The sequence below is a fragment of the Sesamum indicum genome, linkage group LG2, assembly GCF_026168435.1.
Source record: "Sesamum indicum cultivar Baizhima isolate 11 linkage group LG2, ASM2616843v1, whole genome shotgun sequence".
In the NCBI taxonomy this organism is placed as follows: Eukaryota; Viridiplantae; Streptophyta; class Magnoliopsida; order Lamiales; family Pedaliaceae; genus Sesamum; species Sesamum indicum.
In genome coordinates this window covers 5,091,099-5,149,273 of record NC_142658.1, presented here as the reverse complement: position 1 = coordinate 5,149,273, position 58,175 = coordinate 5,091,099, and the positions used below count along the sequence as shown (strand labels likewise).

The following is a 58,175-nucleotide window of genomic DNA, read 5'->3' as shown; positions in this document are numbered from 1 at the left end:
ACTGCCTGCTGCCTGCAAACTCTGCACCTTCATTGCCTGCCTGCTGCTTCCTGCAATTTCTGCAGCTGTTTTCCTGTTTTGGAGCAACTCCTCCACTGCTGCACACCCGTTTTTGCTTCAAAAGCCAGCCATGGCTAAGAACAAGAAGGCAATGAAACCTGCTGCAAAAACTGCTTTCGGCCGGTCTTCGGCAGCGGCTGAAACTACTAATAATGCTGCTGCAACAGTCCAACCACCGCCCACAAAACCGGCCAGCGCCGCCACCACCGCCGGCAAGGTTAGTCCATCGAATTCTACAGATTTCTTTCTGACTTGGAGGCTACCCCCTCCTTTCTCAAGAAAGATGTTGCAGCGAACACAGCCGACATTCGATCGGAGGATAAATTGCCCGCGACGAAAAATGCTGAAAAGAAAATGGTCTCTTTCGCGGGACTATTTAGCACCAATTGTCGGCTCACTGAGGAAAACAAGCTCACCAAATACGCGGTTGATGATGGCCCACTCACTTTGGGTTCCGACGACTTGCTTGACGTACGAACAAAATTGGGTTTCTGTCACGTCGGCTACATTGCCGGCAAATTTCCGGGACTAAAGGCAATCCGTGCACTGTCTCAATCTTGGGGAGCCAGCTTCCAACAATACGAGAGTGGCTGGTTAATTTTTCGATTCCCACGTGAGGAGGACGGTCAGCGTGTCTTGGCGGGTGGACCATACTTTGTTTATGGACGTCCTCTCCTTTTGAAGCATATGCCGGAATGCTTTGAGTTCAAAGAAGATGATATTAGTCTCACGCCGGTCTGGGCCACGCTCCCATTGCTACCCCTCGAGTGTTGGCACCCAACCGCCCTCGAAAAAATTGGTTCGAGACTTGGCACTCCGATTGCCATGGACACATTGACCATGAAGATGGAACGGGTTTCATATGTCCGAATCCTAGTGGAGGTCGATGCATCACAGAAACTGAAAGATGAAGTGGAGTTTGTTATGCCAAATGGCATAACACGTAAGCAATCGGTGGTCTATGAATTCACTCCGAAATTCTGCACAAGTTGCAACAGATTTGAGCACTTGCAAGAGACATGCCAAGGTTTAACAGCCGTTCCCCCCGTAGTCGTCCCTGCCGCTGCCTCCCCTGCTGCTGCACCAACTAAGCCGGCAGAGGCAGCAAAGAATAAGCCGGCAGAATGGACAATCGTGCACAGAAGGAATAAGGGCAAAACTATAGCTACCGCAGCAAAGCCGACAGTAGAGGTACAGCAACCGCCTTCTCCACCGGCCGGCAAAGTGGAACAGGGGAGGCAGAACATGAAGGCACCGCAACCGCGAAAGCCTGAGGATGCAGTGGTTCCTTCACCGGCTGATTCTGTATGCTCTTCAGCTGATTCATCGACGACCATATAGAATAAAATGCTTGAGAGAAAGACCGAGGAGAATGCAGCGTCGGGCGGCACATCGAAAAAGAGGGCCGAAGGGGAGTCCCCCCCTCAATCCCCATGAAGATAGGATTCTGGAACGTGAGGGGCTTTAACCGGCCTCTCAAACACAATGGGGTCGCCCACCTCATTAAGAATAACCGGCTATGTCTCTTGGGCATTTTGGAGACAAAGCTCGCAGCTCATCAATCCAGAAGATTCTCAGCCGCTCACTTCCGGGGTGGTGCCAAGCCAACAACTTTGACACCATCGCCGGAGGACGTATCCTTGTGGTTTGGGACCCGGCAGTCATTGACATACATCCAGTGGATATTTCGCCCCAAGTGATTCACTGCCATGCCACGAATAAGTCCTCTCAACTCTCCTTCTATATTTCATTTACATATGGTCTTTATTCTGTTGTTAATAGAAGGAGTATGTGGGAGAAACTTTCTGATTTTGGCCAATCACGGAGCATGCCATGGCTTATTATGGGTGATTTCAACTGTGTCAAATCTCCCGACGAGAAGCAACTTGGAGTGGCCCCAACTTGGTATGAGCTCAAGGATTTTGTGGACTGTTGTACAACGCTTGGATTACACGACGTTCCTACTACGGGGTGCTACTACACATGGTATTCCAACAATGAAAGCAACCCCGTATGGTGCAAGCTCGATCGGGTCCTCTACGACAATGGATGGCTAGAGGCTGGTTTGCATTGCAATGCCCATTTCAATCCACCGGGATGCCTCTCCGACCACTCTCCGGGTATTGTCTCTATTTTTGATCCTGCACCAACTAAGCCAAAACCGTTTCGCTTTTTCAATATGTGGGCAGATCATCCGGATTTCTTAGCTACTGTCGAAGCTAGATGGAATATGTGCGTGGATGGAACGCCGCAATTCAGCCTTTGTAGGAGACTTAAAGCACTTAAAGGCGCGCTTAAGGCATTCAACACGCAGCATTACAGTCACATTTCCGCCAGGGCCAAAGAGGCTGATCATACCCTGCAAGTTGCCCAGAATCAACTTGAATCCAACCCGGGAGATGTGGCGCTTCGGAACTCTTTGGGTGATCTTAGGAAGAGGGCCGTCTTCCTTGCCGAGGCCGAACGACACTTCTTCTACCAGAAGGCCAAGATCCACTATCTAAAAGAGGGGGACCGCAACACCAAGTTCTTCCATGACATGGTGAAGAGGAATGTCGTTAGGAATTCCATCGGGGCAATCACTAGGGCGGATGAGACTATTATCACGGCTGCCGAGGATATTGCCCAAGAATTCGTTGATTACTACACATCACTCTTGGGCACCGAGGCTCACACCTTCCCTGTCGATGATGGTGTGTTTGAATGGGGGCCCATACTATCCCCCTAGCAGACCACGGACCTTTGTCGGGCAGTTACGCCGTTGGAGGTTAAGGAGGCCATCTTCCACATTAGCGACAACAAAGCTCCCGGCCCAGACGGATATTCCTCGTGCTTTTCAAGAAAGCATGGAACATTGTGGGTGATCAAGTTTGCAGGGCCATCTTGGATTTCTTTAGGAGTGGGCGGATGCTACGGCAGCTCAACCACACTATCATTGCCCTTGTGCCGAAATCAGATCATTCCACGTCTGTTGCGGATTACCGGCCGATTTCGTGCTGCAATGTGATCTACAAGGCCATCACGAAAATCATCTCGGACCGGCTACCGCCTGTTTTGGAGCACTTGATTGACCGATGCCAAGCAGCGTTCGTTGGAGGCCGCAATATCACTGACAATATTTTCTTGGCCCAAGAAATGGTGCGGCAGTACTCGAGGAAATGGATTTCACCTCGATGTACTATCAACGTCGATCTACGCAAGGCATTTGATTCGATCTCATGGTCATTTCTCGCTCGAGTGCTTCACGGGTATGGTTTTCCACCACTATTTATAAATTGGATTATGGAATGCATTTGCAATTTTTCTTTTTTAATGGCGTTGAACGGCTCCCTTCACGGGTTTTTTTTGGGGAAGAAAGGCCTAAGGCAAGGAGACCTGATGTCGCCGGCCCTCTTCCTTCTTTGCATGGAATATTTCTCTCGATTGGTCAAGAGGAAAACAACCACTTCGGACTTCAACTTTCACCCCAAGTGTGAGAAGTTGAAAATCACACACATCCTCTTCGCCGACGACCTCATGCTTTTCTCCCGTGGCGACCTTCCATCTATCCACATCTTGATAGAATGTCTCCAAGAGTTCAGAGACGCATCCGGCCTCACCGTCAATACCTCGAAGTCAAGCATTTTCACAGCGGGCATCCAAAATGAGGAGCTTGACGGGATTCTCGCTCGGACGGAATTTGCGAGAGGTGAGATGCCGGTCAGATACCTTGGCATTCCACTAGCGGCACAGCGGCTTTCGGTTACCAACTACTCACCGCTTATGGATCAAATTGCCAACTGCATTTCGAAGTGGACGGGCAAATCCCTATCTTATGCAGACCGACTGGAACTTATTCGCTCAGTTATTCAGGGGGTAGAGTGCTTTTGGCTCCAAGTTTTCCCACTTACAGCGGCGGTCATAGAGAAAGTTCACCGTCTGTGCAGGAATTTTTTATGGAACTCTAGGAGGGCATCGGTCGCTTAGGAGGAAATCTGTCATCCCAAGGAAGAAGGTGGACTCGGCATCAGGCACATTCAGTCTTGGAACGTGGCTCTACTTGCTCGGGTACTATGGAACATCCATCGCAAGGCAGACACATTGTGGGTGCAGTGGTCAACGGTGTCTACCTTAGAGATGCATCAATCTGGGACTGGCAATCGAAGAAGGGAGATTCACCACTCCTTCAACGGCTTGCCGAAATCCGCAACAGGATGGTCACTAAATTCGGGTCTTCGGAGGCAGCGATTGAGCAGATGACGAGATGGTCCACCCCAAAGGGTCTCCAGACGTTGAAAGCTTATGAGTACTTCAGGCCGAAACTTGCGAGGCAGCCTTGGAAAGCAGCTATTTGGAAGGCTTTTATTCCGCCGAAGTACTCATTTATCTTGTGGCTTGGCTTGCACGGTAGACTAGCTACGAGGGACAGACTTGGATTCCTCCAAGAGGAGGATTTGTGCTCGCTATGCATCAACACCAAGGAATCGGCCAAGCACCTTTTCTTTGAGTGCCCGTTCAGCAACTTCGTTTGGTCACGCATCCGACACTGGCTTGGCATTAACCGGACTATGTCAACCCTTCAAAGTGCGGTCAAGTGGCTCAAGAAGGAGAAAACAGGTTTCTCTGTGCAGAACAAAGCGCGACACCTCGCTTTGGCATGCACGGTGTACACACTTTGGAGGCAGCGCAACGAAGTCATCTTCGAGGGGTCAACGGCCTGTCCCGAGAGGCTTATTAATTTAGTCAAGGTTACATTGTATAGGGTCCTATGGACACTCTTCCCACACGGTTTTGATTGTTCTTAATCTTTAGCGTGGGCTTTTGTATCTCTCCGGGTATGCCCGGAGTACATTGTAACTATTATTTTTGGTTGAATGAAACTTACATTTCACAAAAAAAAAAACATATAGATGAGATGACAACTCTAACATAAACACAAGAAGCAGTGAACCATAAAAAACACAAACAAGAAAAGAAAAGCCGGCAAAATTATACAACTAAAAGCCATTCAAGAAACTATTCCAAACTCTTACCAGAATTTGGCATCAACACCCACAGCACAAAATTCCAGAAGCCCACAAACAAACTTCAAGTCACCAAGGAAAAGAACATGCTTTCAAAGTTTGAAACCCATTGTTCAAAGCAGACTGTCGCTTTTGGTTTGGCTCGGGATTGGGCCAGACCAACTTACTTATTCTTCTAAATTGATTATTTTAATAGGTTTTTTATAATTTTGAAACTGTAACTTTTTTTTTATATATTTTTAGTACATTAAATTACTGTTGTTCAAATTTATTATTATAAGTTTGTTTGTCAAATTATTATTTAAGTTTATCATATATCTTAACTGATATTCTTTTTTTAATTATAAATTTATGTGACTTAATTTATTTCATGAAACAACCATAAATTTAAACAATTATTCAAAAGAATACCTCAATTATATAAAAGATTAGAACCTATTATTTCCTCTCTCAATTGTTCATTGATTTCAGTGTCCAAGTATTAACGTATTTTTTGCAGCCTCCCTTTTAAAGCGTGTCAAAACCTACGTGCAATTTTGAGCTGGACTCATTCCAACGAGCAACGTTTTGCTCGTATCAATATTATTTAAGTCAGACTACTTCTATTGCTCAATACTCAGAGTAATGTAATTTATTTTGCCCTCTAAATAATAATAATAACAACAACAACAATAATAAAGATATTGGGCTATGGTCTATGGAGGTCCATTTATGCCTACAACTCCATAATGATTATTGATTACATAGAGACAATGAAGTTAAAAATAAGGCTTTTATTGCATCCATCAACAAAAACATAGGCAGTACCTCTCCCTTTGTCTGTTTAATTTATGGGCTTATAGATCTGATGGCCCAAAAAAAGTTTGGGTTCTTATTGAGTAATTTGGGTTGGGCTCCTCCCAAGGCAAAGTCCAACACTTTGCCTCAACTTGTTGGGCTCACAGTGACCAGAACTCAGCCCATTACTGGCCCACTGCTTAGATTTCCAAGCCTAAACAGCATATCAGGAGGCGCCCATCTCCGCATATTTGCCCACCAGACGATGGAGAGTCAACCCCAGAGTCAAGAGTCAAATCAGATAATCAAAATTTCTGGAGTGGTGCAGTGAGGGAGCAGCAGTGTATCCAAGCTTGGGGGTGGGGGGGTGGGTTCGGGGGTCTCCCACTTTCCGTCTTCCCCTCGCAAGTTGCAGACGTGTGGTGAGGGAGAGATTAGGTGCGATGCGGAAATATGGGGAGCAACAATAATTTCAGGAATAATTACACTCTTCTCCCTGATGTTTGGTATAATTACATATAATTTTTTTTATAATTTGAGAAATATATATTTTTTTCTAATTTTTTTTTATTACCAGCAAATTAGTAAATTTAACTAACGGAGGAACTTAGTTGTTAAACGAAAACAAATCTCAAGAGTGTTAAATGTAATTTCTCATAGAGATTTATATGCAATTACATCAAATATTAGGGAAGGAAAGTGTAATTATCCCATAATTTTATTTTGTCGGTTTCTACTCCTTTAAGCTGCTACCCAGAGTTGACCTGTGTGCTGGTTTATAGTCTTTTTGTGGGCCTCTTTTCTGAACTTACATGCCCCCACCTCTTAAATCGTTGACCGTTTCCCGACCGTTTAATGTGGACGGAATCTTGCAACATTTGTTCTCGATTGGAAGTATGTAATAATTTTGGGTTGCTATTTACTAATTTGCCAAATCATTTTTTTTTAATAAGAAGACAATTTGCTCATTTACAATATCACACAAAATTAAATTGCTAGTAACTTATTCTTTATTTTGATCATCACGACAGGCTAAAACGAACAACACAGTAATTTTCATAAATGACTCGTGAATACAATCCCCGTACAGATAAACAAATTCGAGTTTATTTAATAAATTAAAAACCGTCCAAAAAACATTAAAGCTAATGTTTCTTATAATTAAAAGTTCCTAAAAAAATCGTAATTTGTTATAATTACAAGAAGCTTCTCTTGACCCGATTTATTGAATATAACAAATAAAATTATAATAATTTCCCATTCCTTAGTTCAACATCATAGGTACCATTTTCTTCGCAGCAGGTGCAAAAATCCTCTAATTTTGATATAACTTTGATTTCTTGGAATTGGAACACAATAATTCGCAGGCGTTAAGGTAAACAACCTTAGATTATCAAAGTCAAAAACTTTTGTCCACATCAACACAAAAATTCAACGCTGTGACATAAGCCTCAATGCACTTTTTGCCGCATGCCCAATCGGGGAATTTTAATTGGATCAAACATAAGCCGATTTTGAAAAATAAATATGATATTTTTAAGTATATTTTATTCCTTTTGAACTAATCGAATCGAGTTTGAAAGTTTATCGAACAAAAGCTTTTGTGTAAATCTAATTGATTAATTTTAACAAATCGAGTTCAGATAAATTTTTTTATAAATTAATTTTAATTGAGTATGGAATAATTTTTAATTTATTTTTTGTTTACTGATTGATTGATGGAAATGAAATAATTAAGAGCTTCAATTGACGATTCCTCTCTATACAAAATCGTGTTTTAGTTGAGAGAAACAATAATTATAAGCTAAAGACAAGGACTATAAATTTATTTATCGCATGTCATATAAGTCAAAACGCAACATTTCTTATTTATTATTAATAAATATAATATATTTCAATTAAAACCAAAGTCGTACTTAATTCATCGTAACAATTGAAAATAAATAATAATAACTTATAAAAGATGGACATAATTTAAAATTTGATTTTATATAATTTGTGTAATTAATTTCTTAATAGAGATATATAAATTCCATGAGCTCTATTATTGCACCCCCAAAATCTTGAACGTTACATAGCCTAGCAATTTGTGCTTTCTCGTGCTCTGACCAGAATTTCATGCTATTGACTTGTTCACAACATTTTGCTTTGATCACTATCTGACTCAGTCGATAAAATTGAGATTTTAATGATTAAAAAATTATGAATTTGAATTTTGCTAAAATATCGGTATTAGACTATTTTAATTTATATATCTTATTATTAAAGAAGAGCATCTCTTTAGTGTCTCTCTAAATAAGCAGCATTGCTATAGCAATCTGACCTTCTCCTGTCCCTCTCGTCTACTATTTACTTTGACTACCGCCACATTAATTTGTAAAAAGAAAAAAACATCTCCTAGAAAATTAGACTACTATGACTATGAAATATTTAAATTTTCTAGTTTCTGTTCAACATACTGTCTATACATTTTTTGTTCTACTGGTTATAAATTCTCGTTAATAGTTGTATAAATTATAAAAATTATCACAATTTTAGTTATTTTGTTAGTATTTTGACAGAAAAAAGGCACGTGTCTAGCTGTTATTTAAAATACTAACAGAATCTAACCAGAAGAATTAAAACTGGGATTCTTTGTAACTTATGTAACCATCAATGAAAATTTCGTAATTGATTGATTAAAAGTGATAATTTTTGTAACTTATGACGAAGATGGAGTCGTTAATGGGATGAAAAATACTATTTCTAACTAAAATGGTAATACATTAATCTGGATTTAGAGCTTTAATTGCTCAAGGAGTTTAGAACACAATGGATATCATATTCAAAAGAAAGAGAGGATGCATTCACATTGAAGATGAAGAAAAAGAGTGATAGTGAAGTGGGATAAATGCCTATTTTGGATGCACAAATTATGTGGACATTGTAGCTGAGAGTTGACTGCACTCTGCCTGTGACATTTCAGAACCTGAATGGCCACATCTATTTATTTCACTTTTTTAATTCTTAAATTTTCACAAAACCATCCCTTTAGGATGAGGGGCATTCCAACTAACAAAAGTATTTTTGTTTTTATAATTTTAAAATGCTCGAATAATATAAAGATTTGTGTATTTTTTAGTTGGATCTGATTGAGTTGACCCAACTTAGCCCAGAAACCACAATTGTAGATTACTTAACATCTAAAAGCCTGATATCACGACACGTGGTTATGTCCAAAATTGAGGTGCTAATAGGATCTTATACTTTTTTTTTCTTCGATCTCACATCTTACTAGCTTAACGATCGGAATGTTTTAATTCGTTTGAAACCTTTCAACGAGCCTAGCGATCTGTTCGTGTTTTCAGTTTTCAAACATTTTTACGATTGATCATCTTGACGTCACTCCAACCTTCGAACCCGAATCAAAACCATACATGTATATATATTGAAAATGGAGTGTAGAATCTTTGTACAGTTGCAATATAATATATATATATATATATATATATAATTGATTATTATATAATAATTGAGAATACGCACAACAATGTCGACTCAAGTAAAATATTATTTTATATTAAAGAAAAGGGAAACCGTACAAGAATGCTTAGGTAAAAAGATGATTCCGTGTGGTGTTGTTTTTGTATTTTTGCAAGTTGAGATTAGTATTAAATGTTGGGTAGTTGGGATGCCAATCTTCTAATGAAAATAAAATCTTCAAACCCCTTTCTATTTTATTTTATTTTATACATCTCCACTTTTTCTAAAAATTTAATTATGGGGTAATTGTTACATGATAAATAGTTTAGAGGACCAAGTGTATTTTACCATATTTTTAATGCGAATACGTACAGACGAACATGTTTTCATTTAATTACTGTTGCAAAAATTGAAAACTATTTCACTTTTTGTTTATTGTTCCACTATTTTACTCCACTGGTTTTGTCTCAATTTGGCCCATCTGACTATTTTTTGATGAGAATGTGATCAGAATTTGACTTTATAAACTGTAAAATAATCAATTTAAGTCTATTTTTTAATCCAAAAAATAGTTTTTTAATATTTTTATATACTGAATATGATATAATTCGCCATAAAAAATAAAAATTCTAGATCCGTCCCTAAGGGGAACCAACATTTTGGACCCCATTACATTATATTATAGGACTAAAGTCTCCAAAGATTTGTCAAACCAAATATTCAATTGAAATGAGTTGAAAATTTGATGTCACTTATCTTTAATAACAATATAATAATAATAATAATATGAATTTTAGCAACTTTTTCAAATCAGCGACTATTCGCGGCTTCACATAAAATCAAATGAAGAATAATTGTCGCAATTTCAACTATGAAAGAAGCGCATAAAGAATTGTTAAGATATTTTCAATGGTTTGGTGCTTTTAACAATTAAAAAAAAAAAGGAAAAAAGCGTGTTTAAAGAGATGTGGAAAACCTACCTAACGCTTTTTGCTACAACTTGAGAAAAATGGAGTGATAATTACTTGACTCCATCTCATTCACCCAATTAATATCAAAATGTGTGAGATGTTAGGCAGCAATGCTTCATGATAAGTGCTTTTTATGTCACCCCATTTTATTTTTATTTTTCCTTAAAAATTCTTATGAAAAGCATTAATTATATTAGTGTTGCAGATATTTTTGTCATCGTTATTTATTATGTTTCAAAATAAAAAATCATGATAAATACTATTGCGCAACGGCTATTAGTTATTGATATTAATTTGCATATATAATTTTTAAGCTGTAGTAATTTAAAATATATGGAATTATTTATTTTTCTGTAGTGACAATAAATAATATTTATTCATTATAATTTTTTTAAAAAAATCATATTATTTTTCAGTAATTAAAAGAAAAAGGTTGTGATGTATATTTTGAAAGTAGTGATAGACAAATGAAACACCATTTGTTTAAGGAAGTAGTTAGATTCTCTTACATCCTAAATCATTAAAAAGAAATATTTGGGAGTCAAAAATTTCAGCTACGCCTACAAAACACCTTTTTGACTCATCATACATATCTCATTATGTCTTTCTCGAATCCATATCTCATCAGAATTTTCTCCATGTACTTGTTAACTTTTGCATCAAAAATCCACATCCCCTACCTCCCCTCTTCTATTATAAATTAGGTATATATTAAATAATATTTTCAATTTTAAATTATATTATTAAAATAATTATACTTGTATTTTTGAAATTTATTTTCGTTTATCGAATAAGTTATTAATTTATTAAATTTACTGATATTAACAAAAAATTTTAAAAAAAATTATATTTACCTTCAACTAGCTTGTCACTGATGACCTTTCAGGTCGAATAAATATTATTATGATCAAATTACCCTCATACGTCTTCACGTGTTAATGTATGAGAGGAACTATATCTTCACCGTTCTAAAGGTAGTTTAATCGAAAAAAAATTATTTGACCTGCTATAAGTCAGTAATAAGTCAATTGACGGTAAATTAATATAAAACTTCCATTGAATTGTTTTATTGATATTAACAAATTTGGTGAATTTTGACTAGTAGAGGGACTTGTTTGTTAGATGAAAGCAAAACTCAAGGGTGTTAGATGTAATTTTTCAGACAACAGGGGGCCTACATATAATTACACCAAATCTTATAGAAGGGGAGTGTAATTATCCCTATATATATTACAAATAAAAATAAAGTATATAAACCAGCCATCACATTTTGAAAAGAAAAGAAAATAAAATCAACTTAAGAATATTATCGACACAATAAAAAAAATTAATGTAGTGATATTGGTGTAAAAAATATATATATATTTTTTATATTAGTACATACGTATAAAAAGAAATATAAATTTGATTATTAAAATAAGGCTTTTTCTTGAATAAAATCAAGGAAGGCAGTGCCACATATGAATGAGGGATCTCTCAAAATATTTTATTAATTTTCAGAAATTAATATTCATTAAATTTTAAAATTTCAGGTGATTGGAACATTTAACAAAAATGGGCCAAAAGGAATAACCTTTGTCTTTGTCCTAATCACCAAGTGATCAAGATAAGAGAGAACTTTGCAATTTTTTCCCACAATTAAAGAATATATACTAACTAAAATTCAATTTTAAGTTCTATTTGATCTTCCTTTTGTCATTGTCATAATAATGACAACCAAATTATTAATTAATGTCGTAGCTGCTTATAATATCCAATTTGTCCAAACTTCTTTCACTTACATCTACTATTCTTGTCTTTGATTTACATAATTTGATTTTGTACATTTTTATATTTAATAACTAGTAAATATTACCACTGGTACAATGATAACTTTTTCAAAAAATACTATTTTATATATAGTGAAGTTATAATATTTTGAGGAAAAAAAGCATATGATTGAATTGGGATTTGGAAAAATATTTATTATTGCAAGAATCTGTTTCTTTGTCAGCTTACATCACATGATTCATCATCAAATTTGTCTTGATCTTGCATAGGACAATTAAGTAGGGAATCAATGATGTCGGAATTAGTCAAGTGATTAAAATTGAGGTCTTACAAATGAATTTGATGTTTTTGAAGTAATAATAATAATGAATCATTATTAATTAAAATAAATTGATGATTATAATCATTCATGTCCGGTAGTTCGAACCCATAACCTTTAAAATTATGGGACCTCAGTTTCGCCAACTAAACTAGACCTCATTAGCAAATGAATTAATGTTATGAGTTTGAATTTAACTCAATATTTGATATTTGTCCCGATTTATTGAAATATTGACTTAATTATGTACTTAACAATTTAAAAAAGAACAATTGAGTAGGGGAAATTATTGATGTTTATATAGTACTTTTGTTCACTATATGATCAATTCCTAATAATTACTTTTAAGAATCTTAATATATTAATTAGTGGGATGGTCAAAGTTTAAAGCTGATCACAAGCAATGGTAGTTATTAAGTTGATTATCTTTGAATGAGTAATTAAAACATCTGTAGGTAGCTTTTTCCAAGAACTGAGGTTGTAAGCAAAAAGTGGTTATCAAATTGGAATATTTTTCATTAATGATCTAAGATTATAAGTATTAATAAATTAAAATGCAATGATTCTTTTTATGGGATATATGCTAAGAAAGACAAAGTGGGATTGTAGTGAAAAATCTATTGGTTCCTTAAGGTTTGAGTAATAACTATTTAAGGTGAACAAGTCATGTGATGTTGTTAGCTAAGCCCATAAGTGGACAGAAGGAATGTTCTCCCACTAATTACACACACATAATTTTAATTTAATCTAATTAGCTGGAAAGTTGAAATTATTTTATTTATTTTTTTGGGATTTTCTCCCAACTTCTTCAGATTCCATTAATCATTTTTAAGGAAGAAAAAGGGCCCAAATTAGGTCTTACATCTACAGTAATCATCAACTCACAAACATTAAACTCGTACATCATTAAACTGATCATTTTTCCTATTGCCTAACTTGCTTTATAAATATTCAAATGACCATCAAAGATTAGGGTGGTAGATCGATGTTATTGTCGAAACGAATATATATATTATTGTTCAAATTTGTTGAATTGTTATTGAAAAATTGCGGTTTATAATTTAATTGAGCTCATCAAACGAGCTTTAATTGAACCAAACATGATTAATTGCTTATTCTTTCATTACATTTTTCCGTTATAAGTACATGATCGGCCGGACATTGCGAATTATTAAATAATAACTAACAAGAAATATAAAATAGCTAATTTATCTTTTGCATGAAGAACATATATACACAAAAAATTCAATTGTAGAATTGGAGAAATTTGATTATAAAATGATATAAGAGAAAATTAGTAGATATCAAAGCTTTAAAGGGATATATATATATATATATACCCACTGATCAAAAGGAGTAATTGTCTTTGTGTAATAACCTTTCTTTCCTCAGACTTTGGGAACCAGACATTGAGAGAATAGGATACTGAATGTCCATCCATCAATGGCAATTACTTGTCTTAAAAAGTATAAAAAAAATAAGAAAATAGAAAACCACCATCACCATTTTTGGACCAATATTCTAAGCAAAATGTCTGACTGAAAACTGATGGTCTTAGGTGTCTGTCTGTTTGTCCTCTCAAATATTACTTATATACATTAACAACTACAACCCCATTAAATTTTTAATTTATTTATCTTTTATATTTCTTGATTAATATGAAAAGAGAGAACCATATTCTTGTGTAATAAAGGGATGGATGAGAATTGGCGCAGACTGCAAATAATTGTGATTCAAAGGTTCTCAATAAAAGAGACTGCAGATTAGAATATGATCATCATTTCACTACTCCCACTTCTCTTTTTGCATGTATATATATATTGCTTGCCAGTTTGATCAAACACTACTCACACAATACATACTACTCAAAACCCCGTTTCTTCATCTTTGATTGCTTCTTCTTGATTAGGGTTGATTTCATTCTTGATCATCACAAGTAGTGCTGCTGCTACTACAGCACAATGACAGTAAGAACCCTTGAAGATGTCATTTTGTCCTATTTTCAGTTTCAGTTTCTTAAGCATTCTTCTTACGGTTGTGTTATGTAAGTGTGGAAAACACATGGCTTATGTTAACTGAAAGTAGGAATTAAGACATGAGAGATGTTCATGTTAGTGACATCAATCCCATGAAGAAGTAGAAATTCATCTGTTTGTGTAGTATTTATGAGGGCCCATTTCATGCACCTTCCAAACCAACCATATCTACACATGCTGTCTTTTTACCTTAATTTCATCTCTGAGGAATTTTTACTTTGCTCTTAAGTTTCAAGAATTTATGTGAATTTGCCACGTATTAGAATTGCCAAGGCTACGTTTCATGTAACCGCAGGCCGCTTTTGGGGGGTGGGGTGGGTTCTGTTGCTTATCAAATTGAAGTCAATAATATACCTGCAATAGCTATGCCTTTTAGGAGGCTTTTAGGTGGGGGGGCGTCACACGATTTTAAATGTTTGACAAAACGCGTCTCTCTTTGTGTCATTTTGTATGCCGACTTGCGCAAAACTTGTAAGCTATTTCTCTTCCTATATATACCCCTACTACTACTACTACCAGCTATAGCAGTCCTACTTCAGTCTTGAGTGTATAAAATATTAACTGACACATAGAAATAGAAAATCCATTTGGGTTCTTGCAGGAAGAGAAATCTTGAAAAGTGTGTCCTAAAATTTGCTTGCATGTGTTTCTGCAACTAGTTTAAAGTGTACTGGCAAGAAAACAGTTGGGAGTGGGAGTCCCCTTCCATGCACTAAATTTCTGCACTGATTCATCAGAATTAAGCAGCTCTTATAGCTGTCATATATATATATATATCAGTTTCTGATTTTATTTTGGAATTCTTTTTTATTGGGAAAAAAAAATCAAGATGAGTGAGAGTACAGGATCAAGGCAGTACCAACACCAAGTTTTTGATGTCTCCATCAACGTGCCGAATCAGGGTGGATCCAAGTGTTATGATGATGATGGACGGCTCAAGAGAACTGGTATTTCTCTTCTTCTCTTACACTTATGTTCTAAATTTTCAGTTTCTTGGTGTAGTTTTGTTTGTGTCTCAAGTGTGGTGTGTGTACGTTTTCTTGATACACAGGAACTGTATGGACTGCAAGTGCTCATATCATAACAGCTGTGATTGGGTCTGGAGTTCTGTCCTTGGCTTGGGCTGTGGCTCAGTTGGGATGGATTGCTGGACCAACTGTGATGTTCTTGTTCTCATTTGTGACATACTACACCTCTGCTCTTCTGTCCACATGTTACCGGTCCGGTGATCCTGATACCGGCAAGAGAAACTACACATACATGGATGCTGTTAGAGCCAACTTGGGTAGATTTCCTTGATGTTTTCTTTAAGTTTCATGGTCTTTTGTGTTTTTCTTTTTTGAGCAAAGTGGTGAACATCAGTTTGGAACTTGTGATTTTCTTGAATTTCTTCAGGTGGGTTCAAGGTTAAACTTTGTGGGGCAATTCAGTATGTGAATCTTTTTGGAGTTGCTATTGGTTACACCATTGCTTCATCTATAAGCATGATGTGAGTATGGAGTTCATCAGTTTCTTGATGTTAATCTCTGGTTGGAAATGTTTTAGTGTACTGATATATATATATATATGGAACAGGGCGATTGAGAGGTCTAATTGCTTCCACTCGAAAGGAGATAGTAGCCCTTGCAGAGTTTCAAGCAATCCTTACATGATTGCATTTGGTGTTATAGAAATAATTTTCTCCCAAATCCCAGATTTTGATCAGATATGGTGGCTTTCGATTGTCGCTGCGATCATGTCGTTTACGTATTCCACCATTGGTTTGGGTCTTGGTGTAGCAAAAGTTGCAGGTAGAGAAGGAAGCGCTTCTTCTATATTTCAACTTTAAGTTGTGTTAATGAAGAGGCCAAGTTTCTTGATTCCTTAAGTATTTTTATGACACTTTTTGCTGTTTACAGAAAATGGTAAAATCAGGGGAAGTCTGACTGGAATAAGCATTGGCACAGTCACTGAAACACAAAAGATATGGAGAAGCTTCCAAGCTCTTGGAGCCATAGCTTTTGCCTATTCCTACTCCCTCATTCTCATTGAAATTCAGGTATAGTTGTGCTTTATTTTCGCTTTTTTTGGCACATAATATAGTCACAGTTGAATTCACATAAACTGATTGTCATTTAACATGATTCTTTTCAATGACAGGATACAATTAAATCTCCCCCATCAGAATACAAGACGATGAAAAAGGCCACTCTTCTAAGTGTAGCAGTAACAACAGTTTTCTACATGCTATGTGGCTGCTTTGGCTATGCAGCATTTGGAGACTTATCCCCTGGAAACCTTCTCACCGGTTTCGGCTTTTACAACCCTTACTGGCTTCTTGACATTGCCAACGTTGCCATTGTTGTCCACCTTATCGGTGCTTACCAAGTTTACTGCCAACCCCTTTTCGCCTTCATCGAAAAGACTGCATTAGAATGGTACCCTGACAGCAAATTCATCACTGCAGAGATCACTATCCCTATCCCCGGCATCAAGCCTTACAAGCTCAACCTTTTCCGACTTATTTGGAGAACCATCTTTGTGATCATTACAACCATAATTTCAATGCTCATGCCGTTTTTTAATGATGTGGTTGGGATTCTTGGCGCTCTCGGGTTTTGGCCTCTGACAGTCTATTTCCCTGTGGAAATGTACATTGCGCAGAAGAGAATCCCCAAATGGAGTGCAAGATGGATGTGCCTCCAAATTCTGAGTATGGCTTGTCTTGTTATATCTGTTGCTGCTCTTGTTGGTTCCTTTGCTGGAGTTGTTTCTGACCTCAAGGTTTACAAGCCCTTCAAGACCAGTTACTGATCATTTGTTTTTGTATTATTACCAATGCTTTTTCAAGAAGAGAAAGAGAAGAAAAACAAAAAACATTTAGGAATTTTACAAATTTTACTTCATGTTCATAACAAGCCTAAAAGGGTTGTGGATTTCACTGTATCACAAGAGGGAAACAGGGTTGATGCATGTATTTATGTGGAATTCAAGAATCCCCATATTTTCCAATGTAAACTTCATCTATTTCTCAGTTGAAATAGTAGAAAACTCAATTGAAGTCCTCAAGGACCTGTCTTATATATTGTCCTTTCCATTCCCTAATCACATGCTAAATATTAGTTTATTCCCTTGTCTTGAGATCATTTTTCTTTCCATTGTCTTTTAGTCCCCCGTGATTAATCAATCAATGCATTCATTAAGCAATAAACAACTGCACACGGGAATCAATTATATACACTATAACATTAAGTTGTGTGGAGCAGACAACCCATAAAACTCGTCTGGTTTGACAATGATTGGACACATTTACAAGAGATATTTGAGTAACATCTACTTGGTTGCAATAATTGAACAATGTCTAGGTACACCATTCACAACTGTCCAAACACACTAGAGGTTGTGGGGTTACTTCATACTAGCAATCACAAAATCTTCAAACTATATCCAAATTGTACTGTGAGTAGTTCCACACATGGTCACCTCACACTAGTTATATAATATGGTTTCTTTTTTTCTTTTTAGTAATCGGTTAATGTAGATGAGTTGCATATTTCTGCTAGATCAATTTATTTACGGTTCCTGACAAGATGGTGTGTGCTTATTGGATGGACCGGAGCGAGACCACTCAACGGTCCATCCAAGATCAGTGGGGTTAGAAAGGGTAGATAATGAAAACCACCACCTCTTTACAACTCAACAATGATAGGGTGTTGTAATTTTTGAACGGATCGATTCTCATAGAGTCATTCCATTCAAAACTATTGGATCACGGAAGGTATGCAGTGAGACTACAGACTTGCATACAATCTAATGGTTTACAGTGCAAAGATTCTATTGGACCTGATGGCATGTAGAGTGGCCAAGAGGGGAGTGGGGGAAGGTGATGGTGATGGAACTGACAAGGGCCATATCACAACAAGGTTGAACCTTTTGAAAGGATGCTAACTTTATTGAACCAAAGACAGTAGAAGACTTTGGAGTTTGGCATTTTATGGACCATCCATGTGCATAAAATCAAACAGTAGGGTGTGGATGCCCTTATGCTCTTGCTCCTACCACCACTACGAGGATGGATGGAGGACAAGTACAACCTCAAAAACATATGGGACAAACATAGTCAGTCACAAAGTGGTATAAAGTTTGAGATAGTGTTGAGACTCATGAAATAGATAAGATACTAAAACCCAATAATTCACTCAATACTATATCCTAAATTTATACTAATTTTTATTCCTACAAAGAAATGTGTTTCCCATTTTCTTCTTTTTCTTGTGGATATCACCTAAATTATGTACAGAAAAAAGAAAAAGGCATCCATTTGGCTGTAAAGTTAGTAATGCTCATCTCTACCACATTGTATGTTGAAAGGATCATACTATATGACCAAAAATTGCAGTAAAAGTAGTTTGTATGAAATCTTTTGCTCTTTTCTGTTATGGGAATTTCAGATCAGTAAGTGGGTGGGTGTGAGACTGAATTATCATCTTTCAATTATTGCCATTTTGGTTTTTATTTTGTAAAAGAAAAATTATTAAAATAAAAGAAATAGGCTGTACCTGGTCTGCATTCTTATTTTTCAGTTAATTATTTTGGTAATGGGACCCCCAACATTCTCGGAATCACAAGTTACAATTTTGATTTTCCTATCGCCATGTGCATAAGAAATTATCAAGACATGTCATCTACTAATAACCAAGTTCATTGTAATCAATGTTTTACTAATATATCAACAAGAATTGAGAAAAACTAAAATGTATCCAGATGCCTCCTCTGCAGGAAACTCGGCTTATAATCTTGTAACACTCTAACAACTATAGTCTATAGCAGTACAAAAAAACGATGAAATAGATGTACATGTATTAAATAATTACACGAAAACCTTAATATTCCCCACATAATAACTTGTATTCACACAAGTAGTCAGTTATCTCTGTATCTAGACACAAGGAATCCCACTTGTTTGCTCAACAATCAAGAAATCGGCATCTAATCCAGCTCCCCATGAGTTAGTTGAGGTATAACATGTGAAAATGTAAAAGTTAAAGTGGAAAAATTCTTACAAATGTAATTTGAACCTGATTCATTAGCAGCATAGTCTTGCATACGATAATGCCAAGTTTCAACCACTTTGGATTATAACAACTGGTAAGGAGTGCCTCAGGAAGATCAAGAACCTCCTCAGCAACATGTTTTTGTCAGAGAGTAGCTCCTTTCTGCTCAACTTGTCTAAGGTAGTCTTTTGTGAACATTTTTTATTGGATCAAAGTAATCATTCATGCGGCACGTTCCAGATTATGTTGTCCTGAGGGACGGGCAAATGAACCAAAAACTGAGATGCAGAATGATTCAAAAACTGATAAAAAGCTTCATCCTCCGGAGCAGAATTGCCTCGGGAGGTCAGTCAGTCACTCAGAGTAGAGGTTTTCTCTTCATTTTTCCAAATGTTTATGGGAAGACTTTAGTTTCATGCACTCTTAAGGTTAAATTGACATGTGAATATCTGATAATGAAATATTATATTCGTCAAAACAGTTCCGGAGCAAGCATGTTAGTTTATTTGTAGCTAAGAAGCCTTGGGAAACTGTCATCATGCCTTGATAATTTCGTGAGACTTCAAATATATACTCAGTATAAACAAGAATCAAGATAACAATTCACCCCAATCTCAACATAAACCCATATTATACTTCTTCAGCAAATTGAAAACAGAAGAAAACTGCTAAAGAGCTGCATCATATATTAGATAGATGTTCACAAAATCCAAGCACTTACAACACATACACTCTATTTGAAGGGCTAACTCCCTATGAATCCCAAAATCGGAACCCCTCATTCTCCTGCGTCCCACCAGCATTCACCCAAATTTCTTTGAGAAATTGTGATTCCCACAAATCATCATAACTATTGCAGCATACGGAATTCCTTGAATTTGAATATTACTACTTTTCCTCCGATGAATTGAGCTATTGAGCACGGATTGCAAATCAATTCCCCAAAAGTATCATCATGATTGAAGAAATTTTGAAATTGCCGAGTTTTATTTATGGGAAAATTGGATCTAGAAGGCCCATCAGCTCGTCGACGGGTCAGGAAGAGGTGATTGGCTTTGGGCTTTAATGGGGTAATATGAGCTGATTTTGCATGGGCTTTGAACCCAATGCTGTCCACCAAAACTTCAAGTTTCATCCATTATTTTCAACAATACCTTCGAAAATCAGCTAAAAGTTAATGAAGAACGGTGAATTCATAGATCAAGAATCACCAAAAATCTTTTGAGGGGTTTTTTATTAAATTTCAATTCGACAAAAGAATGATGCTCCACTCAACACAGGGTTCAGGAAATATCAACAAAATCAATTCTTGTCTTCTTAATAATACGATTCATTTAAACTACTCAAGTTTTGCAACAATATTGATCTATGAGAAACTCGGAGGCCATAATCAAAGAATTTCTTTTTTATGTCTATTGTATGCTACAAAAATGTAAAACAAAGACCGCGAGTCGTTCTTGTTTAATCACTGTTTAGTTTGTTAAAGCACAGAACTTTCGTGCCGGTGAACTTTGACCAGCAGCAGCCTCCAACAAAATCATATCATAATTAACCTCTCCATTCCCAAACGTGCAATTTGACCGCAGCAGCCAAGATTGATTTGATGCTTTCTGACCTCTCTCCGATCCCAAAACTTCATTTATCAACCTCACACCTGATTTTTATGCAAAATGCTCTGTTTTGGACAACTTCTTGATTAGCACAGAAGATGAACAAATCCCATGTTCTCTTCCCGATCATCTTCTTCTTCACTCATTTTTGCACTAATCGGGCGGCTGATTCTTTATGCCCCATCAATTTTGACTATGTTGAAACCTTCCCATGGGACACTTCCCTGTGCAGAGAACCAGTTCAATCAGCCTGCTGCCAAACTCTTCGCAGCGTTTTCGGTATGGGCCTTGCCCAGTACCTCAAAGATTCCTCCTTGTTTTATCTCCCTGATGCAAACACTTCATCTTCTTGCATGGCAAACTTCCAAGAAAAGCTCTTTTCAATGTCGATACCCGGTTCCTTGTTCCCTGCTTGCTTCAATGACACAACTGAATTCGTCAATAGACCATCCACCAGCTGTGCCGGAATTGTAACAGTAAACGATTGGACTCAAAGAGTTTACACGTACGCCCCACTAGAATCCTCCTGTAATGGAGACTTAACGGGCTTAACACGATGCAGTTTGTGCGTGGATGCAGGGTTGAAGGTGAACTCTTATCTTGTTTCTTTACATCCTAACTCCACAAAATGTTTCTTCTTTGCCATACTTTATGCTGCTGCTATTGTCAATGATTATGGACCTGAGGATGTCAGAACAGCTTCTTGCATATTAGGCCTGCCCTTATCTAGCTCTGCAAATGGTAAAGGATCGAATAATACGAAAAGAAAATTGCTCTTCGGGGTGATGGGAGGCTTTATTGGGACATGTTTTGCAGTTATATTGTTCCTGGTTTACAGAAAGTGGGACAAGAAGAAAAAACAGGATCTGATGCATGAATCCTATGTGCATTCTATGAAGTCTAGGGTGCTGCCTAACTCAGGTGCCAAATGGTTTCATGTAGCAGAGTTAGAACAAGCTACTAATGGATTCTTGCAGAAGAATATGATAGGAAAGGGTGGATATGGAGTTGTTTATAAAGGGACTCTTTCAGATGGCACTGAAGTTGCTGTCAAGCAAATTCTTGATTTGGAATCCAAAGGGGACGACGAATTCACCAATGAGGCAGAGATCATCAGCAAGATCAGGCACAGAAATCTTCTTGCTCTCAGGGGATTCTGCGTTACAAGTGAGAGATTTAAGGGTAAGAAGAGGTATCTCGTTTATGATTTCATGTCAAACGGGAGCCTGGAAAACCACCTTTTCGTTAACGACAAGAAGCAGAATCTATCTTGGCCTCAGCGCAAGAACATAATTCTTGACATCGCAAAAGGACTTGCTTACTTGCATTATGGAATCAAGCCTGCAATTTATCATCGCGATATAAAAGCTACAAACATTCTTCTGGATTCAGACATGAAGGCTAAAGTGGCTGATTTTGGATTGGCTAAGCAAAGCGCAGAAAGCCAATCCCACCTCACCACGAGAGTTGCTGGCACGCATGGATACCTTGCGCCAGAGTATGCACTTTATGGACAATTGACAGATAAGAGTGATGTTTACAGCTTTGGCATTGTGATTCTTGAGATTATGAGCAGCAGGAGGGCTCTTGATGCATCAGCAACTTCAAAGATTTTGATCACTGATTGGGCTTGGGCGCTTGTGAAATCTGGAAGAGTTGAAGAGATTTTTCACGAGTCGATAAGAAACGAAGGCCCAAAGGGTGTTATGGAGAGATTTGCGCATGTTGGGTTGCTCTGCGCACATGTGATGGTGGCACTTAGACCTACCATTGCTGATGCACTGAAGATGCTTGAAGGAGACATTGACATCCCACGACTGCCTGAGCGGCCATTGCCTCTCACTCGTGAAATGCTGCAAATGCCTTTCAAGTATAGTTCATCCACAAGCGAGGGATCAATAGCTATGTTCAGCATTAGTTCATGAAAATTAGATCCAGAAAAGAATTTCTTTCACCCATTATCCAGATAGTTTATGCATGTATAAAAAATAAGCAAGATTATTACAGTTTGCCGCTTTTAACATGATAACGAAGTTTGTCCAACTAATCAGATTCATTTCACTAATACAATGAATGAGGTACTGTTTGTGTTGATGAGGATTCTTGAGTCCTAGTAACCACAAAAAGTGATCATCAAGTGATCATTGGGTAGCTCTAGGCACAAAGATTCAGTACTTGAAAATTCATACTCGATCATCTCAGTGTACACGGCTAACCAATATAGGCCTTGTTCAGAACCACCTAAAGATGTTAAAAAAACAGGGGGAAAGGTGATATTAAAAACGAGATGCTCTACTGAAGCATCTTCCACTCAAAACCTTTTAGCCTTTGGTTCACTTTTGGACAGCATCATCCCTGAAAGTTGGTTGACCTCATATAATAATCCAGCAGAAAACAGAAAGCTGCATGTCGAAAACACTTGATCAGAGTTGCAAGAAGTTCACAATTAATTTAACAGGTTTAGCTTTTAAATTTTCAGTCTTATGCCAGTCCTAAAGTGAAAATGTGATGACCAAGTGGCTAAAAGGATGATAAATTACCAGGTTGTAATACAAACTCGGTGAACAGTGCTAGCAGCTATCAGTGCCACTGCCTCAGCAAATATAACTGAACCAACAAAGTTGAAGACTAGTAAGTTACACAAATCACCATGTCATCATCTTTCTATCAATCAGAGAATTATGCAGCATGTACATGCTATATTCAGGAGATCACTGCACATGTGATCTATGGAGATCTTAATGGATAGAACTTCTGCATGTCATTAAAATGTCACTTTCCTAGATGCGATTCTGAATCATGTCACACTGATTTTCACACTGGGAGAGTAATCATAACCCTCCCCAATCCCTATCCTCTTGAAATAATTCCATCTACAGCTCCCACCAAGCAAAAGTTGGACAGGGGCAAACACCAATCTGAGCGTTAGCCCATGATACAAATTCCAATAAGACCAAATAAATTATCTATATACCCTAGGAATAAAATAAATAATGCAAAAATTAATTTCAAGTGGCTGTGATTAATATAGAGAACATGTTTCCAGGTGCAAATGACGAAAATATTTAGCATGTCTACAATACCTTTAAAATACTGATCACCAAATTTTAGATCAGAAGCTTCACATGAAAACTCATGACAGCAATTATAACAAGCATTGCAGGAGGATACAGGAGACTATTCAAATGATGACATTTGCACGAAATTAACAGCTAATATTTGTAAAGCACATGAGCGGCATGTACTAGGTGTTGGTTTAGATAAAATGAATTAGTGCTTAAACCAGAAAGGGAAGGCAAAAAATCTGAATATTGACATTCTTTCCAGCTATAGGGTACGTAAATATAGCAAAGAAATTATCCAAAGAAAATCTTGTGCTTACCGGTACCCCATCCAGTCCTGATACCACATGTTTCCTGATAATTTCCAATGAACTAGAAAGAAACATCGAAGTCAGAGGCATATAACAAAATCATATCATACATGTAACAGTTGCTTAAGTAAAGCATGCTGGACAGATCAGGTTGTGATGTTGCTGCTTGCTAACGAACATGACTAGGGAACAAAATAGTGAGTGGCAAGAGAAAATAACGAAGCTCAAATAACCTTAAGTTTTCCAATGACATTCCTCATAAAGTTTCTGCATGGAAAAATGATAAATTGAACTAAAGTTGTAAAGAACCCTTGTAATGATCTAGGTACAGTAGCAGGTTGATTGTCAAAAATATATATAACAATGTATTTAAAAAGGCTGCAGTTGGGCTTGGTGAAACATTCATAACAAGCAACATTTACATCTACTAAAATTTCAAAATTAAATTATGATAATTTATGTTGCAGATTACTGAGAAGAAGCTAAATAGGGAAGTGCATATGCATATAAGAAGTCTTGGTGAGATAAAGAGGCCTTATTTTAAAGTCTAGGACTCATGTTTCCAAGATACAGAGCAATCATGCATGCATTTAATGGATGGGGAGTGAGGCACAGAGAGAAAAGGAGAGTATACAATATCTATTAGAAATGCAACCAGCTGCCGCCAATCATTTAGCGGACACAGCCAGATTGCTTAAACATGAGTACAATGACCCCATGTATGACGGACTGTCAAAACGACAGTGTCACTTACCGTCAGCAGCAAAAGGAATATGAGAGAGCTGGTGAACCCCCCAAGAATAGTGAGTAACTCTGAAGATGCCAACTTCGCTCTATACATTTCTTGTAGAGAAAGCGTGACAACAAACAAAAGAAAAGAATACAGCATAGAACTCCCAGCTCCAGCCATGTTACTGTTATGAAGGACACAAAAACATAAAAGCCCATTTAATAAAAAGAATTAAAATAAATGGGTATATGGAACTCAATTGTTCAAATTTCTCATTAATGATCAAAATTAAAATGTAACTTAGCCTTCAAGGTGGGACCCAAATATCTCATGAGAAGTTTCATACCCACCATTCCAGCACAAGTCTTGGACTAAAAGTTTGTGTTCAAGACTGGCCTCTGGTTTTCTGTGTAACCAACACCTAATTCCATGCTACAAGAAATGTGTCTACTTGCAGGTACCATAAAAAAGTTGTGGGGATTTGAATAAATCTGCAGTCAATAAAGTTAAACCTGCAAGTATCCTAAGCAACTACTCCCCCTGATACCCTTGTGTCTAGTTTGAGTCCGAGTCCTACAAATAATCATTCAGTCCGTTGTTCCAGTACTGGAAGCTTCACATTCATAAGCCAAATACTAAGGCTATTTCCAAGACTGAAGACTTTCGATTGTGGTCCAAGTACTGATCTGAATTCTAGATACATGAAACCATTTTTGTGCTACAGCACTCCAATTTATCCATCTTTCATATTCGACCTATGCTCGATTTTGCCGTCAAGCTGGCTCATCAAACTAACCCCGCGATTTCGCTGATCTACAATCTAAAAATTGCTCAATCTTCACATTACGAAACACAAATTGTTACCATAACAAACCCCATTGACAAGCGATCAAGATCTCTCCAATTGTTTTGCTACATCATTTTTCTTTCCACGTAATTTAGATGTACAAAGCAGTAAACTTTTGAACTATTGAACCCTTTGCCACAAACAACAAGAACTCACAATAATCTAGAAAAGCAGCTGCCACTGGAACTTGGGCGACATAAATCTCAAGCCAATGAGTCGATTGAATCGAAAATAAACCCAGAAACTACTCGAAATCGGACAAGAAAGCGTCCTAATTCAGATTGTCATTTATCAAATTAAAAAAATCCGAAAAAAAATTGCACAAACGCATATACCGCAAAAGAATGGGACTCACCCAACCGTAGCCTGATTCAGTACCCAATCAAATTTTGGCTAAATCCGACGATATACAGCAGAGACCGTCAGAACCCTGGACCTTGCTCATTAAACTGTAAAAGTAATCAAGATTTACACGATCCGTGCCCGCCCGCCCCGTTTACCCATTCAGCTAAAAATATAGGGCTTGGGCTATAAAATTGGGCTTCAATGAAACAATGCGGCACACTTTAAAAACGGATATGACTTCAGTACATAATCCAGCTCATGAACAGGTCCGGGATGACCCGACCCGTTTACACTTTATATCTTTGTGATGTTTATATATATATATATATATTTTCAAATAACTATATATTATTATTTTATTTTAAAATATATATAGATATTGTGCTTTTTTTCTTTAAAAAAAAAAAGGTAGAAGTTGTATGTTCATCATCTAATTATTTGATGTTATTGCTTGAAATAAATTGTTAAAATGCATTAATTGGAGAATAAAATGATCAAAATGTCTTGCCAAGTAAGTGCCCACCCACTGCAAACTGCTCACTCTTTCTCCTTAACTAGCATATAAACAGACGACTGATCAAAATCCAGAATTGCAAGTCAATACTAATCCGCAGCCAACACCCCGCCATGGACGAGGCGGAGCTGCCGGAGTGCCCGGTGTGTCTGCAGCCGTATGACGCCGTATCCGCCATCCCTCGCGTCCTTACCTGCGGCCATACCACCTGCGAGGCCTGTCTGAAGCAGCTCCCTAACCCATTTCCCAACACTATCCGCTGCACCGTCTGCACTCTCCTCGTGAAATTTCCAAACTCTCTTGCTTCCCTTCCCAAGAACCTCGACCTCCTTCACTTGTCATCTGTCCTTCAACACCGCCACTCACCAGGGAACAAGAAAGTTATTTCACCATCATCGCCGCAGGCAAATGGGATAGACCAGTCAGTGTTGTTTCCTTCGGCTCTAAAGTCGTGGTCATATGAGTTCTATTGTAAATGGAAGAAATGGGTTCTCCCGAGAGATTGTATTTCGATTGAGAAAGTGGGTTCGGAGAGTGATGGTGGAGTAGTTTGTGGAGAAGTTCTCAAGTATTTTCAGAGTGATTATGTGATGGGGTGTGTTTTGAGGGAGAAAGAACACGTGGGTCTTGTTAGAGTTGGGACTTTTGTGGAGGGTGAAGAGGATTCTAAGTTTTTTAAGGCTAGCTATGAGTCAAGAATTCTGACCGTTTTGTATGGGATGGAGGAAGAGGCGAGAAATAAATTGCGAATTATCTTAAATGCAACTCTTAGAGTAAGTAATGTGGGAAAGGTTTTTGGGTTTTGGTGTAACGAGGATGATAAATGTGTTTATATGGTTTGTGAGAAGGTTGCTTCGCCTAATTTGTTGAAATGTGTGCTTAAGAAAAAGGAGGATGAAGATGAAAGGTTGAGTAGTGATGAAATGAGTGCTTTGGCGATGTTCTGTATGGAGATATGCGAAATTTTGAGCCGTTTGCATTCTGAAGGACTGGCTATTGGTTTCTTGAGAGTGAGTTGTTTTGGTTTCAATGATTTTGGCCGTGTTTATGTTGATTTGGGAGATGTTTTTAATACAGGTAGGAGACTGCATATGGCTGTGCGAATAGAACTCTGTGATTTGGGAATAAGTTTGAAGGATACTTTACTGGACAAATATCTTATGTTTATTAGCCCTGAGATGTTATTGAACTTTTTTGTCAAGGAGAGCTTTAAGTTTGATTGGGGAAAATCCAGATATGAAGTTGGATGTGCTTCAGATGTTTGGTCTTTGGCCTGTTTACTGGTTTGGCTTATTGTTGGGAGCACTTTCGTGGAAGAGATGAAATGTTTCTTGCATTTTGTTGCTAATGCTATCAAAGATGAAAAAGGCTGTGATTATTCTGGTTTGTGCATGCGTTGGTCAGAGAAAATTGCAGTGGTATTGGAGGGTAGACTGGGCTCTGAATATGCTTCTCTACAGGATATCTTGTGCAAATGTCTGGGGTTTGACCCTGGAAATCGGCCAGTTATAACCGACTTATGGAAATGCCTGAGGGAGTTGGTTATTAAACCACAGTTTGACACAGGACTCATGTTAAAGCAGGAAGTAAAGAACGGAAAAACAGGCCACTGTGTAGTACTAGGAGAGATCTGTGAGATGGTTGAGGAAGCTGACAAAGAATTGATGGGTGTTATACAAGGAAAAGATAAGAATGATGGAGCTGGTGTAGAATTGAGGGTCAATGAAGATGTTGTTCAGGGAGTGTCCAGGGGCCATGTTAAATGTACAGAGATGAAAGGTCATCTTGATTGTATCACAGGGCTAGCTATTGGAGGTATAACCTGCCATCCCATATGAGTGCCTTATGTTTGTAATTATTCGCAAATGTTGCATTAGTTTCTGCAGAATGACTTAAGTAAGCTATAATATGACTCAACAAGGACAAATGTGAGTGTGCATGATATTCTTTCTAACATGTTAGTATTTTGTGGTAGCTTGGTGCTCCAGTTTCTACCATCAAATTGATCTTTTGATCAGATACTATCAGCCCCAAGATTGTTACAGATATATGCTAAAAAGAATCATGTGTGGTTATTTTATCTGAAATAATTATGTGTCCTCCCTTCTAAAACTCATAACGGTAATTTGACTTTGAGTAAATAGATTTTGAAATCCTTTGATATAATTTGATTCACAGACTGGATTCCAATACGTAAACTCAAGGTTATGGCTTATGTGCCTTGCAACTAGTGGCATGCTCAACCTCACACTGGATAGACTAGAAGAAATCAGTAGATACACAAGGGTCAGAGACAACTCTATTTCATATTTGTATATATGGAAGATCTGTTTTGTAAATATGGTGAACTAGTTCTATTGGGTTGCACTTTAGGAGCAATTCCTAAAATCACTTAGTTCTTAACCAGCAGCAATCCTCTAATGACACTAAAGAAGCATAAACACTTTGGAGTTTGTATTGTAGCAGGAAAATTTGAGAAAGCTAAATAGAGTGATGAACTCTTTCATTTTTATATAAATGATAGTGTGCCTGCTAATCAATTATATTTTTCTTTTTCTTCTTGTTTTTCTGTGCGTGTGTGTTCTCTCCTTTCACTCCTGTAATGAAAAGTATTTTTGTTGCTCGTTGTTAGCATGATTTTTAATATTCATTTATTCTTTTGTTAGGGGGCTTCCTGTTCAGCTCCTCCTATGATAAGATTGTCCATGTATGGTCTCTGCAGGTACAGAGCTTGCAATAAAGTCTTCTTCGAATTAGTTTGTAAGCTGTATAATGTGCTTATGCTCAGCTTTTTACAAGGGTTATGTTATATGTTTACTGCCCAGATGACATTGTGATAAACAAAAGTCAGCATAAAAGTAATTGCAAAGCTTGTTTCTGACAAGATGTCTGGAGTAAACATACCTCTGCCTGGTTGAGTTGTGCTGCGGATCGAATGGTGGAAAGAATTGAATTCGGTGTACGGATGCAAACCTTAGAGTATTATAGTTGTTTTTTCTTGGAGCTTAAAAAAGTCTGATCTCCTTCAACTCAAACTTCCTTAAGCCTTTACTCGTCTATCAGAGATCTCAGTTTAAAGACTAGGGTGCATGACATAGATCGTCTTTGTTGTTTGGAAGAAATAGAAACGCTTGCCATCACATGTAGCTAAAACGCAATGATTGTTTTTGTACCAACATTTTATGTTGCTCTAGGATAGTGTGGTGCGGTTTGTCCACATTGTCTTGAGAAATGGTCATCCTTGCCACACATGCATCAAATATGATTCTAGCATAACACGTCTAACCCATGTGAAGCAGTCGCTTTATATACACTATATATTCATGGAAAATAAACTTACTGGGAGATGTCAGATGATGTAGCAGATTAATTGTTAACCTTAAAATACATCAAACTTTCAAAATATCATATTTAATGTTCTCGTATTAACTGGTGCATCATAATTTGGTTGCCTGTGGGCTTACTTTTTAAAAAATGTGTCTGTTTGATCCTTGTGCTATAATCTCAGGTATTTTCTTTGTCCAATTTATCTCAGGATCTTTCGCATGTACACTCATTTAAAGGTCACGAGCATAGAATCATGGCTGTCGTTTTCGTGGATGGCGAACAGCCACTATGCATTAGTGGTGATAATGAAAATGTTATATGCATTTGGAAAGTCACTTTTCCCTTTTCTGAAGAGCCTGTGAGGAAGTTGCATGAGAAAAAGGATTGGCGCTATAGTGGCATTCATGCAATGGCCATTTCTGGAACTGGGTATCTGTATACTGGCAGTGGAGATAAATTAGTAAAGGCATGGTCACTGCAGGTCTAATCTCTTCCTCTAGTTATATCTCAGTGGTTGTGTGCATGAACTGAAATCCATCATTGCTTTAATTGTTCAGGATTATACCTTGTCATGTGCTATGAGCGGCCATAAGTCTGTTGTATCATCTCTAATAGTATGTGATGGCGTTCTTTATAGTGGAAGCTGGGATGGGACTGTGCGTTTATGGTCTCTCAGTGACCATAGTCCTTTAACAGTATTAGTGGAGGACAAACCTGGAAATGTAGGATCTGTTTTGTCTCTCTCCATGGAGCATCATTTGCTGTTTGTTGGTCATGAGAATGGTAGCATAAAGGTAAACCATGGTTGTCCCAAATTTTAAGTTATAACAACAAAGGTTTGGACCTTTAATATCTCACCTCATTTTTTTCATTGGACTACCTGATATTTCGATTTTATTTCTTTGCATCATAATTTCTCAGAAGTTTGAGATGATGATAAGGTTTGGTGTGTGGTCTTGTTCATTTACAATGCCTGTTACCGTTGATTCTTTCCTATTGCAAGCCTTATCTTTGTAAATGAGGGGATACGTTTTAGGCGCTTTGCTTTACATACTTGTGCAATTTAATAGCTGATAAGCCATGCTTTAAATAGAAATAGTATTTAGAATTGCTGATTTCAGTCTCATTTGTTCCTTCAGATATGGCATAACGATGTCCTCATGAAGTCCACACAGACCCACAAAGGTGCTGTCTTCTCAGTTAGCACGAAGGAGAAATGGCTATTCAGTGGGGGCTGGGACAGGACAATTGGCCTGCAGGTAAATTCAATTTTGCCCCTAATTAATGAACAGAAATTCAATCGGATAGCAGTGGATGAGACTTTACTCAAGTAATAAGGTTGGGTCAAGCCCGAAGACTCTACAATTAACAGGCCTAGAGAGTCGAGTCTCAATCCTTAGGCATATGCTTTAAATGAAAATGTTGAATTTCCTGATGTATCATGTACTGGTATGCGTTGATTGATGATGTCTTCTAAAAGAAACAAACGAAAAGGTGTTTAGTCCAATTTTTTGGGTTTATTAACTAAGATTCTGATATTGAAGGAAATATCTGAAGATGTGGATGGAATGGAAGTCATACGTGTTGGATCTATTGCTTGTAATTCTACCATAACAGCTCTCCTGTACTGGCAAGGGAAGCTATTTGTTGGTCAAGCTGATACAATAATAAAGGTATGATGCACCGTCATTGATTGCGTCTTCTAGGCTGTCAGATTCATATTTGATTACAAAAACCAATACCAGCTGAGGTTCGCTATTAGTTCATGCTCCTTCTTTTCCTTGTCAACTTTTACATGCGTTGAAAGATTTGATATCATGGAAATACATAAACAAACCCCTCATGGGGATGGACTTGAATGTGCAAATTTGCACTTATAAGTTGAAAACATACAAGTTTCTTCCATCTTTATCAGGTCTACCAGGGAGTTTAGCAGCAAGTGCTTGGAGATCCTCTCTTTGATCTTGTCCAGAGCACGATTTCGTCAGACACAGCCGTCCTAGTTGATATAGTCGAACCGATGAAGACGAGTATAGTTGTTGTATATATAGAACAAGCAACCTGTGCAAGGATTGCAGAATCCTTTCTGCAGATCAAAGAAAATGTATAGAACTATTCAATTGCATCTTATACTGTTGATGATATAGTGAACATGAGTGTGATACATGGGACCATGAACCACAGAGTGACACAGTACAGTATTCTCAATTTCTCCAATGTGTAATTTACATCTCTGTGTATTTCTTTATTCCAAATTAAAAAATATAATTAATTATATTATAACTCAAAAGTGGAGCTATATACAATATACACATCAAGGACGTGATATACTTTTCTAGTGTTAAATCAATTCAAACGGTACATCAATCAATCTATTAAGAACAGCAAAGAACAAATTCGAGTAACTCTTAATTTAATCATTATATTAATATGATTATAAATAATTTATATAAAATAAAATAAATATGTGACTCGAATTTAGGACATTGAATTTTTTCAATCTGAAACTCAAGGCAAAGCAGCAAAGATATATATGTTTTTTGTTTTTTTGTATAATTTCAAGAATAATTATACAAACATTTGATTTGTTATTTTATTTAGGGACGCAAATAAAATGCAACATAAATATAACATAATTGATAAATTATTTCAGAAAAATTGATAAAAGGTGAATAAACTATTATTATTATTATTATTATTATTTTGTGTCCTGCACACAGAAATTGCACTATCTCATTGTCGTTTTATGCTGCCACTCTCTCCATCGATACCATCCACAAAAATTAATTTCCCTCTTTCTATATATCCTGAAAAATATCATATTTGACGGAATGTATATTTATTTTTAATATGATTTTTATAGAATAAGATTTCTTGAAAAAGCAAAATCAATTTTGATGTGTGGCGTCAGGCAATGGCAACTCCTAGTTGTTATTTTTCTAATAATTACTATAATTACAATTGCCTGTGCTACTTCCACATGAATCGAGCACTCGTAGCGCCGTCGGTTTGTCATCGCCTCAGTTGCGTCGGGATTTCCAGGTCCGGGTTCGGGTTTGTGTTGCAGAATTCAAAGAGGAGGAGATGGTTGGAGCTGGGGCGTCGCCGTTTCAGGTTTGTTGTCAGTGCTCAGCTGTCCAGCTCGCTGTCAGTGAACATTGGCTTGGATTCTCAGGTCGGTTTTTTTTCCTTGTTTTCCGTATTTATTTTGTTTTGTAGGGTTTTTGAGTCGTTAATTTTGGTGGTGATTGACCTTTTAGTTAATATAATGAATGTAGTTATTACTTTTGCGTGATTCTTTTCCAATTTAGAAAAAGGCAATTTGATCACTTTCCTGGTGTGGTATGTCATTAAAGCTTGTTTCATTCTTGAACTGCTTGCTGCCGTTTATTTGTTTTGATTGTGTCATTTACGTATTGTGGTTTCTTGCATGTTGAATTATGTATGGAGATTTCTGAATATGCTGAATTTGGCTACTTCATGAGATTAACTTAGTTTTGTATGAATTTGAAGAGTATTTACTCCCATGAATCCTCACATTTGCCATGGGTTGGGCCGCTTCCTGGGGATATTGCTGAAGTTGAGGCTTATTGTAGAATCTTTAGGGCAGCAGAACGGTTTCATAATGCTCTAATGGATGCATTGTGCAATCCACTGACTGGAGAATGTAGTGTTTCTTATGATGTGCCTCCGGAGGATAAATCGTTATTGGAGGATAAAATAGTTTCAGTTCTTGGTTGCATGGTATGCCTCCTCAATAAGGGAAGGGAAGATGTCCTTTTGGGACGATCTTCCATCATGAATTCATTCCGTGACTTAGATAAAACTGTAATGGATGATAAGCTTCCCCCACTTGCAAATTTTCGCTCGGAGATGAAAAGTTATTGTGAGAGCTTGCATGTTGCCCTAGAGAATTATTTGACACCTGGTGATGATCGAAGTTTAAATGTTTGGAGAAAACTGCAAAGATTGAAAATGGTATGCTATGACTCTGGATTTCCCCGAGGGGATGATAGCCCTTGCCAGACATTGTTTGCAAATTGGAATCCTGTTTACTTGTCCACCTCAAAAGGAGAAGCACAATCACAAAACTCCGAGGTTGCTTTTTGGAAGGGTAGCCAGGTTACAGAAGAAAGTTTGAAGTGGCTCCTGGAGAAAGGGTTCAGAACTGTTATAGATCTCAGAGCAGAGATTGAGAAGGACAACTTTTATGAAGCTGCTCTAGGTGAAGCTATTTCATCTGGGAAGATTGAACTGATTAAACTTCCAGTTGAAGTTGGTACTGCACCTTCAATGGAGCAGGTTGTGCAATTTGCTGCTTTAGTGTCAGATTCGAGCAAAAAGCCCATTTATTTACACAGCAAGGAAGGAAGACGGAGGACATCTGCTATGATCTCTAGGTGGAAGCAATACATGGATCGCATCTCATCCACTCAAAGGCGAGTGAGTAATACTGACCTTAGACCTCAAGGTACTCGAGCAGTTGAAGATTCTGATTTCTCTATGAACTTTGATGAAGGTAAATCATCTCATAATGGCATTGAGTCACTCCAACAAAAATCTGATAAGTCTTATAGTACCCTCGGGGCAGTCTATAATCAAGATGCTCCTGCCAGACAAAACCAATCGGGAAGCCCTGGCGAAGCTAATAATAACATGACAACCACTGAGGACACTGCTGTGATCTCTGGTAATGGTGGAATAGGATCAACTACTGACTTCAATGAAGATGTGAATCCACTGGAGTCTCAACTACCTCCTCCTGATATTTTCTCTAGAAAAGAGATGTCCAATTTTTTCAGAAGTAAAACGATTTCACCAGAAACATACTTTAGTTACGAACAGAAGAGATTGGAGATGCTATCTGCTTTGCAGTACAATTACAACGGGACCATCTTGAAGGAAGAAGCCAACTCTAAATCAAGCATCAATGAAGAACAGAGTATGAACGGATCACTTGGCAGCGTAGAGTTATCATCAAAGCCACAGACTGTTGCTTTCACTAATGGGTCATTTCAGGATCCTACTGTTCTTTCTAGCCCTATGACTCATCTAGATAAAACCAACAGTGGTGTGGGTTATGACAGGAGTAAGGAAAATGGTTCTGTTTACACAAGCAATGACCTATCAAAGAATGCCACATCCACTATGGTTGCTGGACAGAATAGACGTGATGCTGACAGTTATCTCTCTTCAGATGATGAAAACTTGGATATGCTTGAAGGAAATATGTGTGCTTCGACAACTGGTGTTGTAAGGGTGCAGTCAAGAAAGAAAGCAGAGATGTTCTTAGTTAGAACAGATGGATTTTCTTGCACCAGAGAAAAGGTAACAGAGTCTTCCTTGGCATTCACTCATCCTAGCACTCAGCAGCAGATGCTTTTGTGGAAATCTACCCCGAAAACTGTATTGTTATTGAAGAAGCTGGGCCATGAACTCATGGAAGAAGCTAAAGAGGTATACATCTTTTGTTTAGGTACTATATATGGATACTTTTTATCAATGCTGGAGCATCTGTTCCATTAATGTGTAACCTGCACTTTAAGCTTTCAACACCCTGAGCAAAATTTCTCCTTAACTTGCCTTTTAATTACGTGGGGAAAAAAAATTACGACAAAGTAGATTCCAGCCTGATTCCATTTCCTTGAGCTTGATATTACTTTTTGGTAATAGTTGCATGTCTATCTCTTCTCTCAATAAAACTGAGCAAATAGGGAACGGGAGTATTGTGTGAACTAATTATACTTTAGTCCAAAAAGCATAAACTCTATGTGATTCTCATTTTCATCACTTTCACAGCTCTTCAAGATGATAAACACGATAGATGGATATGATCGTGTGATTAGATTGATTTTGTTTCCCCTGTGTTCTGTGCTTTCGAGCCTGTTATTTACAACGTTTCCTGAATTTCAATAAATGTGAGCATTGAAATTCAGAAGTCAAGATGGATTCATTGTGTGTTTCTCTTAATATCTAGGACTGTGTTCATTTTATTTCCAGGTAGTTATCACCTTTTGGAATATCTGTAACTTCCAAAAGCATCAATATTTGTACCACCAATCTGATGTGAGTTACGTGTTTGCTCCAGGTTGCCTCTTTCTTACATTACCAGGAGAAGATGAATATTCTTGTTGAACCTGAGGTTCATGATGTTTTTGCTAGAATTCCAGGATTTGGGTTTGTCCAGACGTTCTATAGTCAAGATACAAGGTGCTCAAGATTAGGGAATTAGTTTTTATCTTTGCTCTCGTCATTCTGGAAAAGTGCTCATGTTTTAATTGAGAGGTTCTTGACCCTCCTATCATGTCCCTATTACAGTGACCTTCATGAGAGGGTTGATCTTGTGGTTTGCTTGGGAGGAGATGGGGTCATACTTCATGCATCCAATTTATTCAGAGATGCAGTTCCACCTGTTGTCTCATTTAATCTTGGATCCCTAGGGTTTCTCACCTCTCATACTGTACATTTCTTTCCTCAAACTTTGATAATATCTGTTCAAGCTTGCTGAACACATTTCTCCCTGACTCATATGATTTTTCTTTGCAGTTTGATGATTATAGAAGTGATCTAAGACAAGTGATTCATGGAAACAACACAATTGACGGGGTTTATATTACTCTTAGAATGCGTCTACGGTGCGAAATATTTCGAAATGGGAAAGCTATGCCTGGCAAAATATTTGATGTCCTCAATGAGATTGTAGTTGATCGTGGTTCTAATCCATATCTTTCAAAGATTGAATGTTATGAACATGATCGCCTCATAACCAAGGTATTTTGAGTTACTTGATACACTATGAATTTAGGAAGAAAGTGGAAATAATTTTTTTGGTTGAACACTGTGCTTAAAGTTATTGGGTGAAGTTTCTGGAATTAGCTTTGCACTATGGTTGAAATTTACTGTAAAATCATCCAGTTGAAGTAAACATTAGAGTAAAAAAGAAAAGGTACTTATGTTGTGTTTATGACCGTCTCTATCATACTTTTGCTAGGTACAAGGTGATGGAGTTATAGTTGCCACTCCTACTGGAAGTACAGCTTATTCCACAGCTGCTGGAGGTTCTATGGTAAGCTGCCATGAAAATAACTCTAAATATTAATTCTTTTAGCTGGGCTTCTTGTTAATTAAATTAAAGGGATAATTACATCCATACTCTCTGATTTATGGTGTATTTACACAAACCACCCATGCGTTTTTTGAAAAGTTATACATACACCACCAGAAATGCCAACACCATTTACATAAACTACCCCTGCTTTTCTAAAAATACATCCTTCCGAAATGTCAACAACATTATACAAACTACCCGGGGTGATTTGTGTAAATATCTAGTATAATTATTCCTAAATTAAATGATAGTATCTAATAGTAACTGATTTAATGATTGTTCAAATTTTATATGTAATGCTGGAAAGTAAGAAACTTTTAGCATGAGAAACCACCAGCTGTTAAAGATGTTCTACTTGGAAATTTCAAGGACCAATGAGATTGTCCGAGTTAACAATTTTTATTGAATGGTTGTCTCTCTGAAGTTGATCCATATTGGATGGTATGCAATCGAAATTTAAACAGGAGACTGGACTAATGATGCAACTTTACTTTTGAATATAGGCATTTGTGGTTGATCTTGCTATGATTTTCATTTTGAGATACATCTGTAAAATAGTATAAAGAAATGCTATTCTTATGTGCAGGTCCATCCGAATGTCCCATGCATGCTCTTCACACCGATTTGTCCACATTCTCTCTCATTCAGACCAGTCATACTTCCAGATTCTGCTCGGCTTGAATTAAAGGTATCCTTTGTGCATTTTAAGTAATAAGAACAATTTGGTAAGGATTCTTGTTTCATAATCTGCTGAGAACAAACTGATAATAATGTTTCTCATGGCAATGATCAGATATCACTGTTTCCGATACTTTTTGTCATCCATCTCGGATCATGCATGGTTCAGAAATTCTTTTGCCACATCTAACGTCTAAATATTTAATGAGTAGCCATACATAAACAAATTTTCATTTCTGTTTCCCTTAATATGACATAGATTAGCTGTGGTATATTATATGTAAACTACATTAATTTTACAGCCAATATTCGTCTAAAGTAAAAACTACTTTACATCATTAATATTCACCACATGTTTACATTTGAATCCAACTTAAAATATGAACTGTCACAGGGTGGATGACGATGTCTCTGAACCTCTATTTTGACTTTTTGCTTCACTTAGCACAATACCATTTGGAAGGGTCCTCAGTGGATCATACTAAAAAAGGTGCAAGTATCTAGTCATTAAATCCTATTAGGTGAATAGTTGAGTTGTAAAGGCATGGAACTTATGAAAAACATGGAAGATTTCTCTTTGTGGTAGTTATAATGAGAGATGTTCTTCCACAGCAGTATCTTCACATTGGCTGACTTTTTAGCAAACTTAATATCACATATAAATTCACACATCTAAACAACATTTTCAGCATGGTGTGTCTAGACTATTTCCTCATTTCGTCGTACAACCATATGATGCCTACACACATTATTGTCAAGTAATTACCTTCCCTATTCTTTTCTTCAACTGAGGCAGATTCCAGAGGATGCACGAAGCAATGCTTGGGTCTCGTTTGATGGGAAGAGAAGGCAACAACTCTCAAGAGGGGATTCTGTTCGGATATCTATGAGCCAACATCCACTTCCAACTGTCAACAAGTGTGACCAAACAGGTGATTGGTTCCGAAGCTTGATTCGTTGCTTGAACTGGAACGAAAGACTAGACCAGAAAGCCCTTTGAAGGCCATAAGATATAGTTTCTTTTTTCTTTTCTCTGCTAATGTATATAATAGTGTACAGGTTATATAGCTCAAAGGTTACAAATTTCTCAACTCAGAAATAGCATTGTGATAGGCTGTATATTCAGCTGATTGTACATTGTCATATGTCATCTAATGTCTGAAGACCGACCATATTCTTGACCCATCAAGTTACTTCACTAAATTATGGTGGCTTGATGGACAATTACCTCTTTATAACCAAAAGATAAATAAATGAAGGATTTTACCAAAGTTTGTCTGTCACATCAACCAGAGAGCTCTGTTTCCTCAAGATTTTAAGGTTTATTATCAAGTTCCGAGTCCTTTTGACCTGTACTACATTGTGATAATGTTAGATGCAGAAATGCTAAAAAATAAATTCCATTTTTCTGCATTTAGTCATCTTCTCCAATAACAGATAAACTTTACATAGTCATATAGAAATAACTGGAACTTTGACAATAGTACCAACAGACAAAACTCTTAAGGTACCTAATGTATACTAAATTAGCTTCTGTAATGGCACCAACAGACATATTCTCAAAGGTTTAGCTAATATATATACTAAATTAATGGATTTTAAATTGCAGTAGACAGAGACATACCAAAGTATACAAATATAAGACAAGATTGACACCCTTATCAGTTATTTTATATCTTCATCCTTCAATCATACACACATATAGAAGAAGGATGATAAGCCCACAACTAGACATTTTGCCTGAGGGACTTCTTCACTATAACTTGATAGCCCTAACACAGATCCCACCAGAACCTCTATAACCCGAATAAGTACACAGACAATCTGAGGTACAAAGGGAAAAAGAAAGGTACTCTTGTCACTAGAGAGTACATAGAAATTGACTCGCATTAATGCCTTATATCGCCTTCACAGCTTGGAATCTTGGTTCTTTGGGAAGGAACTTTTGCTCGACATAAACAGACATATAGTCGCCAAACACAAACTTAGGGTACTTGGATGGATTTTCCTCCTCTTTTTCCACTTTTTGGATGATTGATTTGGTTGCAGGCTCAATCGTAGCCTTGAGCGATGGATTATAGAATGAAGCAATTGACCTCCTATTCCCATCTGGCGTGGCGAAAACCTGGTGCCAAACACTCTTGTACCTCCCATTGCTCAAGACCTCAATTTGATCGCCAATGTTGATCACTATTGCATTTTTTAGGGGCTGCACGTCAATCCACTCTCCATCTTTCAAGATTTGAAGACCCTTTACCTCATCATCTTGGAATAGTAAGATCACGCCCCCGGCATCCGTGTGGGCTCGAAGCCCATTCACCTTCTCTGGGTGGGGGCATGGTGGATAGTGGCTCACCTTGGTACCGAAAAAGGCAGCTTGCTCGTCTTCTCCACCGTTGAAGACCTTGTTGATGTAGCCTTTAGGCAAGCCTAAGTTCTCGTCCATTACTTCCATGACTTTGATTGCTAGTTTCCTTAATTCAACCCTGTATTCCTTCATGGTTTCCCTGTTGTTAATCATGGCAGCCAAAACGAATTATTCACCATTTGATAGTCCATATGTTGACATGCATGAACGCAACTGAACTGAATTTCTTTTAAATTCTTTCGTCAATGCTCAATAAAACAACATGAATTATTCGAAAACACAATGTTAGAACAGTTGAAAAAAAAAAAGACATTGTGCTTACTTGAAACTAGGAGTTCCTGACGGCCAATCATCCTCATTTTCATCGGAAAGCAAAAAAACATCCTCCCAGTCCACATTCTCTACCTTCCCATCACTCTTCTTCTCTATCAATTCATTCAGCAGCTGCACGGGTTTCGAATTCTTGAAACCGGGCTCTCTTTCAAGCTTGTAGCATTCAGAGGCAACCTTCTTCACCCTCTCCAAGAGCTCCTCAGAGATCCCATGATTGATCAACTATCATATACTTACACATATACAATCAATTAACATGTCCTAAATTCAAGAACATGATCACACACATGTAAAAGTACTAGCATGATCATAAGCTATTTCCGAAAACTAATAGAAAAACGTTCCAAGTCATGTTCACATACCTGAAAGAATCCCCACTCTTCACAACAACTAGCGATCTGAGCCAGAGTCTTGGCTCTCTCATCTCCTTCAATCTTTGAGAAATCAATCACCGGAATCGCCATCGATAACACAAACACAATTAAGCACAAATATAACTATAGTGAAACAGTGTATATATGATAATAAAAGTTGGCTGTCTTTTTGCAGTTGGCTGTAGTACTATTACTAGCTGTGGTGCTTAAGAGGTTGCCCACAAAGGCCTATTTATAAAGGAGCAATGACAATGATTTTCCTGCCACCTTGGAATGTCAACGCTTTCTGTTTTTTTAATACTATGATTTATGTTCAATAATTACATCTGATTAGGGCAGCCTTTGGAGACATGCAATGGACGGTGACACCATGCCCATAAACTCAAATTTCATCATTTTCTTGATCAGATGATGATGATGCATTTTCTACCCCACAACAAAACCATTCTCACTAATTACCCTTATGTTTATAATTATTTCTTAATTTGACCATAATTAGGACAATTATTAGTTTACGCGGCTTTTCCATATGGCAGCATATAAAATACTTTTTCTAGTTTCATTGAAGTTAGGTAATAAGCCAACCAGATCTTACTCGATTGATAAAGTTGATGTCTCGTAATTAAAAGATTGTGAGTTCAAGTCCTATAAATGTACATATATATATATATATATGTCAACTTTTATTATAATTTTGTCCCATTTTTAAAGTATTTGTTGTTGATTCGGGTTACAACTCTCAAGTCTAGGCTTAATTCTTGTGGTGTGACAGCATTTTACTTGATATTCAAATCTGTGCCGACTAACAGTAGAACTATTCATTGCATCAAATAATGACCATCATTAATTCCCCCTTTGACTTTATTACAACAAATGACATGCTTTTACTTTTGTAATATAGGGAGATCAGATGGAATTAATAAAGAATTAACTGAATACTGATCTGTAGCCATAGTTTGAGGACTAAGGAAGGAGACTACTGCATCATCATCCCCATAATTATAATCAATATATAAATTAAAGTTATAACTGCTCAAATTTAATTAATTTTAACTAACAATATTAATTTTGCAAGCTCGAGTGTATTAATTTCCTACCAATAAAAAATGTCTTGGCTTAGTGATTAAAACTGATAAATAAATTCCAAGACATGATTTTGCACAGTATTTATCACACTTAATGTGAGTTTATTGCAACGAGTATTTATCTCGATTAATGTGGATTTCTTGTAATATATATAACTCTATAATAATATAAGTTCATCGATTGATATTAATATTAATGTAAGGATGTAATCGCCGTCCCGATTAGAAAAATAAATTAATTTACTCAATGTGAATATTAAGTCTGTAAATGTAAGAAAATTAATGTTTTCCAAGCTAATAATGACCTGTAAATATGAACAAGTAATCATCGTTGGATTACTTCTTCTTGATTGTCACAACATTAGGACACACAGCAGCTGGGACAGGTAATGTTGATGGCTTCGTTAACAACACATATTAATACATATAATCTGTCGACTAATTAATGATAATGCATGTAATAATCATTGATGATATGTATATGTACTACTGTACTAATCATATCGTACTTTGTTACCATATTTTGCAATTAATAAATTCATATATATATATATATATATATATGTAAATAAATGTTAATTTGTGGAATATATGTATGACTCCTATTTAATTATGTTGATTTCGCAGTAATTAATTAATTAATTAATCTCTTTTTAGGTAGATAAGTTATGGAAAAACATGATTATGACGATAATTATTTATTTAATTTTGGGTACGATTTAGATGACAAATATTATTGAGTACGTAAAGGTAAAAGTATGTACGTTCATATAGGGTTGGTAAAACAATTCATTTCTTTTCTCTATCGTTGACTTAATTCATTTCTTTATTACCATTAATTAATTCGATGTAGACCACCAAAAAATTAAATTAAATTCAGGACAAACATGTTATTAGTCGAAAATAATTAACGACAAAAGCAAATATTTGATTTCATTTATAGGTCATTCAAGATGCTATGCAAGGCATCCCACATTGGTTGCAAATTAACGAAGATCTGTTTGAGCGACTTATAAGCCACAGGACGTCCTCTCCCTAGCAAAATGTCTTTTTGGAACAAATTTGTAAGACTCATACTAAGCCAAAACAACCTTGTGCAATAGGGCACCAATCGAGTTGCAAACCGTAGTTCTATCTCAGTTTAATGTTAATTCTCAATTATTTTTAGATTAAAACTTCTGGTTATTCTGTCCATATATAAATATAATCCTTGTCATGAATATATATTATGAATCACACGGCCGGACATGTTTAATAAAAATTAATAAGTGTATAATCGTCATCTTAATATATATATATATATATATATATATAAAGAAAGTAAAAGGGATATATGCTTACTAATTCGAGGAAAAAACATAATAAATTATTCAATATATAGCTGGAAGTTGGGAATGAAAGATGGAAAAATTGGTGAATATTCATGCATCCTCTCATTCCTCAACAAAATAATTAAATAAATTCTTGATCAATCAAATTAAAGAATTATTTAATTTGAAATTGCACATGTTTGCTGACAAATTAAATGGTATTTAGAAGCAAGAATATGGTCCAGGGTGCCTGTACACACACATTTCAATTAATTTGATTGATTTCAAATTAATTTGTAATGTTTGAAATAAATTAATATATAATATGGTTCAATCACCTATATATATATATATAAATAATTTGGCATCAACATACATTTTAATTATTAGGACACTTAATTTGTCTCACTATTTAGGCAAGACCACCTCAATAATTTATTATGCATGATTAATTATTCAATTGCCAAAACCAATTATTTGACTCCCTTTTTTTTTCTTTAAATAGAAGCAATTATTGAACAATAATTACATCAACAATATCATATCAATATCCAACACTTTTTCTATAATATATCAGTGATGTGGTTTGCACTTCAATTAGTGTTTCATCTCACGAAACAATATTCGTTTCTCCTTGTGAAATCTCATTGTTTCGTTTCGAAAAAGTGCACCTCATTATAAACAAGAGACCTTGGAACTTATAACTCACTCAAATTTCTCGTTGCTCGGCCATGAGGGCTTATTTATATAAGATTAAATGCAGTTTATCCGGCCCCTGTTATATATATGAAAAAAATTAATAAATTACTCATTGTATTTTAAAAAATAAATTAAATTACCCCTATCTAAACCATTGTTAGGGAGATAATTTACTTTATTTTATCATTCATTTTACTCCTATTTATATATATATAGTTATCATAAAAATAGTTTGACCGGAAAAATAAGTTGTTTATTTATATATACGAAAAAGAAATATATTTAATTAATTAGCGTGGTCGGCCTGGCCTGCAGGTCCAATCTTAACTTCCTGTCGTGACCAAATCACAAAGTGTCTGCTAGCTTACGCCACAATTATTTATTTTTCGAGCACTGCAATTATATTTATTTAATTAATTAATTTATAGTTTATATGTAGTTAGAACAGTTGACATTGGGTGCTTAAATTATATATGTTATCTTGTTTCACACCTCGAACTTCGTTAAAAGTGGATTCAACTGTTATTAACTGCCCCTTTAATTTAATTCCTATTAATTAAACCGGTTAATCAATATTTTCATTAATTAATTAGTTAAGATCAATATATAGGGTAGTTAACTTAATTTAATTATAGGCTTAATCAAACAGTAGGGTAATTAATGTTTTTTGTTTTTTTTTTATTTCAAATTTTTTTAGTGAATCAAATACAATTATATCGTGAATTTTTCAATTATCAACAATAAATATTTATCAATTATGTGTAGATTTAATAATTATTATTACAGTAAATCAACTACTACTATTAAAATAGATAAATACTCACACACTGGAAAGAACTCGAAAATTAATTAAAATTGGTCACTCAAAATATATATTAAGTGACGATAATTCTGATTTAATTTGTCACAATAGAATTATTAGTAATAAGAAGTGGTTGTAAACTTGTCATGTAGACAATTAGTGATATTTTTTTGTAGTAATTAATAAGAGAAATATGTATATATATTTCTATATATATAGTGGCCATTGATATATCATTCTGTGTAGGTATATATGTCTAGTTAATTTTCAAGAAGAGCAATAAGTATGGATCATCATTAATTTTGAACATGAATTCTAAATCATGAAATAGTAGTAGATTAATAATGTCTTGTCCGCATTTGACAACACTGCCTGAAGATTAAATACCCTCCGATCCAACATAAACTAAAAATGAATGACACCTGATCAGATATATATTAATTTCACTCTGCAAAATTCCAAAGAAATCATCATCAGTATATTATACTATTATGATCATCTACATATATATACATTAATTAGTATGATCAAAATACCATGTTCTTGCAACGAATATATACCTATTGGGAGTGGAGGATGATGATGAGTATGATCTTGAAGGTTAGGGTGTGTGGGTTGGAGGCGATACGACGAGTGTGTGACTGTGTGGAGAGGCAGATTTCCCAGCTGAAGATCATCTCCAAAAAATGGCAACTGCTGATGGTTCTGCAGCAATGGCTGCTGCTGCTCCACTAACTTCAGTTCCGTCATCGCCATCGCCTGCTGCTGCTGTTGTTGTTCCAGTTCTGCTTGCTTCTGTATCTGATTGCTCATCAGCTAATCCATCATTTTCATAATTTAGAATAATTAATCAACCTTCAGAATTTCCATTAATGTATATAAGTAAGTACTCATCAGAAGAAAATAATTGATTACCCAATGGTACATTTCTTGGTTTTCTTTCTCCAGCAGTACTTCCTGAATTAATACATTAATACATTTTAGTCAAAAAAGAAAAAAGATTCAACTTAATTAATTACAAAAATAAATAATTAAGGAGGGATTAATTAATTAATTAACATTGCACGTACCGTCCTCTTCAGATTTTCCAGTTGCTCATGAAGAAGCTGAAACTAAAATACGAAAAATCCCCATGATTTATAATTAATTATGGAAAATATATATATAGAAATTGTTAGTGTGTGTGAATTTAGTTATATTCTGAAGAATTAAACACGTATTAATTAGTTACCTTTCGAGCCCGGACCTTGTGGACTGAGTGTTCAAGCTGCTGTTCGAGTTGAGTCAGCTCCTCAAACTGTACACTGCTCAAATCATCCCCTTTGTACCTCTGAAGGCTCAGCTGAAGATTCAGGGTTTCGTTTTTCATTCTTGTCAACTCTTTGTACACTTGCTCCTGGAATTTAATTACAACTAACTACTGTGTCAGAAAATCAAAATGCAAATTAAGGCTGTTATTGTAATATATATATACACACACACACATGCATGGAGGGAGATTGAGATGGATTTATTTACGTTGTATGGCGGTGGTCCTACACGGTTGTTGTGATCGGGGATAGTAACCCCCTTAGCCTTCACATACCTCTCTATAATCTGCTTCATGCTGTCATGAGAATAAGAGAAAATATATAAGCATCCATGACCGATAAAAGAGAGCTCCAGAAAGCTGGATATATGCAAACTATTTGAAGTTTTTTTCTTGAAATTAATTAAAACATCACTGCTAGGCTAATGATAGACCAGAATTTCCTCTTGAAACCTTGTCCATGGTGATAGGGACTCATGTTTTCTGGGATGTGGATGATCATTCATGTGTTCTAAACAATACATTGAAACATAGTTATCTTCACACATGTACCTTGATTTGACATATGTTGAAGAATTTCAGAAAAAAAGCCTTGGAACTAAAGAAGTCAGAAATCTAGACATGTTTGAAACTATCTTGAATTGATGGATTTGACGTTACGGGATTGCAAGTTTTTTGAATAATTTTGAATTCAAAATATATTTCCAACTCTAAATTTGAACATTATGCATTTCATATTATCTTCTTCCCTCAAATCCAAATCCATCAATTCGAGCAGCAGCATAAAAAGATTGGGTCAAGGGAGTGATGAGGTTGGTCAAAATGAGAAATTGATGGTTTCTATATGATGAGTAGTGTAGGTCCAGAGTAATTGGTCAGATCTATCTGCTAAGCCTTACATATTATAATTACTAGCTTGTGTCAACATCCAGAGAAGGAATCAGAAAATTGATTAACTCCATAGCTACTATGAGAGATGAAAAAAGGGGACAATTAAAACCCTTGTGCATGTGTGTGACATGAAATTAAAACTTAGAATAAATCACAGGAAAATTATGTTTTGACTATCAAATCAAAGTCTAATTAATTCAAGAAACTGAACAAATTATCTATAATTACCTGAGTGGAGGGGTGCAGTACTCAGTCAACCTGCCCTTGCTGGAGAAGACAATGAGTCCAATTTGAGCATCACAGAGCACAGAAAGCTCATGAGTTTTCTTCATCAATCCAGCTCGTCGTTTTGAAAACGTCACTTGCCTGCTGGTGTTGTTCTCAATCCTCTTCACTTCAATCTTCCCTCTTCCCATAATTAATTATTATCGACTCCAATTAAAACTCTGCACAAAAATAGAGGTATAAAGAAGCTTCACTGAGGTTCAATTTTCTTGTTTAAGCCTAAAACAACCGACGAAACTGTACAAGAAATTAACAAATGATCCAGTATTAGAATGATGACAAGCTTACAGACAAGCAGATCATGTTTGGTAAAAAAGAAAATAACAAAAAAAAATTATCTTAATTTGAAGCTGCTGATGAGGTTGTGGAAGTAAGAAACTAACTATCATCACAATTGGAAAACTCATCAAGATTCATATATATATAGCAAATAGAAGCTGGAATGAAATGAACTTACTGCAGCACTCTGTGTAGAATTCTCAAACCGGAGTATGAAGAATTAGTAAGAGCAAAAAGAGAGAGAAAGAGAGAGAGAAAGGAAAAAAAGTTCTGGGGTTTAAACCTTGTTTGCCTTGTTCTTCTGTGCTCTCTTGTTGGTATTTAGGGTTTGGACAGAAGTGTACGTGTATTATAGGTGAATTCTAATTCCTAACTATATACTATGTTGTACGTACGTAATGCATGTAGACAAAACCTTAATTGCCTTCCCTTTTCAAGTTTAAATGTCTTAGATCAAGAATCATACATGATGAGAGACATGCATGCATGTATATGACAAAATGAATTTCTCCAAATATGATGAATTAATTAGCGTACGTACGTAGATGAAGGATTATTAAATGAAGAAAGTGATTGATGTATGAGGAATTCAGACATTAGGTGCTCCATCCCTCTCACTCACTTAATGCAAATGTAACAGTAGACAAAGAATATTTGTATGTAATATTAATGAATATTGTGAAGAGAGAGTTATACATACATATATATATATATATAGCAGTTTGAGTTTTTTGGGTGTAAAATTTTGCCAAGAAATGTGTGTGTCGTGCAATGTGTTTGAGGAAAGGGGTGAGTGGTACCAATACCATTGTTGTTGACGTATAACCACCACTCCCCCCTTTTTCCACTCTACCAAATATTCCTGAATTTTGCCATTTTTGGCTGCTGCCCAGAATTCAAGATTTTCCAGTTCAGGCAACTCCACAGACTTGGACCAAAACCCTTTTCATAAATATACCAGACCAGACAATTTCTCATCTCCACACCCCAACCCTAGGATTGATGTGAGAGACATCGATCAGACGGTCTGGATCGTATAAATTCAGTGATCACATTAACATAATATGATTTTCATCTGTCGGTATTTAATATAATAATAAAGATTATATAGTTTAATTTGTTTTTCCTCTTCCTTTTCCAGATACTTACAATTAATAGTCTGTGGAATTGATGAATCAATAAATTGATGGTCAGTTTCTGAAGGTGAGTGGACCAAAATTCTCAGTCATGATGATGTATTAAAAGCTGATATGATTATAATTCTTACTAGAAAAGGGAAACTGCACTTATATATATGGTGGCCCGGAGGCTTCACATGACTTTCCAGATTTTCTATTGGGCTTTCTTTTGAGAGATTCATCTACCTATTAGCTAGACCCCCCTCCCTAAAAAAAAAAAGGAAATATTATTGGGAAAATTGAAATTTTCAATAATGTATTAGTTTCTTTTTCTTTAGAAGAACATGAGGCAATTGATCTGTAAATTTGGAGGCTTCCACAAAAATATTTGTAAATCAGCTGGTCCATATAGTCTTTATTCTGTACATATTTACTGTAAGAGAAACTGGTAAACAGTGGAAGCATGAAATATTCCCAAATCCCTAACCAAAAAGCAAAAGATTTCATCAAAGATATGAACATATCACAATAAGCAAATGTGCAAAGACATGGTGAGTGATCAAAATTCAAAGGGTTGGTTTATTTTGGAATTTGAGAGCTACCTGCAACGTGATACTCTGCTTTTTATGGTACAAACATGGCTGCAGAATAGCCAAATATGAGATGAAGTTCGCATAACATTATATTAAGAACAAATGTTAGAAGGTAATCAGTAGAGATTTCTACAACGCCATCCACGGTTAAAAGCAAGCTCAAATCATCTCCGGTTCCCACGCCTCCAATTTTCACGTTGAAAGTTGCACGATATAGAGTTATCATACATCAGTGGGACAATGAATGATCATAGTAATGGGACAGCCAGTTAAGAATCAATGCAATTATTAAAATGTCCGAACAAGCGATTTACAGCAAACCTAAAAGCGATCTATATGCCCCCTTAGAGACAACAAAGCCATTTCTACCAATTATGAATTCTCTCTTCAATATTTCTGTGCTCCTCTTCACAGCTGAGCTAAAATCTAAATTAACAGGGTGAGGATCTGAATCACCTTTTAATTACAATGCAACAGCTGATGGGGTTAAAGACAGAACGGGTCATTCATTACATGCAGTGACCCATCTCAATACAAGTGAGGTAATCCACTATTATATACATTAAGCTCGACTTCTAGCAAAAACGCTGAATAGTGGAGGCCAGGAGCTCTTCAGCTAGCCTACTCCTAATATAAGACTTCATGTCAGCTGTTGACCATGTTAGACCCGACAATGATTACAAAATCACTGTTCTTAGATGAGTTACAAACAAAAATGAAATGTAAGGAAGAAAATCAAGAGAAATAGCTGTGCTATTAAATATATAGATGGTAGAACCTAATTCGCCATCATGTCAACTCAAGTTCTCAGAGCCTGAAGGTGCAGCAGGCTGAAGGTCTGATTTAGGGAGAGGAACAGCCATATGCTTATGGTGTCTATGCCTTTCTTCCACCTGCGAAACCTCAAGCTTGTCAAGGCGGTACTGAGCTTCAACAATCTCTGAATTAGGCTTCCTTTTTACTTTCTTTTTGGGCAATACATCCGTTGACACAGCATCAACAGGATTGCTACTGGAACTCCCCTTCAATCTTTCATGCTTCAGCTTGTCCACGTTTTGGGAGTTTGCAAGGGGAACGGGCATACGAGCTGCTGGAGATACGGCAGCACTCAGAACTGGCTTGCTCGTCAAAGGCAAAGCCTGGTCGCAGGACCCAGCCAACAATTTTTCATGAACAGGCAATGCCGGATTAACACTAACAGCTTCCCCCCTAGTAGTATTCTCTGTTTTTGGTGCTAACATCTTCTTCTTCATCTTCTCTTGATCCTAAGGGGAAAAAAAATGGGTGAGGGAAGAAAAGAAACCCTGCTAGAAACTCCATCATAAACCTGAAAAACCAATAGTTCGTGAAGACATAATAGACAAAACACCGCAAACCTTCCGTCGGCCAGATAAAGCCCTCCTCCTATCTTTTGATTTATATATTGCTCGTTTAATTCCATCAGTGTCCATGACTCCACTTGGCCACAATGCTGCAAGCTACACCATGAAAAAAGGCAAATGTAAAACTTTACTTAAATAGCCACTATAAAGGAATTGAATAATATTTGCTAGCCCGCCACAGCTACTACTTGACTGAACCACTGAAGGCAATTCAACAGAACACAACATGGAGAGAATCAAAAGAAAAAATATGAAAGAATGCCACCGTCCATGTCAATTCTGTATCAGTGGCCTTCACAAATGCAGGTGCACAGGTTTCAATTTCTCACATAATAGACTAATCAGAGGAACATGTGACAAAATACATGGGCACAGTCCGCAACTTTCCCATGTACACTAATGCGTGTATCCTCCACATAAACAATGGACCTATTAGTGTAACAATCAGACCATGCATATGCCACTTACCTCTTCATACAGCCTTCTGACCGGCGGCCCTAAATCTTCTTCAAGTTTCTGGAATGAAATTAGCAAGTTGGGTATATCAATACAACAATATTCATCAACCGGAAGTATGAAAAGCTAATATATTACCTCAACATAAAGGTCATATAAGTCGCAAATCTTATTTTCCAAAACATCATCCATGCTGTATTTTTGTCTGAATGTGTCTTTGCCTTGGGCACCTGCTTCTTGGAAATTGTCTGAATTTGTAGTTTGGTGCTCCACCTGCAAAGTGCAATAAATATTAGGTAACAAACTACAATTAGAAACATTAATCCTCAATATTCCACACAAGCACCAACTCTACTTGCATGGTGGAGAGCAATGATTGGTGCCTGCCATTGTTCATGATTAGTAAAGGAAAATCATTACGAGTCCATCCACAATGAATTAATCCCAGCTATGGGCACTAGAAGTAGTTGGAAATAGAAAGCATACTTTGGAATTAATATATGGAATCCGCTGTTTAACCATCTCCGCAATTTCTTGTTTTATCTTCTGCAGTCGATCATCCTTCTCTTGTTTAGCTGACAATCCTAAATTAGCCATGACTTTAAGATTTCTCTGAAAAAATAACACTTGATTAGCTCAGATGATGGTAAATTAATACATCTTACAACCATGTTTTCTTAATGGCCAACTGCCAAGAAAAATAATGAAGATGAGGAGGCAAAAGTAGACCCAAAAAGAAAAGGCAAGATCTAATGTCTTTGCAGGTAACTTCTCGAAGTGTCCAAATTAGCGCCCATCACACCATCCCAATCCACCAACCCCATAGAGACACCATAAAGCAAAAAATAAAAACTAATAACTAAAAGGAAAAAAGTTACGAAAATGAAACAGACAAAAAGCAAGAGGGGATTTGCTTTATTGGAAGGAAAGTTAAAGAAGATGCACTCTCCATGCACAAGCACTTTATAATTTCCCATTACAATGTTGTTTTGGTTGGATGGGTAACATGCAAAAGGATTTATTAAAGGATAAAGAGGAAAAACAGAAACTTTTGAACTAATATGACATGATACAACCGGCAATTATATAAGGCTTTGGAGATAACTGTGTCTCAATAAGACAGCCAACTCCTCAACCTTCGTTCCATTTCTTTTGTATTTCAGTAAGAAGTGAGATTGTCATCGCATCTCATTCGCATAGGAAACAAAAATTCACTACATAAATCCATCAAAATGCAAATCAAAATATGAAAATCACAGCAATTGAGAAGAGATACCAACTAGTTTTAAGGAGGGTGCATGTTACCACAGATATAGCCAATGTAACTACACATTTTGAAGTACTCCACCCATTTCATCAAGTATTTTGCCAAGTGTAAAAACAGAAACAGAAGACCAAGATCCTTTAATCCATAGGTATTTCAATAGGACTAAATGTGGATAATTCGTCCAAATGCATATAGACCCATAAATTTTCACCACAGTGTCTAGTTAACATTTTCTTGAAGAAGAATGCCAAGCTAACATAATTGCGAGCAGGCATGCATCCACTGATTGAATGAGATCCAAGCTAATATTATGAAAACAATCAAGTATTTCTACAAGAGTTACACAATGAAATGAGAAAAATAAATAGTAAGGTGATACTCCTGCAGCAGAAAAGAACTAGCAAAGAAACTATGTAAGTATTATAACTTAATGACAGATAGCCAACCAGCTCTATGGATCTATGCTAACTTCGAACAAATTACAGGACTTTTAGGTAGGATCCCATTAAACACATTTTATTGAAAGTCAACATAAATTTGCATTTAAGAAACAGAGAATTCAAAAGCCTCCAGTAGTTGGGTAGGCAACAAGAACTTAATAATATTCAAGTGATTCTTCAACTTGCAACATCAGATCCAATGTTAGACTATCCAATAATACCATTGCTTTCTTTCATGAGCTCACACCATGTTAGAGAGAAATCCAAAAAGTTCCCAGTGATCATAACAGATTTGCTTTGAAACAAAATTGCTAGCGAACTAAATTGCATCATTTGCGGTATTGAACAAATTATTCCCCAATCAAGCATCTACTTCTAAGCTAGGCTTCACAGAAGTGTTTCGTTTGGATTTTGATCTTAAAACATTTGGATTTTCTCTTGGCCAATATATAGTGGTCCCTCCTTCAAAATGTCTGTAATCACAAAAAATGATCACTTAAGATAGATGTCTAAATTCACTGTCAGCCTGTTTATAATCATTAAAGATATGATCAGATCTGTCTCACAAGCAACTATTCTAGGTCATGAGAAGTAATCACCAAAATTTTACAGGAAATGCAGATACATTATATTATGAATATAAACACCGCTGACAGCCCATTTACAACAGTCATTAACCAAAATAATATACGCATGAAAACATACACCATAGAAAGACAGGATTCTAAAAGGTGATGGTTGAAAGCATCAAAACCTGAGCAGGTGTTGGATTACAACAAAAAAACTAAAATACCTGCTCCCAAGAAGTTTAACATCTGAACCCTAGATTTCAAGAATCAGATGGCCCATTAATCAAGGAAAAAAATGGGGTCTCATCTTAGAAGCACCTGGCCTCTTCTATGCTTAGAGTTGGCAGGACAAGATTGGTAATCTATGAACAGCTATCAGCAAGCTTACAAATGAAGGAATCTACATGGAATATATAAGCACCGTGCCCTATGGCTTATAGTTGCGATGCCTTTACCACTATGAAGCAGATTCACTATCTCATACATAAAAATCCTAGAATTGTATTAGCTATTCTGCGGAAGGGGGGCAAAAGGTTGGTTACCCAGGGTATGATTTGCTTAATGATATCATATTTCATTATACATCATTCTCCCAAATTTATATGGTTCCAGTAAGTTGTTTACATTTGTTCCACAATTCCAAAAAATCTGCCAATATAGTACTATCAGCAGGAACCACGACCCACACATCCAAGACCAATAAAGCATCCATCAACCTTACTTCTGTATCAAAGAGTTAAAATAACACCAGCAGAAAAACAGAGGGATTTGGGCAGGAAATACAAAAGGTAAGAAAAGCAAAATAGAGATCATTCATATGTCAAATCTTGATCCGAAAGAGGAGATACCTTCAGTGTCCTAAGTTGCATTAAGTGGCCTAAAATGCTCATCAGACGACTGATTACATCCTTTGGTATTTTCCCATAGCTGGCTTGCTGCAGCCACCCCAAAAATAAAAAAGTTAACTTCTGTCAAAAACAGAGCCTAAAGAAAGCAAGAGAGTAATTAATCAAGCCGCAAGGAGAAAGATGAACTGATGGCATGTTATTAGTTGTGCAGTACCGCTAATCTAGCAACTTTAGCCAGCTTCTGCTTTATTTCTGGTGGCAATCTTCTTTTGACTGCCTGAGAAGAATTATCAGGATCCTGAACCTCTGTTGAAGGTGGTCTAGCTGATGGTTTTCAGATAGATGAGACAAAAAGTAAATTATCATGATAAAATTTATAGCATAGGAAGAAAAAAACTGCAATGGTAGTAAAATACATTCTGCAACTATCTTCTCTAACTCTCTAATGGCCTTGTCGAGCATTGCAATTTTCTGTCTAAAGTGAGATCCTTCTTTTCTTGGCATGAGGGGTACCTTCTGGACAAAATTATGTATAAGACCTCATTAGGGATATAATAGTAAATTGATAGCAGAACGGAAAACACAACAAGCATAATTCAAAACAGTTTTAAGTGCTTCTCTTTCTGCACAAATAAAAAGATAAGTAAAATATTGAGACATACATTTAGTAGCCGCCATATGTAGATTTCTACATGAGCATGTAAAAGAGTTGCATACATGTGATCTTTACATGCAAAATATATTAACCAATGTATAAACATGCTACTGAGAAACCAGTCACTGGACAGGTTAATTGTCAACCATTTTAGTATAACATTGTGTTTAACTCCTTAGCAATACTAGTGCTGATGAGATGGTCCCCTTCATTTAGAAATTTCTATCCGGCATTTTAAACCACGAAGAAAATCTCGCTGCACATCTAAAGTATTTCGGACTTCAAATGAAGTAAAAAAAACAACTGAACTCCTTCACCAGTACCATCCAGCTTGGTAAAGAACCCCATAGTCAATTATTAGATCTATTTTCTACATAATAGTTGTACAAAGAGTCACTTCTAATCCACAAGATATCGAAACCCTGCCTCGCCAGTTCATCCAGAAAGTTTCTTTGATACCATAACAACCCATGCAACATGGGTTCTGATAAAATGACACTAACTTACACACTTCAGGTAGCTCCTGCTATACAACATGATTTTGAACACTTAAGCTAAATCGGATCACTTCAAGGACAACAAATTGTAGGAGAGACAAACAGAAATGGAATACTGACCGTAATTTGAGAGTCCCTGCTTGCAGGGATATTAAGGTCAAATCTTTCAACAAGTCCACCTTTTTCTTTCCTTTGAATAGCTTGATCCAGCCCATCGACATTACTCAGTTGTTTCCCAGAATGAGATTTGCTTACATGTGAGCTTTTATCATTGGGCCTCTGAGCTAAGGTGTCGTCTTGAAGTTCACTGCTCTCTTTCCGGTGGTTATTATGGTTCTGTGATGAGATTACTCGAGTTCTCTGCTGGTCAGCATCCTTATCCTGCCTAATGCCATCAACACTTGATAATCCTAAAGGATCCACCATAATTTGGGTATCAACAGTTTTCTTCTTCAGTGAAACTTCAGCAGCATCTGTAGGAGAAGCTTCAAATAGCAGATCTGAGCGATGTACGCTTGGCAAGGCCACTATGTGTGACTGATTCATTGAGTTTCTTTCATTCGAGGATAATGCTTTTCTACCTTTATTCCCTATTTTCACATGTTTATTTGGATTATGCCCATCGTCCATCCCAACTTGACCTTTTGTAACATCTTTGCGTCTCCTTTTCTTCGGCTGTTGGTTTGTGGATATGGTAGGTTCCCTGCAACAAAGTGAAGTAAGTCCTTAGGAAGGTCAAAACCTTGAGTCAACTGATAATCAAAATATCGAAAAACAGCTTGTCCTGAAACAAGGAAATTAAAGTTTCCATAGTGATGCAAGTTGCATATATGCAGTTATAAATGCAAATTCTAAGTGTATGCAACATACAAGATTTGTAAATTTGAGCATTCTAGGATTTCAAAAGCAAGTAGTCCGGAAAAGAATTAACTTTCATACAACAACGATTGCTAGCACCAATCACATCTCGTATTTACGATTCACTAATTATTCTTTATCTTGCATCACAAAATTTGAACACTTCTTCCTACTAGCTCCATATGCCCTTTGTGTATTCATCTATTCACTGTTTAATGCAACTGGAAAGCTCTCACAAGAGAAGTCCTCACAAAACGAAAGTAGTAAAGCAATATATATTTTTTATTTCATTGTAATTACTACATAAGAAAATTGATATTGAAGTACTAATTGCTTCTTTTCCTATCTCCATTTCAAAGTCTCGCACATGAAAGAATCTTGCCGTTGGTCTTAAAATGATTGGACGCTACATCCATGCATAAATAGATGCCAAGAAACATAATGGATTCATCTCACTAGGTTTCTATAGTCAACTACAAGAGATGCTAGTGTATAATGTTATCTATCAAAGTGGCAAAGCTAAATCAAGACAAAACTCACATTCGCTCCAACTTCCCACGATTAACAAAAAACCCATCATGTTTTATAGCCGAGTTATCAACCTGGAAATAGTCGTCCTGCACAGAAGGAAAATTTATTTGCTGACTAATCATGTAAATACCAAACATGAAGAGAAAAATAATTAGATTGCACAATGGAATGCAAGCGATGAAGAAACAGCACCCACCAACTCAGTATCATCAATGAAGGAATCCTCTGTATCATACTCATCATCATCGGGCACATCATCCAGAGGAACATCTTCCTCTTCACTACTTCCATGACCCTACAAATTTCACTCATCACATAAACAAAATCATGCTATTGAACATTGAATCATAACCACCAATCAATAGTCTATGTAAGCAATTAATAAGCATATTTCACCACCACACCACAAAACATTAAATCTGTAATGTGTGCCTCTCTTTGCAGTGTACTTAACATGAATCTTTCAAGTGCATATATTCACTAACCAAAGAAGTAGTAAAAGTTCAACCTAACATGATAAAGTAAAAATAAAAATCCAACATTATCATAATTGCACCAAATAATCAGCAACAATCAAACGAAATTAACAATCACTGATATTTTACACATGGATGAAATATTAAATTTGTAAGCACTACTCCATCTTTAAGATGTAACTAGTACGCTTCTTCCAGAACTGCACATTCACGTACAAACCATCAATAGATTTTAAAATTCAAACTAAACCAATAAATTACCAATAAACTCAGTAATCCAACGAAACATACCGCATACATTCGCTCGATTTTCTCAATCACGGTGCTCAAACGGTTTGTCCCGGCCTGACCTTGCGGATCCTTTGCTTCATTCTCTTCCGGCTGCTTCAAAGAAGCCACCGTAGGAGGCGGAAGCGGTGGCTGAGAAACCGGCTGCTGGTAGGCTTCCGAAGATGGGCAAGAGGCTGATGGGCCAGACCCACTGACCTTACTCGAGGTGGCTTCCCTGAGAAGCTTTTTCCACGAAACTATTGTCGTCTCACCAGGGCGCAGTTCCACCGTGAACCGAAGACGGCCGCCGGCGGACTCGAATGAAGACATTGGCCTCGACCCGGAACCCGGATTGGGCCCGCCGCCTTCTGCCATTAATTCAGTGTAGTTGTCAATTAATTTATTTAAGGGCTAGAGATTTGAAGAAAATAGAGGGAAAATTTGGGGGAAAAACCCTAAGAGTGTAAGAGTGATCAAAGAAGGGGAAGATGCGAGAGGGATTTCTATTTTACTTTTT

General features: G+C 36.6%; 9 protein-coding genes and 1 pseudogene across 18 annotated transcripts in view; 6 read left to right on the top strand and 4 right to left on the bottom strand.

Moving 5' to 3' along the window:
• Positions 1-1,579: 1,579 nt before the first annotated feature.
• On the top strand, positions 1,580-2,788 carry LOC105155455 (uncharacterized). The gene has a single exon (XM_011071329.1). It carries the CDS (start codon positions 1,580-1,582, stop codon positions 2,786-2,788), a length of 1,209 nt encoding a protein of 402 aa, XP_011069631.1.
• Positions 2,789-2,967: 179 nt separating this feature from the next.
• On the top strand, positions 2,968-4,844 carry LOC148789138 (uncharacterized). The gene is made up of 3 exons (XM_088877529.1): positions 2,968-3,308; positions 3,642-3,915; positions 4,008-4,844. Exons 1-3 carry the CDS (start codon positions 2,968-2,970, stop codon positions 4,842-4,844), a joined length of 1,452 nt encoding a protein of 483 aa, XP_088733655.1.
• A 9,327-nt stretch (positions 4,845-14,171) lies between these two features.
• AAP3 (amino acid permease 3) lies at positions 14,172-17,446 on the top strand. 2 transcript variants are annotated; one of them, XM_011104000.3, is made up of 7 exons: positions 14,172-14,329; positions 15,228-15,345; positions 15,450-15,683; positions 15,794-15,887; positions 15,974-16,188; positions 16,297-16,436; positions 16,538-17,446. In XM_011104000.3, the coding sequence occupies exons 1-7, from the start codon at positions 14,324-14,326 to the stop codon at positions 17,189-17,191; spliced, it is 1,461 nt and encodes a 486-aa protein (XP_011102302.1). In that variant the 5' UTR covers positions 14,172-14,323; the 3' UTR covers positions 17,192-17,446. The 2 variants fall into 2 exon arrangements, with proteins under 2 accessions (XP_011102302.1, XP_011102300.2); XM_011103998.3 differs by lacking the exon at positions 14,172-14,329 and adding an exon at positions 14,851-14,869.
• A 3,458-nt stretch (positions 17,447-20,904) lies between these two features.
• LOC105180324 (putative receptor-like protein kinase At1g11050 pseudogene) lies at positions 20,905-23,047 on the top strand (annotated as a pseudogene).
• Positions 23,048-23,075: 28 nt separating this feature from the next.
• LOC105180306 (keratinocyte-associated-like protein) lies at positions 23,076-26,507 on the bottom strand. 2 transcript variants are annotated; one of them, XM_011103977.3, is made up of 5 exons: positions 26,347-26,507; positions 25,169-25,328; positions 24,424-24,475; positions 23,582-23,648; positions 23,076-23,443 (listed from the first exon to the last, which is right to left on the bottom strand). In XM_011103977.3, exons 2-5 carry the CDS (start codon positions 25,322-25,324, stop codon positions 23,353-23,355), a joined length of 366 nt encoding a protein of 121 aa, XP_011102279.1. In that variant the 5' UTR covers positions 25,325-25,328; positions 26,347-26,507; the 3' UTR covers positions 23,076-23,352. The 2 variants fall into 2 exon arrangements, with proteins under 2 accessions (XP_011102279.1, XP_011102283.1); XM_011103981.3 differs by lacking the exon at positions 26,347-26,507 and adding an exon at positions 26,148-26,301.
• A 324-nt stretch (positions 26,508-26,831) lies between these two features.
• LOC105180295 (zinc ion binding protein) lies at positions 26,832-32,405 on the top strand. Of its 2 annotated transcripts, XM_011103968.3 has the most exons (7): positions 26,834-28,665; positions 29,517-29,572; positions 30,386-30,658; positions 30,735-30,971; positions 31,317-31,436; positions 31,722-31,850; positions 32,093-32,405. In XM_011103968.3, exons 1-7 carry the CDS (start codon positions 26,964-26,966, stop codon positions 32,108-32,110), a joined length of 2,535 nt encoding a protein of 844 aa, XP_011102270.1. In that variant the 5' UTR covers positions 26,834-26,963; the 3' UTR covers positions 32,111-32,405. The 2 variants fall into 2 exon arrangements, with proteins under 2 accessions (XP_088733881.1, XP_011102270.1); XM_088877755.1 differs by lacking the exon at positions 30,735-30,971 and having other exon boundaries at positions 26,832-28,665.
• Positions 32,406-32,949: 544 nt separating this feature from the next.
• On the top strand, positions 32,950-39,234 carry NADK2 (NAD kinase 2). The gene is made up of 8 exons (XM_011103962.3): positions 32,950-33,352; positions 33,691-35,634; positions 36,266-36,387; positions 36,496-36,637; positions 36,724-36,948; positions 37,169-37,243; positions 37,872-37,973; positions 38,760-39,234. The coding sequence occupies exons 1-8, from the start codon at positions 33,092-33,094 to the stop codon at positions 38,961-38,963; spliced, it is 3,075 nt and encodes a 1,024-aa protein (XP_011102264.1). The 5' UTR covers positions 32,950-33,091; the 3' UTR covers positions 38,964-39,234.
• A 378-nt stretch (positions 39,235-39,612) lies between these two features.
• On the bottom strand, positions 39,613-41,257 carry LOC105180280 (2-oxoglutarate (2OG) and Fe(II)-dependent oxygenase superfamily protein). Its single transcript, XM_011103956.3, has 3 exons — positions 41,027-41,257; positions 40,654-40,886; positions 39,613-40,470 (listed from the first exon to the last, which is right to left on the bottom strand). The coding sequence occupies exons 1-3, from the start codon at positions 41,126-41,128 to the stop codon at positions 39,861-39,863; spliced, it is 945 nt and encodes a 314-aa protein (XP_011102258.1). The 5' UTR covers positions 41,129-41,257; the 3' UTR covers positions 39,613-39,860.
• Positions 41,258-45,159: 3,902 nt separating this feature from the next.
• On the bottom strand, positions 45,160-48,100 carry TT16 (K-box region and MADS-box transcription factor family protein). 3 transcript variants are annotated; one of them, XM_011103942.2, is made up of 8 exons: positions 47,982-48,100; positions 47,363-47,580; positions 46,453-46,540; positions 46,166-46,330; positions 46,005-46,046; positions 45,850-45,891; positions 45,495-45,750; positions 45,160-45,382 (listed from the first exon to the last, which is right to left on the bottom strand). In XM_011103942.2, exons 2-8 carry the CDS (start codon positions 47,548-47,550, stop codon positions 45,378-45,380), a joined length of 786 nt encoding a protein of 261 aa, XP_011102244.1. In that variant the 5' UTR covers positions 47,551-47,580; positions 47,982-48,100; the 3' UTR covers positions 45,160-45,377. The 3 variants fall into 3 exon arrangements, with proteins under 3 accessions (XP_011102244.1, XP_011102237.1, XP_011102249.1); XM_011103935.2 differs by having other exon boundaries at positions 47,877-48,034; XM_011103947.2 differs by lacking the exon at positions 47,982-48,100 and adding an exon at positions 47,708-47,804.
• A 1,702-nt stretch (positions 48,101-49,802) lies between these two features.
• Positions 49,803-58,175, bottom strand: part of LOC105180235 (ubinuclein-1) — an 8,413-nt gene continuing 40 nt past the window's right edge. Inside the window, exons 1-13 of one of the 5 annotated variants that reach the window (XM_011103924.3) lie at positions 57,680-58,175; positions 57,109-57,207; positions 56,922-56,998; positions 56,105-56,226; positions 55,644-55,996; positions 54,788-54,887; positions 54,586-54,695; positions 54,372-54,458; positions 51,734-51,859; positions 51,386-51,520; positions 51,260-51,307; positions 50,786-50,887; positions 49,803-50,674 (exon numbers count right to left, since the gene is read on the bottom strand). The exon at positions 57,680-58,175 is cut by the window's right edge and continues 39 nt beyond it. In XM_011103924.3, the coding sequence (XP_011102226.1) occupies positions 50,204-50,674; positions 50,786-50,887; positions 51,260-51,307; positions 51,386-51,520; positions 51,734-51,859; positions 54,372-54,458; positions 54,586-54,695; positions 54,788-54,887; positions 55,644-55,996; positions 56,105-56,226; positions 56,922-56,998; positions 57,109-57,207; positions 57,680-58,033 (2,184 nt within the window). In that variant the 5' untranslated portion in view covers positions 58,034-58,175 and the 3' untranslated portion in view covers positions 49,803-50,203. The other 4 variants (XM_011103909.3, XM_011103919.3, XM_011103927.3 and 1 more) reach the window with 4 other exon arrangements.

Coding starts and splice junctions, on each gene's coding strand:
- LOC105155455 (XM_011071329.1), top strand. CDS start 1,580: ATGTCTCTTGGGCATTTTGGAGACAAAGCTCGCAGCTCATCAATCCAG.
- LOC105180280 (XM_011103956.3), bottom strand. CDS start 41,128: ATGGCGATTCCGGTGATTGATTTCTCAAAGATTGAAGGAGATGAGAGA. Junction 40,887..41,026: donor AAGAGTGGGGATTCTTTCAG/GTATGTGAACAT, acceptor AGTATATGATAG/TTGATCAATCATGGGATCTC. Junction 40,471..40,653: donor TCAGGAACTCCTAGTTTCAA/GTAAGCACAATG, acceptor GATTAACAACAG/GGAAACCATGAAGGAATACA.
- LOC105180295 (XM_011103968.3), top strand. CDS start 26,964: ATGGACGAGGCGGAGCTGCCGGAGTGCCCGGTGTGTCTGCAGCCGTAT. Junction 28,666..29,516: donor CACAGGGCTAGCTATTGGAG/GTATAACCTGCC, acceptor TTCTTTTGTTAG/GGGGCTTCCTGTTCAGCTCC. Junction 29,573..30,385: donor TCCATGTATGGTCTCTGCAG/GTACAGAGCTTG, acceptor AATTTATCTCAG/GATCTTTCGCATGTACACTC.
- LOC148789138 (XM_088877529.1), top strand. CDS start 2,968: ATGCTACGGCAGCTCAACCACACTATCATTGCCCTTGTGCCGAAATCA. Junction 3,309..3,641: donor CTCGCTCGAGTGCTTCACGG/GTATGGTTTTCC, acceptor CCAAGAGTTCAG/AGACGCATCCGGCCTCACCG. Junction 3,916..4,007: donor TTCGCTCAGTTATTCAGGGG/GTAGAGTGCTTT, acceptor ATGGAACTCTAG/GAGGGCATCGGTCGCTTAGG.
- LOC105180306 (XM_011103977.3), bottom strand. CDS start 25,324: ATGGCTGGAGCTGGGAGTTCTATGCTGTATTCTTTTCTTTTGTTTGTT. Junction 23,649..24,423: donor CAGGACTGGATGGGGTACCG/GTAAGCACAAGA, acceptor TTGTTGGTTCAG/TTATATTTGCTGAGGCAGTG. Junction 23,444..23,581: donor CGAGTTTGTATTACAACCTG/GTAATTTATCAT, acceptor TTCGACATGCAG/CTTTCTGTTTTCTGCTGGAT.
- NADK2 (XM_011103962.3), top strand. CDS start 33,092: ATGGCAACTCCTAGTTGTTATTTTTCTAATAATTACTATAATTACAAT. Junction 36,388..36,495: donor TTCTATAGTCAAGATACAAG/GTGCTCAAGATT, acceptor TCCCTATTACAG/TGACCTTCATGAGAGGGTTG. Junction 37,974..38,759: donor CTGCTCGGCTTGAATTAAAG/GTATCCTTTGTG, acceptor CAACTGAGGCAG/ATTCCAGAGGATGCACGAAG.
- TT16 (XM_011103942.2), bottom strand. CDS start 47,550: ATGGGAAGAGGGAAGATTGAAGTGAAGAGGATTGAGAACAACACCAGC. Junction 46,331..46,452: donor TAGGACCACCGCCATACAAC/GTAAATAAATCC, acceptor ATTAAATTCCAG/GAGCAAGTGTACAAAGAGTT. Junction 46,047..46,165: donor ACAAGGTCCGGGCTCGAAAG/GTAACTAATTAA, acceptor TTCGTATTTTAG/TTTCAGCTTCTTCATGAGCA.
- AAP3 (XM_011104000.3), top strand. Junction 15,346..15,449: donor TGGACGGCTCAAGAGAACTG/GTATTTCTCTTC, acceptor CTTGATACACAG/GAACTGTATGGACTGCAAGT. Junction 16,189..16,296: donor TGGTGTAGCAAAAGTTGCAG/GTAGAGAAGGAA, acceptor TGCTGTTTACAG/AAAATGGTAAAATCAGGGGA.